This window comes from Sturnus vulgaris, unplaced genomic scaffold (genome assembly GCF_052056855.1).
Source record: "Sturnus vulgaris isolate bStuVul1 unplaced genomic scaffold, bStuVul1.hap1 Scaffold_194, whole genome shotgun sequence".
In the NCBI taxonomy this organism is placed as follows: Eukaryota; Metazoa; Chordata; class Aves; order Passeriformes; family Sturnidae; genus Sturnus; species Sturnus vulgaris.
Genome location: NW_028276164.1, coordinates 2,434,967 through 2,506,377, shown reverse-complemented (window position 1 = coordinate 2,506,377; position 71,411 = coordinate 2,434,967).

Below are 71,411 nucleotides of genomic sequence, written 5' to 3'. Positions count from 1 at the left end.
ACCAGCCCTCCCTGCCTCCCCCACGGCCCCCCAGCCCGGCCGTGAAGCAGAAGCCCCCCGAGATCCCCCCACCTCCTCCCCTGCCCAGCCAGCCACCCTGGTCCAGCTGGGACTGAAACTGGGCCAGCCACGGCAGGACTTGGGCCACCAACAGCTTGGGGCTTCTGCTCTTCTCTACAAATAACACCTGTTAGCTATGGATAACATCCAGAGGCAGTTTTCATACTGTTGTGCCTTCAAGAGGAAGGGTTGAAGATTCTTCCCATGCCCTGCCTCATCCTTTGCTGTTTTGATTTTCATACACCCGGGTTCTGGCTGAATCTCTTCAAAGAACATTTTAAGCACTGCATGTTTTACCTCACTTCTCAAGGGAAAGCAATAAAAAAATTTCTTCAGTTCAGACCTCATTTTTAGTGTGGTTGGCCACCCACATTTTGAGCAACTAATTTTCCTTGGTACCTCTTCCTTTTTCCTTACTATCTATAAAACGTACATCTGGACATGAAAATCACCACTATTACTGAGATTCACCTCAAAGCTCAGAGGAGAATCTAGCACAAAATATTCTCCCTGTGTACTGCACGACAAGAAATATTCAGGGGAAAATACAGAGGCAGCTGAGGCTTGTGGAACTCCCAGAATACTGAGCCTGCAGAGGAGGCAAACGGCCCTGGCAGTGCCTGAGGGGACTTCTCCTCCCAGACACCTCTCAAAGTGTGTCACTTCAGCAGGAGAAGGCTTTCAAACCTTTACCTTTCCTTCCTCCTGTGATAAAATTTAAGGCTCCTCCTGAGAAAATACTGAGCTACAAACAATTCTCCATTCCTCAACAAAGCTACTCAGGTGCTCAACCGAAGAAAGAGCAAAACTAAAGGTGGTCAGAAATTTCCCATCAAGGCCTATTTGCAGAGAAACCCCACCATATGGGAGCAAATATTTATTAGCATCAGTTCACTCAAAAGAAACCCAACCCTGTATTAAGCAGAGTTTTAAACGAACTTGAATTCTTTTTCTTCACGTGTCAGCTGGACTGGTTTGTTCCTTTTTTGTCCTAGAGAGAATATTAGAACGATTTGCTCTTGAAGGACTCCCTGGGTGGCCCCCAGCCCTGGCTCCTCACCACGCCTTGCCTGGGCTGTTAACGCAGCCTGTCAGCACCGCCTGACTTTGGCGGCCTGTTCAGACCTCGGGCACGGCTGGTGCCACGGTCCCCTCTGGTGCCACGGTCCCCTCTGGCTCCTGGCGTGTCCCTGCTGCTGGAGGAGCCCTGCTCGTGCTGCTGCCTGCGTTCAACAACGCCGGTCCTGCTCCCCAGGCAAAGAGAGACCAAAATCACTGCTTTGGGCAGCTCGTTTGAACGAGTTGAACACTTACTCATCTCTAACACAGACCTCTTAACACCCACACACCAACACCAGGAAGTCACCTCATCTACAGAGGTGAGGAAGCCTGAGAGAACAGAAGGTCGACGTTCAAGCACATTTGTGGGACACATATTGAGAAAGTAAGAAAATTACAGCCTGAATAATATTCCAGGCTGGAGCTTTTCAGCTCTGTTCCCAGCCGATAAGCTGGTCCAGCTCAAGGCTAGGGAGAATTTCTCCCAGGCTGATAATTTGGTCAAAATAAAAAGGAATTAGTAACAAAGATAGAACAGCTGTTGTGATGTGTGACCAGGCCCTGGGAATGGGGTGTCTTCTCTCTGAACCAATCACCTTTTCTCTACTCTGGGAATTACGAGTCATGCTATAAACCAAGTGTATTTCTGAATAAACTTGTCTCTTTCTTCCTGTCATGAAAGATGACCATGTAGCTGTGCATCTTATTTCCGCCGCACTTAAAGGGTTAAAACCCCATTCCACGGCTACACACATTGGGTTTTTAATTTAGTGGAAGCGCTCACTCGTTCACAAGCCTTACTTGTCAAACTGGATTGTGCGATGCAATTGTCTTGCTTGTGTCAGAGAGAAAGCAGGGAGAAATTAGCTAAGAAATGCGAACCACACTTGGGGCTCGGGCTTGTCAGACAAAGGGAGCAGGGCGGCACCTGCCCGCTTTGCCCGAGTCCCTGCTCCTGCCGGACAAAGGCGGACGCGGCTCCGTGCGGGGCGAGCCGGGCGCTCCGTGCCGGGGCCGGGGCCGAGCGCTCGGGCGGGCGGCGCTCAGGATGCTCGGGCAGCGCCGCGGGCCGGGCGGGCGCGATGGAGCCGCCTGAGGGCTGGGACCCCTCCGGGCGGCCGGCCCGGCGCACGCAGTGGCTGCTCAGCGCCCTCGCCCACCGCTACGGGCTGGAGCTCGGCGTGGAGAACGAGATGGTCGTGCTGGCCAGCGGCCCGGAGCAGTCCCTGCAGGAGATCTTCCAGCAGCGGGACTGCGCCGGGCCGGGCCGCATCCCCGGCGAGGAGTCCCGCACGCTGTGCCGGGCGCTGGCGCCGGAGGAGGCGGCGGAGCCCGAGGAGTGCGCGGGGCTGTGGGACGGGCTCTGGGCCGAGCTCACCTTCCGCCAGCTCCACGCGCGGCTCTGCGACCACTTCAGCACCCGCGCGGGGCCGCGGCTGCCGCTGGGCCGGGAGGGCGAGCACATCGAGAGCCACATCCGCCCGCGCAGCCCCCGCCGAGCCCGAGCGGCGGCCGCCGGGGCCCTGCTCCCGAGAGCGCTGCGAGGAGATGGTGGCGCTGGAGCGGGCCGAGGAGCGCATGGCCGAGCTGCAGCAGGAGAAGGGCAGCCTGCGGCAGCTGCTGGAGGACGTGCGGGCCGCCCTGCAGAGCAGCGATGCGCGGTGCCCGGCGCTGCGGCTGAGTCCGGGCCGGCTTCTGCACCGCGCTCCCGGCGGCGGCTCTGGGGCCCTGAGCGCTTCAGGAGAGATGCTGCTCTCGGAAAGTCAGTGTTTAGAACCCCTCCACCTCCGGACTGAGACTGAAGTTGCTCGTTCATTCTCGGCATAAACTTTCTAGCAAAGTTTAGTTACAAGGGAGGCTTTTAGGAGAAATGTATGGCATCGGTGTGTCATTAAATATGTTTGTGATGAGCACTGTTCAAAGTGTAGGGGAATTCAGCTTAACAAACCCACGTGTACAATGCTGCTGCTGCTTCTCCTGCACGTGCAGCCAGGATGTGCTGACAGCAGATGCTGGGTATGCACTGCTGCAGGGTTTTTCCTGAAGTAAGAAAGAACTTTGGGATTCTTACCTGCACAAGCACGTGCAGTGCCTCAGTCATAAGTGCCTCAGAAATATCAGAAGTGTGTCTTCTTCAGAGTGTGGTCACAAGGGTTCAGAGTTGGAGCCAGTTCTGCGGGCAGGCTGATGAATAGTCTGGGGCTCCTCTGCAGAGCCCCATTCATTCTGGGGCTGCTTTCTGCTGGTTCTGCTGGACTGGCTCGAGTGAAACACACACCCAATTAACAGCAGTTAAATTACTCTGGCATGAAACAGTGGGGAACAGGCAGAGCAGTGAAGGGCAGCATGGACCAGTTGTTCTGGCAGGTCTGACGAGGTCTGGTTTGATATAGCACTCACAGAACTCTGCTCCACCTGTGACACTTCCACTTGCAGTAGATGACTGTTCCTCTTCACAATATCCAGCAAGGCAGGTCAAAGACACTTTCACCATTTTCATCTTCAAAAGGAAGAAGAAATCAGCAGCAAACATGAAGTAACCAGTGAGAGGTCCTGGGAAGAAACAAAAGAACAAAGAGTGGTGGAAAAAATCAGGTGGAGCAGTGATCCTTATCTGTGTGGGAGATATCCTCTGCTAATGGGCCATCTGTTAAAACCAGCTGGGGCAGTGTTCTTTATCTTTTCCACAACCCATCCTTCCTCCAGGAAGATATCTTCTGTTAATGGGCCATTGAGTGCCACTGCATGACTGATAAAATTCCATCATCCCATTGGGAGATGCTCCAGCCAGGGGGAGGAGCCAAGCCTTTCCTACCTAGATAAAATCTGAGATTTGGAACACCAAGGCAGCCCTTACCCACTGGTTTCCAGAGGACAAGATCTACCAGACCTTTCTACAGCATCACTACTACAACAAGACCACTTCATCTGGACTGCTACCACCACCCTAACTAGCGGGGTGTCAGGTTGTATTCTGATTCTGTCAGTTGTTTTCTTTTCTACTATTGCATGTATTTTATTTCTCTTCTCTTTTTTTCCTATCAATTTGTATTTCTGACTTGGAGTCTCTCACTGGTTTTGCTTTCAAACCAGCACAAGTTTGAAGGGGATTTTGGCTGAATCTATATATTTTGGGTGGTTTTGATCCATGTCTTAAAGTCTGGAAGGTTTTGGCTGGGAATCTTGGTGTTTGGGAGGTTATTACAGACACAAGATGCTCAATGACTTCCAGAGATGAACTTGAGCAAGGAGGAACACCCAGTTTATGGAGCTCTCTTCTTGTTATTTCCCCCTAAACCAGGAATTTTCATTCCTCAGGTGTGCGGGGATGGAGGAAGCAGAAAAGCCCCAGAGATCTCTCACGAGGAGGGGCTGCAAACCCAGCCCAGGGAGCTGCGAGGAGGAAAGACCCTCCCTGAGCCGGGAAGACGATCGGAGATCCAGGCAGAGCTCAGAGCTGGTGGAGAAGCCTCCTGGAGGGGAGAAGCCCCACAAGTGCTTGGAATGTGGGAAGGGTTTCAGGTGGAGCTCTGATCTGATCCAGCACCAGAGGATGCACACTGGGGAGAAGCCCTACGAGTGTGGGAAATGTGGGAAGAGCTTCAGGTACAGGTCCCATCTGATCCAGCACCAGAGGTTCCACACTGGGGAAAAGCCCTATGATTGTGGGAAATGTGGGAAGGGCTTCACAAGGATCTCTCACCTGATGTGGCACCAGGTGATCCACACTGGGGAACGGCCCTACACCTGCTTGGAATGTGGAAAGAGCTTTGGGTGGAGCTCTGCCCTGAGAAAACACCAGCGCATCCACACCGGGGAGAGGCCCTACGAGTGTCCCAAGTGTGGGAAGAGGTTTCACAGCAGCTCCAATTGCCTCATCCATGAGCGGATTCACACAGAGGAGAGGCCCTTCCGCTGCCCCGACTGCGGGAAGGGCTTCAAGGACAACTCCCATCTCGCTGTCCACCGGCGCATCCACACTGGGGAGAGGCCCTACGAGTGTCCTGAGTGTGGGAAGAGCTTCTCACACAGCTCTAACTTGACCCAACACCAACGGAGGCACCACTAAGGAAGCCCTGTGAGTGCCCCGAGTGTGGGAAGAGCTTTGTGCTCTTCTCCAGCTCCATCCCCCATGGGAGGATCGGTGTTGGATGATCCCCAGTGATCCCCGTTGGGCAGAGCCCTGGTGATCCGTGGTCCTGGTGATCCTCATTGGGTGGGGGGAAGGGGTTGAAGAGATTTCTTTCCCTTCTCCTTGTGCTGCTGTGATTTGGTTGTAATAAATTCCCTCGCTGTACTCAGGCTGGGTCTATTGTTCCCATGTAAGTGCTCGGCATGGGATCTCTCCCATTGCTTCTCTCAACTCCCAGGCTTCTCGTCAGCCAATCAGAGAAGGCACCAAAATAATTGAGCCAATCAGAGCGCGCGGCGCTGATGACTCCTCAGGCAGTCCCAGAGCGCCCAGAGCTCCTCACCTGGACTCCACCCGCGCCCCGCCCCCAGCGCCCCCCGCCAGGAGAATTTGGGGAGGGGGCTATCGCGTTTTATCTTTTATACTTCCAGAGTCAGGATTAAATGCTCGAGAGACGGAATTTCATGTTCGGACTCAGATATTTATTAATTCTTATCTATATTACAGTGAGTTCTACAGCACTTCTAGCTAACAGGCTAAGAATGGACACGTATCTCTCTCTCTCTCTACAAGGCCTTTTAAGGGCCAATTTGTCCAATTAAGAACACACAGCTAAATTCTTTTTACTTTTAACCCAACAACCAATCACCTGTGACCTGCAATGTGGAATTTTGTATCCAATTACAAAAGTACCACCGAGACCCATGAAGAAGGTGAAAAAGAAAGAAAACTCCACCCTAAAACCTCCATCTTCTTTTATATATATTACTATATTCTAAAACCCCAAGCTCTAAATTTTCCACCATGGGTCATTACGCACTTCTATTCAAACTACACACCAGTGATCCCAGTTCTATCACACAATTCTGGAAAGTTTCTTCACGGCCTCAGGTCAAAAGCAGTGTTTTCCTGGAGGTCAATGCCTGTCAGCACAGAAAGCCCAAACCCCTCAGTTTCCAGGGTTCCAACAGGGGGGAGGTGTCAGACCCTGCCCGGCGCTGGCCATGGGGCGTGTGGGGCAGCTGGGGCCCTACTGGTGCCACTGGGAGCCCCCCGTGCTGGGGGCGCGGAGCTCTCGGGTGAGCGGGAGGGGCGGGAAGGGAAGTGGTGGGAACGGTGGGGAGAGAAAAGGAAATGGGGAGGTGGGATCCCCAATCAGATGTTGGGGGGGGCAGGCGACTGGGGAGTGATGGGAAAGGGGGAGGAAAATACAGAAAAGGGTGGAAAAGAGGAACTGGGACTGCGGGAAGAAGGGTCCCATGGCAGCCGTGGGGCACTGGGGGTGCGGAATCGGGGTTGCCCTGGAGCTCTTGGCTACTGTGGGCTGCTGGGGGGCTGCTGGGGGGACACCCCCGGACCTGTGTCCTGCACACACAGCGCTATTCCAGGAGATGGTTTAGTCCGAGTGTCACTTCATTCACGGCACCGACCGGCTGAGGTTCGTGGAGAGGAACATCTCCAACTGGGAGCAGTTCCTGCACCTGGGCAGCGATGTGGGGCTGCATGTGGGGACACCTCCTTTGGGGACAAGGCTGCCAGGCACTGGAACAGCGACCCGCAATGGATGGAGTACAGACGGGCTGCGGTGGACAGGCACTGCCGGCACAACTACGAGTTGTCCAGCCCGTTCCTCGTGGAGCGCAGAGGTGAGCGTGGGGCAGAGCGTGTCCCCTCGGGCCCTGCCCTGGGAATGACCCTGGAGCCCCTCAAAACCTCCCTGGGAATCACCCGAGACACGTCAGCCCTTCTTGTGCCCATCCCCGGGGCCTCCTGCCTCCTCATCCCATGTGACTCCAGTGGCTCTCCCAGTCCATCCCAGTCTCTTCCAGTGTCCTCACAGTCCCTCCCAGTGTCACCAGAGTCCCTCCCAATTCCTCTCAGTCCACAGACATTCCATTCCCACTCCCAGTCCTTCTAAATCTACTCCCAAACCTCCATCCTCTCTCCCAGTTCCCTTCCAGTGCCCTTCCAAATCTCTCCCTTCTCCCCCAATGACCCCCCAGTTCCTCCCAGTCCTTTCCAAGTCCTTTTCAGAACAATCCCAAACCTCCACCCTCTCTCCCATTGCTTCAGTCCAATCCACTCTCTCCCTGTGTTCCCCCACTGTCTCCAATTTCATTCCCAGTCCCTCTCAGTGCCACACCAGCCCTCTCCTGCTGGGGACCTGGTCCTGGTGGCCACCACATGCCCTGAGAGCTCCTGCTGGCCCTGGAACCACCTCACCCGGATCTCAGCAGGGTAGAAATCCATGGAGCAGAGCAGGCAGCTGGGGCCGGGCTGGGAGCTCGAGGGCCACAGTGAGATGGACACACTGGGGGACACTGGGAGAGAATGGGGACACACTGGGATCAGCTGGGGGGAACAGGGAGGGATTTGAGAGAGCCTGGAGGGGTTGGAGAAAGATCTGGAGCTGGAAAGCAAAGGTTGGAATGAGGTTGGCTGTGATGGGAAGAGACTGGGAGGAGTTCTGGTGAGTCCTGGTGAGACCGGGCAGGGACCGGGAGAGGGTTTGGGGGTCCTGGGCTGGTGGGGGGCAACTGGGAGGGGGTTATGGGATCCTGAGAGGTACAGGAGGAGCGTTGGTGGGTCCTGGGGAGACCGGGAAGAGATTGGGAGGAGGATTCAAGAAGTCCTGGGGGGGCTAGAGGTGACTGGGAGGGTGATTGGAGTAGGTTGGGGTGTCTGTGAGAGATTTTGGGAGGTCTTGACGCCTGTGAACCCCCAGAGATGCCGCCGGACACCGCCCGCAGCAAGGTGCTGATGGGGATCGGGGGCTCCGTGTTGGGTTTCATCTTCCTGGAGCTGGGGCTCGGCTTCTACCTGTGCGAGAAGGGTGAGGGGAGGGTCCCGGGGGTCGTGTTCCGACCCCGGAGCGTGTGCGCTCCCCATGGGGCCCCCAGTCAGGTGCTGCCCCCTTTTCTCTGCCCACAGAGCTCCTGACCCAGCAGCGGCTGCAGCCCCTCCCCATGGCCTCGGGTGCGGCCGGGACCCCCCGCTCCGTCCCCACGCTGATTTTGGGGGGGTCGTGTGTTCCCCCCGCCCTGCTGTCACTCTGCCCCAGTCTGGCTGCTCCCAGTGTTCCCAGTAAAGTTTCCCAGTTCGCCCCGTCCCGTTTATTGTGGGGCGGGACAGGGAAAGGACTTGGGGGGACCCCGCGGGGGGATCGTGACTGGGCGGGGAGGGTGGGGTCCAGGTGGGGAACACTGGGTGCTGCGGGTCTGCCCGGCAACCGGTGAGTCATCACAGCTGCTCTCTCTGATTGGCTGGATCTTCTTCATCGCATTCTCTGATTGGCTGGGGACAGGCCCGGCAGTTGAGAGAAGGAACAGGAGAGATCCCGCCCCGAGCACCGGCACGGGAACAACAGAGCCAGCCTGGGCACAGCGAGGGAATTTATTACCAACCAAATCACAGCGGGACAAGGAGAAGTGAAAGAAATCTCTTCAACCCCTTCCCCCTCACCCAACGGGAATCACCAGGATCACGGATCACCAGGGCTCTGCCCAACGGGCGTCACTGGGGATCATCCAACACCGATCCTCCCATGGGGGATGGAGCTGGAGCAGAGCACGAAGCTCTTCCCACGCTCGGGGCATTCCTAGGGCCTCTCCCCAGCGTGAATCTTGAGGTCCTTGATGCTGTGGGGGGTCTTGCTGAAGCTCTTCCCGCCTTCCAAGCACCAGCAGGGATATTTCTTAGTTTGGATCTCCTGGTGCCGAATCAAGTGGGAGCTCAGGGTGGAGCTCATTCCATGTTCTAAGCTCTTGTAGGGTGTCACCGTTTGAGTTGTGATTTTTAAGAGGACACTCTGGAATGAGTATCATCTCCTCTACAGGGTTCCAATAATCCCTTTCCACAAATACGAAATTAATATTAATAGATGAAAGTGGAAAAAACTCCATCACTTTATTAACAAAGAGTAAGCCCACAAGGCAAGGAAAAAAATGAAAATAATTGCTAGATATTAAATTGTCCGATCTTATCCCACACAAACACCTGGGACAAAAGACCCAAAATGCCAGAGAAATCCCCGCTCATGACACACGGTACAGCCGCCGGCTTCTTCCCCAGGGGGAAAACCAACCAGGAGCTGTCCCGAAGGAGATGAAAGCCCGGGGCTCGCCTGCCCTTGAACTCCTCCCCAGCCGAGCTCCGCGGGCACGGTCCCGGCAGGCGAAGCAGCGGGGCTGAAGCCTCGGGCTGTTTTCTCTCCTGGCTCGGCCCGGCTCGCAGCGGCTTTGGGCTGCAGCGGCGCCGCTCCGCTCCTGCCGGCGCGGAGCCCCCGGGCTGCGACACAGCAGCTGCTCAGTTCGCCTCCAGGCACGGCAAGGCTGCCCCTGCATCCTCTCCGAGCCAAGAAAAGGGAAAAAAAATCCTTTGTTTGCTTGGGGCAAAACCGATTCTCAGGCAAACAGAAACCCACGGTGCACAGAGAGAGCCGCGGAAAACCCGAGCAGCGAGGCTTCAAAACGCCCGCGGAATGAACAAGGAGCCTCTCCCCGCCCCGGCCCCGCACACATCCCCTCCCGGGCTGCCGGGGTTTAGATACAATAACCATTCTTTGGGCACCAAGCAGAGGATCATGGAATTACCATCACAATAACTCACTGCAAGAGAATCGTGTATACAATAATCACATGTATCTATCTATTTATAAAAGCATGTACTGAACTCTGGATACAGCAATGTGCTCTCGGACAGGAGTGGAGAGGCTGAACGGACACCAGGGGAGATGGGGAATGTACGAACACAGCAAACCCTCCAAGGGCTTTAACCTGATTCCCAGCTTTTCCGTGCTTCCAGGGCTTTGACTGCTGGATTTCAATGAACTGAGATGTCACTGTGAAAAGCAGAGCACTCTGGAACCAGACACTGCTGCTGGAGTCAAAGCCTGGACTTGTCACATCTCAGATTTGAAAATATATTTAAGAAAAAACTCCATTACCCACGACCTTTTCCAGCACATAGCTCTTTGCACATAACAAAATACAACGGAATTATTTCTATAGAGTAAAAAATAAAGTAAAATGAACATTGAAAATGTCCCCTGAAAAAAAGGTCACATTAAGAAAATACAATATAATGAAGTGTGTCTAGAAAAGCGGGCTGTGATTTCTCAGGTATTGGGCTCAGTGTCAGCCCAGAGCCGGGCTCTGTCTCCCAGGTGCCCAAGTGCCCGGGCCAGCTCTGAGCAGCCTCTCCCGGCTCTCCAGCCCGGCTTTGCCCCGGCTCTGCCCCGGGCAGGCACTCGGTGTTTCCGTGGTGCCCCTGCCCCGCTCAGCTCCCCGTGCCCTGCAAAGGCGCCGAGGCTGCGCTCGGTGCCCCTGGGTGTCACTGAGCGAGGCACTGACGAGCCCCGGTGCCCGGGCACAGCCCTGAGGGACACCCCTCGTCCCCGGCCTCCCGCGGGACACGGAGCCACTGCCCACAAGGCCCTGGCACGTCCGGCCCGGCCAATTCCTCCTGCCCCGGCCAGCCCGGGCTGCAGCCCCAGGGCTCTGCAGGCCGGGGCTGGGGCTGCTGCCAGAATACCCCAAGTAAAACACAAACTAACAGAGTGTCAGTTTATGCGGTGCTTTATTCAGGGCCCGGGGACCTGCGGACTCGCGTCCTAAGTCAGGATCCCACTGGTTCCCTTTTTAGAGGGTTTTTTATACCCTTTTTACAAATGGTTTATGTGCAGAAGTACACATTCTTCTGTAGATACATTCACCTTGAAGATAGCATTTTGCATCATAAATCTTACATGGTTGCTTATCTTAGGACTAGAGTGTTCTCCCCCTCAATCTCTCTCTTACGCCACTGCCCACCACCAGTACTTTATTTATGTTTATACTTTAACCTTATCACTAACGGTTCTGCATGCTCTTATCACAGCACATTCCTAAGTTAGTTTCCCAGGGCCTACTCTGGGAACTGCAGTCTTCAAGCCTTAGCATTACTACTACTATTATGGTTTATACACTTTATATTCTAATATTCAGGATTTCTAGTCCATACGGTAACAACTCCCCCCTTTTGAGCATTCTTCAGAGTCTTCTGCAAGGATGCTCAATTCTTCTAAGTGATAGTTTCTAGATATGATGGTGGAGGGTTGTTTCAGGAAGTTGGTTGAATCACTTCTTTTCGAGTCAGGGCCTTCATGATTTGCCATGTGTGTGTTCCTTCTTTAGCAATTATTCCTAAAAGACATCTATACATAATCACAATTACTACAATGATTATTACAATCATTATTCCATTTTGAATAATTGAGGATAACCAACCAGAGACCTGGATTCCCAAAGAACTGAATAAAGCTCCAACCCAATTATGTTTTGCATCCTTTTGTACTTCATGTATGTTTAATTCAATTCGCTCCAATTGACCTATATCCTTTTCTACTTCCTTCATGATATTTGGGATATGTACACAACAGTGATCATCCCTTCCTTGTAAATATCCACAAACTCCGTGTTCCTTTAGTAAGAGCAGATCTAATGCCATTCTCTTCTGGATTGTCATCCTGGTTGTGGCTTGTAATTGTAGATTAAGATCTCTAAATCCCTTTTTTGTTACTGCTGCCAATCTTTCCATCTGCTCTAGTAATTTATATAACATTTCCCGGTTTCTATATGTAGATACAGGTGCAAATAAAGATTCAAGCATCCAACCGAATTTTACACTTTCCCCTGGCTCGTGCCATTTATTCTCTAGATTTACTGCTTCGACTGTCTCAGGGCTTAATCCTCTTTTCGTCCTTTTCTCTTGGTCTTCCTTGGTTAATTTGGACTGTTTCCAAAATGGACATAAGGTTGGTATCCCTAACGTTATTTGAGTAATCGGACCACCTATCGGTAAATGTGTGGTCCATTGGCCATGTCCCATTACCCAGACTGAATTTCCGGGGCTTCGTACTGTGGTTGATTGACAATCTTTCCGAGCTCCTTTTAATTCTCCCGTTATTGTATGGTTGTATCTCTGACATTCACATCCCCATTTCAACAACACCCGGACGGGTACTAATCCAATTTGGGATTCTGGGGTATCACAGGTTGTGACTTTACTACAGTTCCAACCTGATATTTGGGCTAGTCTGTTGTGGTGCACTGTTTCAGCTTCGAGGGCCCCTGGATGTTCCTGTTTTCTTGACCACTCGATACACCTGTGTATTGATCCGATATAACTATAGGGTTCCAGTAGGCTAAGACCCCAAATTGCTTTCCATTGCTCCCACTCTTCTTTCCCTGATCCATACCATGCATGAAAATTGACCAACCTGAGCTTTTTGCAAGTGTGAGATCATTAGGGTAGTATTACCTTTCTGTTGTTTCATATCCCAAATTGTCACAATCCCTTCTGAAAATACCTTATTTGTAGTGATCAATTTCCATTTCGTCTTTACTTCATTGAATCCAGCTCCCTGGTCATCAGAAAACGAACAGGTTAGATTTACATTTGCCCCTTGTAGTACAATCACTGTTGGTTTAGGAACAGTAACTTTAACAAAGGCATCTCCGATACGAGCAATGCTCAACATTAACATCGCAATCAAGGCCTTGCCCTGAACACCAGTTTTGTGTCGGTTAAAGGTTGGACTTCCCATCGTGACGGGACTTTCTTGATTCGGGTGTAGTGTATCCAATTGTCGATCCCTTGGACCTTTACGGCTGTGTATGTAGTCATAATCACTTGTCGGGGGCCGTCCCATGTTTCTTTTAGTGGTTCCACATTCCAGTTTTTAATGTAGACTTGGTCTCCAGGCTGTATATCGTGGACGGGATTCTCCAGAGGCAAAGGTCGATTCCACTGCAACGCCCCCCGTAGTGCTGTAAGAGTCTTATTGAGAGACAAAATGTAATTTACCAGTACCTGATCTCCCACCACATTAGGGTCCCCTTTGTAAGTTGCAGCATGATAGGGTTTGCCGTATAAAATTTCATACGGACTTACTCCTACCTTGTCTCTAGGTTTGATCCTGACCCTTAACAGAGCTAAAGGTAATGCTTGAGGCCATTGTATCTTTGCTTCTTGGCAGATTTTCTTAATTTGGCCTTTTAGTGTCTGATTCATCTTTTCTACTTGTCCACTAGACTGAGGTCTCCAAGGTGTATGGAGATTCCATGTTATCCCAAGTACCTTAGCCACTTCTTGCACTATTCCTGACACAAAATGAGGTCCCCTATCTGAGGACATTCCTAGTGGGATTCCAAACCTAGGGATGATCTCTCGAAGTAAAGTTTTAATCACTTCTTTTGCTTGGTTTGTTCTACATGAGAATGCCTCTGGCCAGCCTGAGAAGGTACATACATAGACTAAAACATACTTATACCCCTGTGCTTTTGGTAATTCTGAAAAATCTATCTGCCAATAATCTCCTGGTTGTAGGCCTATTTGCAATTTTCCCATTTGCACTTGCCTACGTATCATTGGGTTGTTCTTAATACAAACTGGACACATTGCATTGATCCTTTTGGCCATTGTTAACATCTGATTGGAGATTATTTCTTGTTTTAGAAATTGCACTAAAGCTTCTGCTCCCCAATGGCATTTGTTATGTTCAATTTCTAATATCATTCTCATTATTTTTGTTGGCAATATCACTTGTCCTACGGCAGTTACATACCATCCAGCCGCATTCTTCTTAGCTTGTACTAGCCGTGCTAATTTTTCGTCTTCTGGTAGGTGTACTGGTACTTCGTCCATAAAAGCTTCCGCAGGGTTGGTACGTGCTGGTAGCAACGCCATTTGGGTCCATACTTCATGAGCAGCCTGTCTGGCTGCTCTGTCAGCCAGACGATTTCCCTGGAATGCTCTTTCTTCTCCCTGCTGGTGTCCTTTTACATGCATTACTGCCACCGCCTGGGGCTTATGTACTGCTTCCAGTAGTTGCACAATTTGTTCTCAGTGTTTGATTGACGAACCCTGTGAATTTAATAGTCCTCTCTCCTTCCATAATGCCCCATGTACATGTATTACCCCAAATGCATATTTAGAATCAGTCCAAATATTTACTCTTTTCCCTTGACTCAATTCCAAGGCTCGGATGAGGGCTTGGATTTCAGCTTGTTGTGCTGATGTTCCGGGAGCCAAGGCTCTAGCTTCTATAACCTGTCTTAGAGTTACCACTGCATACCCGGCGTACCTGGTTCCATTCTCCACGAAACTAGATCCATCGGTATACAGCTCCCATTCAGGTTCGTCTAAGGGCTCATCCTTTAGATCCTTGCGGGTAGCGTATACCTGTTCGATGGTCTCCACACAGTCGTGTACCAGGTTGCCTTCTTCTTGGGTGGCTCTAAGAAATTCGGCTGGATTGAGATGGTTAGTTACCTTCATTTCAACATCATCATGTTCCCTAAGGATTGCCTGGTATTGCAGCATACGGCTGGAGGAGAGCCAATGCCCCCCCTTTTGTTCCAACACTGCTATTACCATATGTGGGACAAACACTTCCATTTTCTGCCCCATAGTTAGTTTTCTAGCTTCTTGTATCAGAAGCACTGTTGCAGCAACAGCTCTAAGGCAGCCAGGCCATCCAGCGCTTACTGGATCCAGTTGTTTTGAGAAGTACCCCACCGGGCGCTTCCATGTTCCCAATTTTTGTGTCAACACCCCAATCCCCAGTCTTTGCCTCTCATTTACATATAGCTGAAAGGGTTTTGTGAGATCTGGCAACCCTAATGCAGGTGCCTCTTTTAGGGCTTGCTTCAAGTTCTGAAATGCCTTTTCTTGTATTTTATTCCATTTAAATTCAGGATTCTTGACTGCCTCATACAGAGGTTTTGCTTTTAGTCCAAATTCTGGAATCCACAACCGACACCACCCTGCCATTCCTAAAAAGGACCTTAACTCTTGTGAATTTCGAGGTGTTGGTATAGCACATATGGCCTGGATCCGGTTCACCCCTAATTTCCGAACTCCTTGTGATATCTCGCATCCCAAATAAATGACTTGTGTTCTTACCAGCTGGGCCTTTTCTTTTGACACTCGGTATCCAGCTTGTCCGAGCATGTTGAGGAGTTCAATGCTGAGTCTGCGACAGATGTCTTCTTCTGTTGAGGCTAGAAAAATATCATCTACGTACTGTAAAAGAATAAATGAGGAAGGTGACTCCTTTACCTGGGTTAGTCTCCATTCTTCTAGTTCCCGGGCTAATTGGTTTCCGAAGATGGTTGGAGAATTCTTGAATCCTTGTGGTAAGCGTGTCCAGGTGAGCTGTCTTTTCCGTCCTGTAGCAGGGTTTTCCCATTCGAAAGCAAAAATTTTCCTACTTTCAAATGCCAAAGGGATACAGAAGAATGCATCTTTCAAGTCAATTACTGTGAACCATTTAAATATCTCCGAGACAGCTGTTAGCAATGTATATGGATTTGCTACTACTGGATGAATATCCTTTGTTATGTTATTAATTGCCCTCAGATCTTGAACTAACCTGTACTTACCATTGGACTTCTTTATCGGAAATATGGGGGTATTGAATTCTGATTCACATTCCTGTAATATCCCTAAACTGACAAACTGATCTATTAAGGGTGCTACTCCTTTCCGAGCCTCTAGTTTCAGAGGGTACTGCCTTATCCGTACGGGTTGTGCTCCTTCCTTCAATTCCACAACTACCGGTTGTGCTGCTTTTGATTTTCCAGGAATCCCTATTTCCCATACCCATGGTACCACAGCCTGTTCTATTTCTGTGGGGATTTCTGTTGCCTCTACTTCTTTCACTGTAAATAATTTGGCTATATTATCTTCTGGAATTTCTAATTTTACTCTTCCTTTTTCAAAGATTATTTTTGCCTCTAACATTGATAACAAATCCCTCCCTATTAATGATTCTGGGCTATTTGGCATATATAAAAATTGATGATCAAATTCTTTCCCCCCAAACTTTATATCCAACGGACGCAAAAATGCCCTTTCTTCCACCTGTCCTGTAACCCCTACCACCCGAATGGTAGAATCACTTAGAGGTCCTAATTTGGTGTTAATAGCAGAATATGTAGCCCCCGTATCTACTCTAAATTCCAATGGTTCCCCGTCTACTTCTAAGACTACCTTCAGATCCCGATCTAGTCAGCTTTGAGTCTGGTAGCTTCCCATCATAAAGGCTTGGGCGACACCTTGTGGCCCTCCACGAACTGCACGTGAATTATTTATCAACCCCTCCCCGCTATTCAGCCCGAATCCCATACCTTGATTAAGTGGACATTCGTTTTTCCAGTGTCCTCTGTTCTTGCACAAGGCACACTGATCCAATCCCAATCTCATTCTTCCTTGTCCCATTTGTAATTGGTTTGGGAATCCCCTTCCACCCATCGAAATTCCTCCCCTAGCCATTCCTCGCCCCCGTCCGCGCCCCCGGCCACCTCCCCACATACCATTCCCCGTTATCTGCTGTAGTACTGCCAACATACTAGCTTGTTGCTTCTTAGCAGTCTCTTTTTCCCTATTATTATATACCTTCCACGCAACTTCTAAAAGTTTATCCAAATTCCGTGTATCTTCCCCTTCTAATTTCTGCAACTTTTTCCGAATATCCTCTTGGGATTGTCCCATAAAAATTAAAGCTAGCTGCAATTTCCCTGATTCCCCTTCAATTTCCAAACTGGTATATTTTCGAGCAGTTTCCTTAAGCCTTTCTAAGAAAGCTGACGGGGACTCATTTTTCTCCTGCTTTACTGAATACAGCTTGGACCAGTTTAACGTCTTAGGTATCCCGCTCCGTATTCCTTCTATCAACAATTCTTGATAAGCCTTAAGTCTATGGTAACCCCCTGTTGAATTAACATTCCACTCTGGATCCTCCCGCGGCACCAAATCATTTAATGTACCGTCCGCTATTTGCAACCTAATAATTTCTCGTGCCTTTTCCCTCATAGCTTTAAACACCATCTCTTTCTCAGTAGAGTCCATTATTGTATCCAGTAAGACCTGTAAATCATTCCAGTCTGGATTTTGTGTTTTAATCACCATTTTCACTACCCTTGCCGCCCGTTCAGGATCCTCCCGATAAGCCCCCACAGACTGCTTCCAAATTAACAAATCATTAGGAGAAAAAGGAACTTTCACCATTACTCGTTCCCCGTGGGGTCCGACCGCTTCCCGCAACGGAGCCATCAATTGTGCACCCCTTTTTCCCTTCTTCTCCCGCCCGCTACGGGTCCTTTCACATAGAGGAGTACGCGGCTTATCAACGACTTTTCCTTTCTCTAAATCCCCCCCCCTTTTCTTCCTCATTCACCTCTTCGTCCGACTCACTCGATTCACTCTCTTCCGGGGGGGGTGCACTAGGTGCTACCAACAGAGAAACATCCTCCTCAGGGTCTGACAACTTAACAGAATACTCCTTCCCTTTCTGCCACCCTTTGCAGCCCGCACAACCATCTGTTGCTGTTTTTAAGACCATGATGCCACACTCCTTCTGCCACTCTGGCTTATTTTTCAAATAATAAAACAAATCAAGATACGGGATTTCTTCCCATTTCTCATTATTTTGTAAGAAATGCATAAGAGGAGTTATAATATCAGGATTTAGAGTACCATTTCGGGGCCATTGCATACCCTCAGGTTCGTATTGGGGCCACACATGATTACAAAAATCAATCAATTTCTTTTTACTCAGTTCTTGACCAAATTTCCCCACCTTCCAATGTTGCAACATTGCAACAGCCCAAGGGTGAATCATTCGGAATTTCCATCCCCGAACTAGCCAGAACTTTAAAGGTTTTAAAAGGCATCATAACACTAACACTCACACACTTTACTATTATTTCCACACTCACACACCCTTTACCACAGTTCTTGCCTTTCTCGTCGCCGCGAGTGGCAAGTGCTGGATCTGCGCAATCACTGTTGCGTCTGACGACCAGCGCCTAGGCTTCCTTTTCCACAACCTTTAAGACGTCCTTTGCCCCCGGTGCGGGATCACCGTCCCGTCTTAATCGGCGGGCTTTCCCTTTCAATAAAGAATAAAGCACCTTGCGGGCTTACCTCACAGTCGTCCGTCAGGCGCGGGGTCGGGCACGGGTTGATGTCTCCCCAGAAATCACCTGGTGCCGGCGTGGAGTAGATCAGCTCGCGAACCGCCCCTGCCGCCCCCGGAGTCCTGCCGCGGTCGCCAAAACTGCTGCCCGAAACCCCAAGTAAAACACAAACTAACAGAGTGTCAGTTTATGCGGTGCTTTATTCAGGGCCCGGGCACCTGCGGACTCGCGTCCCAAGTCAGGATCCCACTGGTTCCCTTTTTAGAGGGTTTTTTATACCCTTTTACAAATGGTTTATGTGCAGAAGTACACATTCTTCTATAGATGCATTCACCTTGAAGATAGCATTTTGGCGTCATAAATCTTACATGGTTGCTTATCTTAGGACTATAGTGTTCTCCCCCTCAATCTCTCTCTGGCGCCACTGCCCACCACCAGTACTTTATTTATGTTTATACTTTATCACTAACGGTTCTGCATGCTCTTAGCACAGCACATTCCTAAGTTAGTTTCCCAGGGCCTACTCTGGGAACTGCAGTCTTCAAGCCTTAGCATTACTACTACTATTATGGTTTATACACTTTATATTCTAATATTCAGGATTTCTAGTCCATACGGTAACAATGGGACATTCCCCTGGGATCTCTCAAATTTTTGCAGGACGCAGCCTCCTTTTTATCCTATTTTCCCGGCCGCATTTCCCTCTCTCTTTCCCCATTGGCTGAGGTACTTGAGAGGCACAGACTTCTCGGAACGCCTGATACCTGAAATTCCCCTCTAAGGTATAACCCTCCCTTTTAATTTTTAATTCTTACAGAATTCATAGTTTCCCCCCCGTTGCTTCTTTCATCTTTCGATATCCAATTTCATTTATCAGCAGCCCTACAGTTTGTTTGTAAAGGCAAATATCTTTTTCCATTCATCAATCAGTGGAATCCATCCCATTGTTTCTTTTACTCTCAGTGCTAGCCTTATCTACAGGCTGATTCACAACTCATTTGTAAAGACAAATTCAACATTCCTCTCAGCTTTGATTTCCCCCAAAATGGGAAAACTGCCCCACACCCCAGGGGATGAGTGAAGGGAGAGATTTCTGGCAGAAAACTCCAAAAACTCAGAGCAGGATAATGAGAAGTAAATGGAGACCCTTCAAACCAGCTTTCCACACGCCTCCCTCCTTCCAACTGCACCTCCTACCTCGGCAGTGCAGGGTGGGAGAAACATCGCTTGCTCTTTTAAAACTTTCAGCAATTTCTTAAACCTTAGAAAAATACAGCAAAGACTGAATTAGGAGAAAAATCAGCACTGGGAGCACAGGACTAAACCCCCACGTGCTCCCCTACAGAATGGATGTTCTGCCTTTTATGCCCCTGGGCCCTCCCAAAGTCTTGTCGCTGAACTCCTTCTCTGCCGTCCATTGCTGGAGACTCCTTTCTTACATCTGCACTGGAGGTCAGGTGTAGGAACAAGCCGGCCCTCCCCAAATGCCCCGACTGCCTGAGCCATGTTGTGACAACAATGCAAGGGGGAGGGGAAAGAGGACTATGGGAGGATATATTACAATAACATCATTATACATCCACAAAACTTATCTTAACATACACACACTGTTCATCCTTTAATTGTGAGAGCCAACCACCACATTGCTCATCTGTAACAACAGCGACTGCACTGGCCCCCCTAGATCAGAGGGGGATGGAGCCAGTGCCAGTCCACCCGAATCGGTGAGGGCAGAGACTACCCCCTGCCCACCTGGGTATTGCATCAGCCTAATACATATTTACAAAAGGCTATACATATTCAAACACTTAAACAGAGTTTCTCCCCTGTCCTACCTTTTTCAAGCATGTGCAGTTTTCCCAGTCCTCATCGTTTGTTACTTTTCAATACATTCAACAGGTGTGAATTCCTTCACTGGTTAAATGTTAACATTACAACAACTCTTCACCAACATTCACAACACAACACTCGCATTAAAAGATCTCTAAACTTTAGGAAAACTTCTTTTACAAAAGTCAACCTTAGAAAACACATAGTATTCACTCTAACAATTGCTAAAGCCGACAGTGTAATATATTTATCATAGTGGCCTTGAGTTCAGAGCCAGGCATGGGCTAGGGAGTGTGACTGGGGCTGCATTTGGGCTTAGGTCCAAGAATGGTGTTGGCCTTAGGGCAGGAACTGGGGCTGAGCTTGGGAATTCAAGCTAAAGCTGGCATTGGAGTGTGGGCTGGCACTCAAAGCTGCACTTAGGGCTTGAGACTGCCATTGGGGTTGGGCTTAGAGTTGCAATTGGGGCTGGCTTTGGGCTTAGGGCTAAACGTGGCATTTGGTTTAGGGCTGAGCATTTGGCAAGGGGCTGGAATTGGGGCTAGGCTTTGCAGTTAGGGCTTGGGTTTATATTAGAGCTGGAATTGGGGTTAAGGCTAAATGTGCCATTTGCCTTAGGCCTGGCCTTGAGATTGGCTCTGAGGCTGCACGAGTCTGGCACTGGGATGAGATTAAATCCAGGAGAGTGAGTGTGTCTCAACATGGAGTGAGATTGAGATCAGGATCAGGGTGAGCTTTGGGACCGAGCGCACGCCCAGACGGACAGGGGAGATGTCACTGCAGGATGTCCCTGGCATCGTCACAGCCCTGCTCAGGCACCACCAAAAGGCAGCAGGAGCTGGCTGGTCCAACATCCAGGTGCTCCCAGCACCGAGAATATCCCTCTGTCCAGTCCCTTTGGCTGTCCTGGACAGGCTCCCTCCAGGCTCTTTGTCACCTCCTCGATGGCAGAGCATGGGATATTGAGTGGCTTCTAGGACCCTGCAGAGTCCTTGAGGAGGGCAAGCCTTGCTTAGCAACAACCAAATTCTCTCCCTGTCATACACAGCATTCCCATCCTGCATCCAATCCCATCCCTGTGCCACTTTCTGGGAAGAAAGGAAGCCCACTCAAATCCAAAATTGTGGGAACATTCTGACAGGTCTCCAAGAAAATCCTCATTTATTTAACACTAATGCTCCTAAGAAGATCAGATCTTGATCTGTAAACACATTCCTGGTACTCGGAAGCCATCTGAGCAGTAGAGTGGGGGAACTTCGTGCAGATGGAAAAACCTCCTTGGTTTCATGTGAATCTTTCCCGCTGCAAAGCGTGGGGGGTTCCCCACTGGAACAGGGACAGCGTTCTGGGAACTGACTGTAGGCTGAACACAAGTGGCTCCAGGACACTTCCTGCTGGGACACTTGCCTCTGGGATCAGCTTCTTGGAGATGGCTGGGCTCCACTTTTTTATTCCAGGCCTTTCCTGCCCTTCTGCCCATCCTCAGGGATGAGGCTGTTTGTCTCATAGCCGTGGCTCTGAGGGAGCAGGGACGCCTGTCCAAAGGGCTGCCTCCCTCTGCACTCTGGCAGCTCTCACCCAGGCTCTGGCAGGGGTGAAGGCTCTTGCAGAAATATCCCAAGGCTGGAGATCTTCCTCACCCTGCTCCTCCACTGCTGATACCACAGAGTTCCCTGCACATAGGAACATCACCTTTTCTTCTGCAGGAACCTGTTCCAGCACAACACCAAGGGTCTTCTCCTGTAGCACCACCACAGCATCCTTAAAGCCATGGACTAGCAAGTGACAGCTCCTGGAAATTGCTGATGTGTGTCAGGCTGCAGGAAACCCCTTCTGGAATGCCCCTGGTCTCCATTTTTTGCTTTCTAGAATTTCATGGCCAATCTGCATTGATTGCCAGCGAAAATCGCGAGGGTGCGGCGTGAGCAGCGGCCGAAAGCGCTGAGCGGGGCCATCAAACCCAGCCCAGCAACTCCCGGCGTTCGCCAGCCCAGAGGTGGCGCGGACAGCGCGGCCGAGGGTGGAGAACCAGCCCGGCTGTGCGGGAGGGCTCTCACAAAGCGCGGAGCTCGCCAAGCCAGTCCAAGTTGCTCTCGGCGCTGCCCAAGGCCTCGAGTCAGGCCCTTCTCCGGGCCCCCCGGCATAAAGCCGCCGCCGCGCCGAGCGGGGATCGGAGCGGGCGGAGCCGCGGAGCACCGGGCTGGGGGGCGGCGGCGCCGCTCAAGAGCGGGGCTGACCCGGGGGGCACCGAACCGGGCCGGGTTCCCTGCGGGATCCGCCGGCACGAAAAAACAACACGGGGCCGCAAGAGCCCACGGCGGGGAGGGGCTTTGGGGCAGCTGCCCCACGCTAAGAAGCCAAAAGGCAGCGGGAAGGGGGAGGGTGCCGGGCTGTGCCGGTTCCCCGGGAATACCCGCCGGCATAAAGCCGTAGGAGCGGGGCCCCGAACCGAGGAGGAGAGGAACGGCGGAACCCACCCGGTGCTATGGGGGTCCCTGCATCGTAGGCAAATTGGTTTTACTTTCCGAGACGAACGTAAAGTCTTTTTTTTTTCCTTCTCCTTTCTTTCTTTTTCCTTCCTTTCTTTTCCCTTCTTTTTCCTTCTAGCTGATTGGGAAGGCAGGATTTCTTGCGAGGGCCTGTAATTGTCTGTCAGGAAGGCGGCTTCTGTTGTGAGAACCAGTGATTGGCGGGAAGAATGGGACTAAGAGGAATGGGACTTCCTAAGGAAGGAATCCCCGAGGAGGAAAAGAAATGAGAAGATATCAACAGATATACTCTTAAATAGCCCCCTGGGAAGAAAACTAGCCTGTTGAAAATATTACTCTAACACCAAAGAATTTAAGATGATACAATATTGTATAATAGAATAGGCTAAGAGAGAAACTAAGTCCGACTATATTTACTGGCCTTGGGATGAGTCTGAGAGGAATGTCGAATTTGTCTTTACAAATGAGCTGTGGATCTGCTGGTGGATAAGGCTAGCACTGAGAGATAAAAGAAACAATGGGATGAGTGATGAATGGAAAAAGATATTTGCCTTTACAAACAAACTGTAGGGCTGCTGATAAATGAAATTGGATATCAAAAGATGAAAGAAGCAACGGGGGAAAACTATGAATTCTATAAAAATTAAAAATTAAAAGAGAGGGTTATACATTAGAGGGGAATTTCAGGTATCAGGCGTTCCGGGAAGTCTGTGCCTCTCAAGTACCTCAGCCAATGGGGAAAGAGAGAGGGAAATGCGGCCGGGAAAATAGGATAAAAAGGAGGCTGCGTCCTGCAAAAATTTGAGAGATGCCAGGGGAATGTCCCATGGCCTCTCCCTTTATTCGAATAAAGCAAAAAGTACTCCTCTGTCTCCTTTTTGGACATAAACCTTTGGTGTTTGTGGATTAATTTTCCTGACAAGTCAAATAAGGAATGCATGTGTCAGGTTTTAAACATCCATGTGAAAGCTAAGGAACAACTCCGGTACAGATCTGGGAGAGGAGATTTCTCACTGAACAACCTTTCTAGCTCTGGCCTCTCAGTCCTGAATCTCAAGGGCAAGCTACTCTGCACCCCATTCCATAAAAGCTGAAAATCCTGGATTTGGAAAAAACACTGGCTTAGGGTGTGCGTTGGTTTCCTCCTCCCTTTTGCCACCTCCTGTCTTTTTCTCTCTCTCTCTGTGAGCACTAATTTTTGCTGTACACTTTCCCTCAGATAATTGAACTGCTTACCGTATCTAATGTAACAGTTGTTCTCCACCTAAATTTAACACGAACAGGTGCTACTTCTCTTTCAGGATAAGATCAGAGCCTGAATGCAATGATTTCAAAAAGAATCAATTACCTTTCCCTCTTTCAGTCCAAAATGAGCTACTGCCACCTGCACTTGCCCTTCCCTTCCTCTCCTGAACCACCGAACAGCCCCACTGGGATGGCAGGAGCTGGGCCTGGGAACTGCTGCCTTTGGAGTTGCATCTCCTCCTCCCGTGGCCGCTGCTCAGAGCCCAGAAGTGCTCTGAGAACTTGAAGTTGTGGCAGCTGGGTTAGAGCCTACATGGGAGGAGGAGAAGGTTCACCAGAGCCCTTCTCCTGCCGTGCCAGCTCCAGGGCAAGGAGTGCAATGGAAGCCAGCCAATGTCCAAAGCCCATCTGCTCTGCCAGTTCCTGTGGGAATGAGCTGCTGCAGAGGGGAAGATTTGGGTGGGAATGTGGTTCTCTAAGAAGGCCATAACTAAATGCTTGCATGGGGATTTTGGCTTCTGGAGCAGTGGGGTAGGGCTGTTGTTGGTTCCTACCCCTTCATCCCATGATGATGTAAGGGGTGAGGGATGCCATGTGTGCTGTGCCCTGGCAGTGATCCTCAAGAAATCCTTCTAATCCTCTCCTTCGAGCTAGTCAAGCTCCTGGGAAAGATAGGACAGAAAAAAAATAAAAAGGTGCTCAGTTTTGTGCCCTTCTTCCCTTGTGGGGTGAGGGGCAGGAGGCAGAGGTCCAGCTTGTTCTCTCTTTGACCTTTCCTTTGAGTCAACACTGTCTGCTCCCACCACAAAGGCACAGAGGGTGCTCTTTGCCCCCACCAGTGGGAAGTGGCTCTGCTGACCCCACTAAGAGTGCTGGAAGATGAGTCTGTGAACTAAACAGTTGAATATTGCCTAGAGGGGGGTAGCAGGCAGTAGATGTGCCACCATTCTCTTTCCAGGACCTCACTGGGAGTACTAGAACAGAGGTCTGTGAGGCTGAGAGGTTGAATATTGCCTGGCGGGGTGGCAGGCACTGGATGTGACTCAACTCATGTGGGCACTGGCCTGGCCTTTCCTGTTTGTGCAGAACAAGCTCACTGTTCACCGCGGGTGTTCTCTTTCCAGCACAGATTCTCTGTGTGTTGTTTGCACTGGGAGGGAGATTTCTAGGTTGCCTTTTGTTTCCTCATGAATGGCGAATGATGGTGGGCAGAGCTCTGCAGAGAATGAGATGAAGAAAGGAACAGGGTTGGTTGCCCCTAAGACCATGAGAGGAGAGGAACAGTCCCATTGTCCCGACCCGGAGCCTCGCCAGAGGGAAATAACCAAGAAATTGTCCCCAAAGACAAAGTTCTGTGTCGCCTTGTGCTGTCTGCAGGAATGCAGGACCTATATTCGAGTGTGGGGGAGGGTTGGGGAAGTAAGAAGAAGTTCTAGTGACATATTTTAACTAATTGTAGGCATGAACTGTGCCACAGTGTCCCACCCATACTCCCCTCTCCTGTCCCCATCCCCACCGTGTCATGATCCCACAGAGAGACCCACAGGGGGGTCGGGGCCAGGAGGGCTCTAGAAAAGTGCAGTGCACACGTGTGCCAGTGTGCAGAGCTCTGTGTGCACACACAGACACCGAAGTGCACACGTGTGTCAGTGTGCACAGCTGCACACACGGATATTTTCTAGCGTGTCCAGATGTAAGAGTGCCCGTCCTGCTTTGCACAGTGTCCATGTGTGCGGGTGTGCACAGCACTGTTCACATCTGTGCACTGCTGTGTACACGTGTGTGGAGTCTGTGCACAGCTCTGTGCTTGTAGGTGTGCACAGCTCCGCAAGGGTGAGCACGGCTCTGTGTGGGACATCCGTGTGTCAATGACACTGCACGTATTCGTGTGCACGAGCTCTCTAAGGACAACAGGTCTTGTGCTTGTGGGCAGGTGAGCATTAGTGGAGACTGTGCCTGGGTGGGTGTGTGTGTAGCACGGATGTGCTGGGGTGTGTCTGTGTGTGTGTGTGTGTGTCTGTGTGTCTGTGTGTGTGTCTGTGTGTCTCTGTGTGTGTCTGTGTGTCTGTGTGTCTGTGTGTCTGTGTGTCTGTGTGTCTGTGTCTGTGTGTCTGTGTGTCACTGCTGGGCTCTGCTGGCTGGAGTGTCCCCTGGCTCTCTGTGTACACTGTTCTTATAGGGACAGGAATTCGCCCCTACATAGAAGTTTGCCAAAAGTATACAGAAGTCGTGTACAGTGATTTCCATCAAATTTAGTAGTGTTTAAGGTTCCATTGAATCCCTGTAAGATGTGCATGCTTTGCACGGGTGTCTTTGGGAGGGGTGTGTGTTCTCTAAATAGATTTCATACTCATGTCCAAAGCTTTGATTTATACTGACCTTTTAAATATAACATGTCAAACAAGAGTTTTTCAAATACACCAAGGAACAAGTGGCATCATTATGTGCATCCACTGCTGCTCTCGCCCAGGTCCCCTAGAAACTGCTGCCATCAAGATGAGAGGCCATGCCAGGCACATAACCTCTCTATAATTTAATGATCCCCAAGCCAGTTCCCTTGTGTCAGCAGTGGTGGGCAACTGCCTTAGGGTGAAGCATGTGGGGCAGTACTGGGGTGGAAATAGCCATGAAGAATAGAACTGCCTGCTAATATGTATTTGTTCAACAATGCTTCCTGAGTCTGTGCTCTCCAGCCCTGGCTGAGTCTCAGACACATTAAGCATTTCAGTTCCTTGTCCAACACTCAACAAGAAGCTGCTATGTAGAAAAATGCTACTTGATGTACATTTTCTTCAGTGTCTGTCTTTTAGAGAAAGACCAGCTTTTAACCCCTCAGTGGGGAGTTCCCTTTCAGGTCCTGCTCACCACTGAATTGGCTGTGTGAACACCAGAGTGGGAATGGACTCATGGCAACAGAATTAAAGGCCCAGTAAAAGAACCCAAAGAATAAACTATAACATCCAGACAAGGAGAGATAGAATTGACTCTCAAGCCGAGACTGAGATATAACAGAAGAAGTATGAAGACGTCCAAAATGCTATGGGCAGTAATGCCATCAGCATGATTGATGGCCACACCAGGCCCCTGTGATTCCCAGTTATTCATTGCAAATAAGTGGGCCTAAGGAAAACCTGAGATTTTCCTGTTTCCACTGTCCTCACCCACCTCAACAGATGCTAGTATGAAAAATCTCAGTTTTGAAAAGTAAGAGCGAATCATCAGAATCAAAAATAAGAGTCCATTGTTTAAGCCAAATGACTTATGAAAAGGAAAAAGGAGGTTTGTTATAGATGAGAAACGTCATGGTTGGCACTCACAATTAAAGGATAAATATTGTGCCTAAGTTAAGATAAGTTTTATGGATGTATAATGATGTTATTGTAATATATCCTCCCATAGTCCTCTTCCCCTTCCCCCTTGTATTGTTGTTGTGACATGGCTTAGGTAGTCGGGGCATCTGGGGAGGGCCGTTGTCCTGGTTTGGAAAGACAGGTGTGCTAGGGAAAGCAGGGCCTTCCCTTGAAATGAAGAAAATAAATCCTTCCCTCTGAATTAGTGTAATTTTGAAATTAAGGGGCTCTCAGGCAAGGATATGGGGATAGGAAATAACAGTTCTTTACTAGTGTATATAACAAGGCAAACAAAACAACAATTATGGAATTAACAACAAACAGAACAGGCACCCAGTAACAGTTCTTTGGGTTGTGGACACCTTTTCCCTGTGGTGCAGATGCCGTCCCAGTTGGCAGTCAGTGCCAGCCGGCTCCCGGTGGGCAGGGGCAGACGCGGTGATCCCACGTGGCTGCAGGAGTGCTGGGGGCGATGGCAGCTGTGTCCCAGATGGGAAGGGATGGAGGAGAGACTCTGATGACGAATCCTTGGAGCAGTGTCGGTCCCGGTGTCCCAACAGGATGCTGGAGATCCAGACTGAAGCAGGAGAGCGTCCGAGCAGGGGTGAGGGATCCAACACCAGAAGAGGCGTTGGGATGGTGGGGCGAGGTTTTCCAGGGGCCTTCCTGCTCCCAGAGCCATAAGCGAGCAAATGCCAGGAACTGCTCCCCCCATCTTTACCTGCCTCCAATCTCGCGGTCTTCCCCCCCTTCCCCCTATCTCACCCCCGCTCCACTGACTCCCTCCTGCAAGAGAAACTCCCAAAAATCCAGGGAAGCTGTCCCTCCCCCATCTCAAGGTCTCAAGGATCTAGCCATCAGTGCTCCTTAGAATGTCAATGGGAAAAAATTCCACAGGCAGAGAGGAAAGGAAAAAACCAACCCCCAACACCCGGCTTGTTCCTACACCTGACCTCCAGTGCAGATGTAAGAAAGGAGTCTCCAGCAATGGACGGCAGAGAAGGAGTTCAGCGACAAGACTTTGGGAGGGCCCAGGGGCATAAAAGGCAGAACATCCATTCTGTAGGGGAGCACGTGGGGGTTTAGTCCAGTGGTCCCAGTGCTGATTTTTCACTTTTCTCAGTCTGTTGTATTTTTATGCTAAGATTTAATAAACCTCATAAAGTTTAAAAAAGTGAGTGTCGTTTGTCCCACCCTGCACTGCCGGGGTAGGAGGTGCAGCTAGAAGGAAGGAGGGGTGAGGGAAAGCTGGTTTGAAGGGTCTTCATTTACTTCTCATTATCCTGCTCTGAGTTTTTGGAGTTTCTGCCAGAAATCTCTCCCCTCCCCCACTTCTCCCCTGGGGTTTGGGGCAGTTTTCCCATTTTGGGGGAAATCAAAGCCATGCACTGACGCTCCTAATTAGGGGGTAGGAGAAGTGAGGCTCCAGGGCTTCCCGCTGAGCAGGAGCCAGCGAACACGCAGGGCTGGGAAAGGCGTGCCGGGAGCTGCGGAGAACTTTGTTTGTGTTTCCAGGCCAATGGCGGCTCGGGCCCGGCCCCTTCCAGGGCTGTTCCTCATCTCCGCCTTTGCCCTCCCACAGCCCGGGGGGCCCTGAGAGCGCGGGCCGAGGCTGGGCCGTGTGCAGAGCCCGGCCCTCGCTGCCATTGGCTGATTGTGCCAATGTCACTCCTGGTTGTCGCGCGCTGATTGGGCAGAGCAGCAAAGGCGCCATTGTGGCAGCGTCTGTGCGGGCCCGGCAGCGGCGGCAGCGGCCGGAGCCCGGGGAGGCGGCGGCGGAGCTCGGAGGCGGCCCCAGCGCAGGTGGGAGCCGCGCTCGGTTGTGCGGGGGCTCGGGGCTCGCTGCGGGCCGAGGGGGCGGCAGGGGGCTCTGGCGGTTGGTTGTGCCGGTGCCGGCCCGTGTTGGTGCTGGGCTGAGGGCGCTGCGGGAGCGGCTGCCCGCGGTCTCCTTCCCGCTGGGGCCTCGGCAGGAGCCGGTGCCGGAGCAGCGCTGGCTCGTCCCGGTTACTGTGGGTGGCACAGAGGTGTCTGCCCTGTGCCCGGGGCTGTGCGGGAAAATTCCCGTGGCCAGAGGTTTGTGTGCCCAGAGGAGACAGAGGAGTCCTGTAAAAGTGACTTTATTGATGAACAAAGAGAGAGGCCATGCGGCATTTGCCATGCGGTTTCTAAAACGCCGCCTCCTTTTTATCCTCATTTTCCCGTCTGCATCTCCCTCTCCCTTTCCCCACTGGCTGAAGAACTTGGAAGGTTCAGACTTCCCAATCCTCCTACTGCATGTCCCTCTTAATATGCACCCAAACTACGATATTAATCTTGCTGCTTTCAATCCCTCCTTTTCTCATTTTCTCAAGAATTGCCTTTACGAACTTTTAATTTCTATTGACTCAATCTCTTTTCCTGCATCCTCTTTGGCGCAAGGTGTCTTGCATGGTAAAAAGCTGAGAGTTTCTGCAGCACGTCAGAGGTGGAGCAGCATTCGTTTAAGCCATGGTCTGCCAGGGAACCACGAAAACGTGTCCCATTCCCATCCTTTCCCTGTTTGCACTGGTACATGAGCTACTTTCTTATTTCCTTTGTTATCTGTTTCACCACTTTTCGGTTATCATCTATTTGCAAACAGCAATTTGAATTATTTAATTTTCCACAAACTCCGCCTCTTTCTGTGAATAGATAATCTGATCCCATCCCATGGTGAAATGTCTCGTTCCTCATTTCAGTGGATTGTTTGGCAGGAAGTTCAGGAGCTGGAGATGTCTGGTTGATTATTATTTCAAGGACACTTTTTAACGTAATAATGACACTGAAATTACGGATGGATTTTCTGTCTCCTGATATAAACTCGTTAGGGATATCGGGGTTGGTTCATGGTGTTGTAGCATTTGTTCTGGTGGCCGTTCATCTTTTTTGCATTTTTGGGGGGTCCCTCCATCCAGGGCTGCATCAATTGACCACTTTTATCTTATGAAATGATAAAATGATTCCCAACTCATTTCTCTGGACTAGCAAAAACACCTCATTGCTCTGGGGAGAGGGATGATTCCCCCCCACACACTGTTTTTCATTAACCTTCCACAGCATTCTGTGTTTGCTGTTTCCCTTTGCAGCTTAACCAATTTCTGTTGCAGTCAGATATCCTCACTATGGGCTCTGCCTTTAGTTGTGCAAATTCCATCTGTGCAAGCAGGCAGAGTTGGGGGTGAGGGGCAGATGGACTCAGGGAAATTCCTCCCCCTGGCAAGAAGGCCCTGGGGCATTGTCTGCACTTTTCCTGAGCAATGTTAATTTGCATTTCTAAAGGTCCTCTGCTGGCTGCCTGGAACTAGGATTTTCTTCCAGAACAGCCTTTAGGTGATTCACACGTCCACCCTCACAATCTGCTTTATTTTTCTTTTTTTTTTTTAACGATTTTGTATTAACTATTTATGTGTTAAAGCCTTACGATTAATACTCTTCTACGTTTGCAAAATGCAACTTAAAGGTGAGCATTGAAAAACCCATTCGGAAATTCTGCCATCATTAAGAGTCAGCCACAAATATATAGAAAAATATTCCAGTGCAATCAAGTCTTTTCTACATCTTCTAGGAATAAAAATTCCTTGTCTCACCCCTGGTCCAAACCTAAATGATAAAATAAAAGTAGGATTAATATAAAAAAATTTTCTAATTGTGTAATCTTGTCACTGAAACTGCAGGAAAAACAAAAACTCTTCAATAATGTCTTTAGTGTTAGAGTCAAGGCATTACTTGATTCTGGTCAGGATGAGCAACAGAAATAATTTCATCCACACATAGCCCTGGTGTGCAGAGAAAATCATTCGATTACACGTGAGTTTTACTAGATTTTTCCTAAACGTTTTAGAGTCTGAACCCATTGAAATCCATTGGTTTAGTGTTCATTGCTTCCAGATTGTGTAGTTCTTAGTATTTGGTTTCCTATTGCAGGCGGATTTCTCCTCTTCTGATGTTAATGAGATCCACATTCCTGGATTTCCTTCTCAGCCTTTTCCAGACCAGGTGTCTCCATCTGGGCCAGGGGCAGTGTCTGGGGTGGGTGTTCCTTGGTGTTTGCTGATGTTTCGTTGATGTTTTGTTGAATGTTGTTATCTTTGTGGGAATCTTTTGGGCTATTCCCAGTCTGTTGAGATGTTAAACTCATCTCTGTTGAGTGGTCTAACATTGCTTAGAAAAAAACTTTTAAAATTTCTTTCCCGGGACAAGGGCAAACCGAGCCTGACTAGACAAATGGAAGGTAAAAAAATTTTAAATTTGGTATACTTTCCAGCAGTGGAATCGCAGGCAGCCCAGTGTGTGAGTGTAATTGAGAGGCAGAGTCCTGGGTGGATGCTGTGAACAGCAAAGTGCCAAGGCAGGCTCTGTGCCAGCCCAGCTTCCTGTGGCAGAGATTTCACAAGAGACAGGATTCTGGCCACAGACTGCTTGAAATATACATCCCTTATCTCCAGCCCGCACTAGGTGGAGAATTCCCAGGGTAAGGAATTCTGAAGATCAATTCCAAGGGAGATAATTCAATATCTGCCCTGGGACTGGCTTTTATTCTTGCCAAAGTCAATGGCAAAAGCTGCTACCATGGCATCTTGGTTTCTATCACCAGTTTTCAAAGGAGTTTCTTTATTTCCCTTTTGTTCTTTCTACCTGACCTGAGCTCAGGGAGTGCCAGGACTTGTGGAGTTCCCATTGTATTCCTAAAGCAGCCATAACCCCCTGAAGGATCTTTGCTGTAAAATGAATTCTCAATCTCAGTCTGTTGCTTCCACAATCTGTTCTCTTGGAATTATTTCTTTAAGAAATACCTTCATAAGCGATTTGGTTATTGCTGAAGAAGTCAGATTTGCTTTTGCCACCCTGTTAGCTGCCATGCTGTCACCAGAAGATATTTGAGCCTTCCTGCTCAGGGCATTTCAGTGCCAGGCTCTTCCAAGCACACCCAGCTCTGCCGGTTGAGCTGACCATGCAGGCGGTAACCTGAGCTTGGTCTAATTCCCTTTCCTTCATCAGAGCGTGTCTTGGAGCTCTTTTCCCTTCTCCCGCCTTTGAAGAGCCATCCATAAACACATTTTGTCCCTCAGGCCAGGGAATGTCTCCTAAATCTCTCCCAGCCTGGCTCTGGAGCTCTGTCACTTGAATGCAGTCATGGGTTTGTTCCCAGCCCCCTGTGCAGGCTGTTCAATCAGGAGCCTGGGTTAAACCCTTCCCCTGTCCTCAATTCTAAATCCTCCTGTGCCACTGAACAAGTTTCATTCTGTAATCACCGAGCACTGCTCATCCATGTAGAGGCTCCTTTGGTTATCAAAGTTTTCACTTGGTGCCAGACTTGAACAACAGGAGATCTGCTGCCATCAGTTTTTGGGCCTCAGGTCCCATTAAAGCTGTGGCTGCACAATTCTGCAGACAATGAGGCCACTCTGGCCACTGGGTTAAACATTTTAGCACAAGAATTCCTTTGGAATGGCCCTGTTTAACATCCACATCCAATTCAAATTTCTTTTCTAATTCTGAAGGAGCCATGGCTGTGGCACCAATCATTTTGGTTTTATTTCATTTTCTGAAATTTTGTGGTTTCTCATGTCCATACCACAACATTGAGGCTATTTGGGGTTAAAAAGTCATACAATCTTCTAGCTAGAACAGACAACCTTCAAACCAGGAATGAGGATCCAATTGCAGGTCCTGCAATTATCCATTCATTCTCAGAATTCTCCCAGCCCCATTTTAGTGCTGGGTAACGTTACTTCTGAGATTCTGTAGTCTTTCTCTGGGTCAGTACACCACAAACCTTCAGTCAAAATATTTAACCTTTTTCTCCACCATTTCCTCTTTTATTTCAAATATGCAAAGATGCTTTTTAGGCTGAACATTCAGCCATTTCACAGAGGCTTCTTCTACCACTTCTTGTCCTCCTGATTACAGCAAGTCATCCACATCCTGCATTAACCCAATTCCCTGGGCGTGGGGTAAATTCTTGTGATATTTCTGCAAGATTTGCCCCAATAAGGCTGGTGCTTCCGTGCATCCCTGCAGAAGGACCGTCCAGGTCTTTCCCATTTTCTCTTCTACCTCTTGTTCCCTCTCGAAGGCAAAATCCAGTTTACCATCCTGTGTGAGTGGGCATCCCCAGAAAGCATCTTTGCCATCAAGGACTGAATGGTGTCAGTGTGAGGAGGGCACCTGGTTGAAGATGGTGTAAGGATGTGAGAGCCCCTGGGTGCTGGGGCCCCCTTGGGCCCTGGGGTTCATCCCTCAGGGGCTGTAGAAACTCTGCCATGGCCTTTGCCTTCCCCTTGGCCTTTTCCTCCTCCCTTCTTGCATTCCCCTGCTGTGCCTTTGTGACCAAGTGCTCCAGGGGCTTCTTCTGCCCCTCCTGCAGCCCCCTCAGTGCCTGGGGGTGCTCATCCTCTGACAGCTGCTGAGCTTTCTGCTAAATCATTCCTTTCTGCAGTGACCCAAGGAAAATGCTTAAAAGCTGATCTCGATCCTTGCACGTCCAATCCCCATTTCCCAGCTGTTCCTTTGTCCTGCTGCTCCTTGTGCTGTGGCTGCCGTGGCCAGCCCGTATCCCAGAGCCGGTGCCTGTCCTGCCGCAGTGTCCAAACGCGGCCCCCCCGGCGGGCAGGGCCGGCAGCTCCACGGGGCCGGGCAGCGGCCGGGGCGTCCCGCAGCCTCCTGGGGGCCGGGGGTCACTCTGCACAAAGAAGACAGAGGAGTCCTGTAAAAGTAATTTCGTGCAAAAAAACCGGGAGAGGCAGTGGCAGTTTCCCATGGGGTCTCTGGAATTGTGGGAGGACACAGCCTTCTTTTCATCCTAATTTTCCCGGCCGACTCTCCCTCTCCTTTTCCGCTTTGGCTGAAGTACTTGAGAGGTACAGACTTCCCAATGCACCCACTGCATTCCCCTCTTAATATGCATCCCATTTTTGTATAGCTAACGATGTTAATGTTAAGTCTTTGATCTTCTTCTGGGAGTTCATGAACTGAGCAGGACCTTGGCTGAGCAGCAGTCTGTGTGGTCAATTAATAACATTTTCTGACCCTGATGGCTTCTGGTGTCACTTCCTTATGTCCACGTCCCCGGCCCTGTGTCCAAGCGGATTCGCAGCATGTGTTTGTAGACACCCTTTGCTGTTGTTCCTTGCATGGGGGTCCCCCGTTTTGGGGCCATCCCCCCTGGAGCAGGGTGTCCCGGCTTGGTGCAGCCCCGCCCCTCGGGCAGCGCTGAGCCAATGAGAGCGCGCGGCGGTGATGACGCAGCAGTGTCCAGGCAGAGCCGCAGCTCCCAGCGTTGCCCACCTGGAGCCACCTGCGCCCGGCCCGGGCCCCAGCGCCCCCCGGCAGGGGAATTTGGGGAGGTGGGAGGGGGGGAGCGCCAAGGCCGGGCCCCCCGGGCTGTGGTGGCGTTTTGGAGATTTTTCCAGGCACAAGATGCCCAGTGACTTCCTGAGATGAACCTGGACAAGGAGAAACCCCCAGCCTAAGGCCCTCTTCTCTTTTGTGTTTCTCCAAACCAGGATTTTTCATTCCAAAGACCTGGGCAGATGGAGGAGGAGGAAAAGCCCCAGAGATCCCTCTCGAGGAGTGGCTGCAAACCCATCCCAGAGACCTGCGAGGGGAAAAGACCCTCCCTGAGCCGGGAAGGCATCTGGAGATCCAGGCAGAGCTCAGAGCTGGTGGAGAAGCCTCCTGGAGGGCAGAAGCCCCACAAGTGCTTGGAATGTGGGAAGGGTTTCAGCCGGAGCTCTGATGTGATCCGGCATCAGAGGATCCACACTGGGGAGAAGCCCTACGAGTGTGGGAAATGTGGGAAGGGTTTCAGCAACAGCTCGGACCTGCTCCGGCACCAGGTGATCCACACAGGGGAACGGCCCTACACCTGCTTGGAATGTGGGAAGAGCTTTCAGTGGAGCACCAACCTGAGAAGCCACCAGCGCACCCACACTGGGGAGAGGCCCTACGAGTGTCCCAAGTGTGGGAAGAGGTTTCAGACAAGCTCCCATGTCCTCAGACATGAGCGGATTCACACAGAGGAGAGGCCCTTCCGCTGCCCCGACTGCAGGAAGGGATTCAAACGCAACGACAAACTCACTCTCCACCGGCGCATCCACACTGGGGAGAGGCCCTACGAGTGTCCTGAGTGTGGGAAGAGCTTCTCCAGGAGCTCTCACTTGACCCGACACCAACGGAGGCCCCACTAAGGGAAGCCCTGTGAGTGCCCCGAGTGTGGGAAGAGCTTCGTGCTCTGCTCCAGCTCCATCCCCAGTGACCCCCGTTGGGCAGAGCCCTGGTGATCCGTGGTCCTGGTGATCCCCGTTGGGTGGAGGGAAGGGGTTGGAGAGATTTCTCTCTCTTCTCCTTGTGCTGCTGTGATTTGGTTGGTAATAAATTCCCTCGCTGTGCCCAGGCTGGCTCTGTTGTTCCCGTGCCGGTGCTCGGGGCGGGATCTCTCCTGTTCCTTCTCTCAACTCCCTGGCCTGTTCTCAGCCAATCAGAGAATGCAATGGAGAAGATTCAGCCAATCAGAGATAGCAGCTGTGATGACTCACCGGTTGCCGGGCTGACCCGCAGCACCCAGTGTTCCCCACCTGGACCCACCCTCCCCCCCAGTCACGATCCCCCCGCGGGGTCCCCCAAGTCCTCTCCCAGTCCCGCCCCACAATAAACGGGACGGGGCGAACTGGGAAACTTTACTGGGAACACTGGGAGCAGCCGAGCTGGGGCAGAGTGACAGCAGGGCGGGGGGAACACACGACCCCCCCAAAATCAGCGCGGGGACGGAGCGGAGGGGTCCCGGCCGCACCCGAGGCCATGGGGAGGGGCTGCAGCCGCTGCTGGGTCAGGAGCTCTGTGGGCCGAGAAAAGGGGGCAGCACCTGACTGGGGGCCCCATGGGGAGCGCACACGCTCTGGGGTCGGAACGCGACCCCCGGGACCCTCCCCTCACCCTTCTTGCACAGGTAGAAGCCGAGCCCCCGCTCCAGGAAGACGAAACTCAACACGGAGCCCCCGATCCCCATCAGCACCTTGCTGCGGGCGGTGTCCGGCGGCATCTCTGGGGGTCCACAGGCGTCAAGACCTCCCAAAATCTCTCACAGACACCCCAAGCTACTCCAATCACCCTCCCAGTCACCTCTAGCCCACCCAGGACTCCTTGAATCCTCCTCCCAATCTCTTCCCAGCCTCACCAGGACCCACCAACGCTCCTCCTGTCCCTCTCAGGATCCCATAACCCCCTCCCAGTTGCCCCCCACCACCCCAGGACCCCCAAACCCTCTCCCAGTCCCTACCCGGAGTCACCAGGACTCACTAGAACTCCTCCCAGTCTCTTCTCATCACAACCAACCTTATTCCCACCCTTGCTTTCCAGCTCCACATCTTTCTCCATCCCTTCCAGGCTCACTCACTGTTCCCCCCAGCTGACTCCAATGTCTCCCCACTCTCTCCCAGTGCCCCCCAGTGTGTCCATCTCACTATGACCCTCGAGCTCCCAGCCAGGGACTGGGAAAGAAACTGGAGAGAGTGGGGAAACACTGGGAGAGAGTGGATTGGACTGGGGCAATGGGAGAGAGGGTGGAGGTTTGGGATTGGACTGCAAAGGACTTGGAAAGGACTGGGAGGAACTGGGGGGTCACTGGGGGAGAAGGGAGAGATTTGGAAGGGCACTGGGAGAGAGGATGGAGGTCTGGGAGTGGAATGAGAATGGAATGGCTGGGGACTGAGAAGAATTCGGAGGGACTCTGGTGACACTGGGAGGGACTGTAAGGACACTGGGAGAGACTCGGATGGACTGGGAGAACCACTGGAGTCACTTGGGGTGAGGGGGCAGGAGGCACCGGGGATGGGCACAACAAGGGCTGACGTGTCTCGGGTGATTCCCAGGGAGGTTTGAGGGGCTCCAGGGTCATTCCCAGGGCAGGGCCCGAGGGGACACGCTCTGCCCCACGCTCACCTCTGCACTCCACGAGGAACGGGCTGGACAACTCGTAGTCGTGCCGGCAGTGCCTGTCCACCGCAGCCCGTCTGTACTCCACCCATTGCGGGTCGCTGTTCCAGTGCCTGGCAGCCTTGTCCCCAAAGGAGGTGTCCCCACGTGCAGCCCCACATCGCTGCCCAAGTGCAGGAACTGCTCCCGGTTGGAGATGTTCCTCTCCACGAACCTCAGCCGGTCGGTGCCGTGAATGAAGTGACACTCGGACTAAACCATCTCCTGGAACAGCGCTGTGTGTGCAGGACACAGTTCCTGGGGTGTCCCCCCAGCAGCCCCCCAGCAGCCCACAGTAGCCAAGAGCTCCGCGCCCCCGCCACACGCCCCATGGCCAGCGCCGGGCAGGGTCTGACACCTCCCCCCTGCTGGAACCCTGGAAACTGAGGGGTTTGGGCTTTCTCTGCTGACAGGCATTGACCTCCAGGAAAACACTGCTTTTGACCTGAGGCCATGAAGAAGCTTTCCAGAATTGTGTGATAGAACTGGGATCACTGGTGTGCGGTTTGAATAGAAATGTGCAGTGTCACATAGTGGAAAATTTAGAATTTGTGATTTTAGAATATAGGAATATATATTAAACAAGATGGAGATTTTAGGGTGGAGGTTTCTTTCTTCTTCACTTTCTTCATGGGTCTAGGTGGTACTTTTGTAATTGGATACAAAATTCCACAGTGCAAGTCACGGGTGATTGGTTCTTGGGCTATTATGGTGTCTTTTTTTAATTGGTCTCATTGGCCCTTAAAAGGCCTTGTAGAGAGAGGTACGTCGCCATTTTTAGCCTGTTAGCTGTAAGTGCTGTAGAACTCACTGTAATATAGATAAGAATTAATAAATATCTGAGTCCGAACACGAAATTCCGTGTCTAGAGCATTTAATCCTCACTCTAGAAAAAGAAAAAAGAAGATAAAACTCGATAACCTCCACCCCAAATTCTCCTGTCGGGGGGCGCTGGGGGCGGGGCGCGGGTGGAGTCCAGGTGAGGAGCTCTGGGCGCTCTGGGACTGCCTGAGGAGTCATCAGCGCCGCGCGCTCTGATTGGCTCAATTATTTTGGTGCCTTCTCTGATTGGCTGAGGAGAGGCCCGGGAGTTGAGAGGAGGACCGGGAGAGATCCTGCCCCAGGCTAGCGGTGGAAGAACATCCAATTAACAAGGCATGCAGATCATTTCCCAGCGGTGCCCACACTCCTGTAGGAACTAAATGCACCGAGGATCTCACGAGGGTCACCAACTCTCTGGCGGCCAAATCCAGCCCTGCGCTCCCTGCGGGTGCGGGCACTCTGGGAAGGGCTCAGCTGCGGGTCAGATGGCCGGAGAGTGGCTTGGTGGTCACCTCGTGTGTGAGGCTCTGATGGGCTGGGGAGATGCGTGGACACTGCAGATAATCACTTCCAAGCAAAAATAATTTCAGGAAGGAGTAACAGCTTCTGACAGAGACCAAGTGTTGCCACCAGGTGCTCCTGCCAACAGCCGCCTGCAGAAAGGAGCACACACACCAATGCACGGGGGCTTTGGGCTGTCCTGTGGCAGAGAAGTCCCCAGGGGACACAGGTCTCTGTGGCAGGAGCAGGCACCAGCATTGGCAGGCCTTGGGGGCGGCAGGTCTCCTTTGGCAGGGACTCTGCCACACCTGCTGATTTCACTGCTCCCAGGACTCAGAGCAGCATTCGTGCCCTGGGCCATACGTCCCGTGCCTGTGTCACACTCCTGTGTGTGTGACGGCCACCCAGCACCGGGTCTTGTCCCAGAGAGGCCCTGGCAGCTGCTGTGGAAGGCCCCGATGCCCTTCCTGCTGCAGCTGCATCGGCAACTGTGGGGGCTCCTTCTGCTGCCCTGAGCAGGCAGAGCAGAGGAGCATCTGCTTGTTGTTTGAGCCATTCCTAAAATTCCTGTTGGGCTGTCCTCGAACCTTGGGGGAACGTCTTCCTTGCAAGCTGGGCCACTTTGGGGGGTGTGGGTGTCCCCAGGGCACGTGGAGGTGTGTCCTAGGGCTCTTTGTGACACAGTGCACCGTGGTCACCGTGCAATAGGAAAGGGACAGAGCGTACAAGGGTGACCCTTTGTGACACGTCGTGACATAGGTGCTGGCGGTGACACGGCCACACCACAGTGCTCGGTGCACTCGTCGGGACAGGACGGAGAGAGTGGTGCTGTGAGGAGCCCCCACACAGCCAGCTTGTTCCCTACTGACCCGGAGCTTTTCCAAAGCGTTTCCTCTGCAGGTGACCTCGAGGACAGACTGCAGGACACGGTGTCCTGTAGCCTTCCCAAGGCTTCTCTGTTGCAGGTGCCCACAAAGCAAAAGTGCAGCACTTGCTCATCTGGAGCTTTTCCAAGACATCTCTCCTGCAAGCAGTCCCAACTCCAAACAGTGACATGGAGCAGACACCACCCAGAGTGCCCAAGCTGGCCTGGGTGAAGGAGGAGGAGGAGGCTGCAGCTCCCTCAGCACAGCAGCCTGAAGAGCTCGAGCAGATCCAGCTGCTGCAGGAGGGTGAGTAGCAGAGCTGGGCCACAGGGCTGGTGCCTGCAGCCAGCTTAGCCCCATCCCATCCCATCCCATCCCATCCCATCCCATCCCATCCCATCCCATCCCAACATGCCCATGGATAGGACAGAAGAGGGGCTGGGGCTGAACGCCCAGGCAGCCACACCCCATCCCTGGAGCATCCCAGGGCTGTCCCTGCCTGGGAATGCAGGGCTGGGCTGTGTTCTCCGGCCTCTCCCACAGCCCCTCAGCCCTGGCTGCGCTCGCTCTTTGCCAGGTGCCGCCATGGACCCGACACAAGAGCAGGACCCTGCCCGTGGCCACTTCCACAGAACAGCGCAGGTACTGCAGCCATCCCCACCTGGGCTGGGCCTGCTGGCACTGCTCAGCCCAGCACCGTGCTTGGAGCACTCCATGGATTCTCCCTCTCTTCCTGCCTTTCTCCTGCAGATGATCTATGAATTCATCATGTGCATTTGGCGGGAAGAGACCACCAGTGTGGGCACTGGGCTATTGGCAAACTTTCCCCTCTTCACTGCTGAGACCGGGGCTGCCATGCTGGATTTGCTTGTGGAGAAGGGTGTCTCCAATCCAAAGCAAGTAAGCAGCCTGTGGCCAGGATTTGTGTGGTGCCTCAAGCCAGCTCTGCTGGGTTCCTTCAGTCTTTGAGGCCCAGCCCAATAGGGTGGGAAGGGCAGCACTTCTCAGGGGAAGCTGGGGAACCTGCTGCTCCGGCAGGTGTCCAAGTCTCCCCGGGCCTTCTGCAGGTGCCAGCCATGGTGAGGTACATCCACAAGTGGCTCACGGCCAATGAGTCTGCTGGGCACAGGCTGGACAAGGCCCTTCTGGAGCTGACCAGGGAATACCCCTGCGATGTGCTGATGACTCTCCTGCGCTGGGCCCCATCGGGTGACAGGTACGGCAGCCCCACCTGCCTTGAGGGTTTAGGGTTCCCCGGCCCGTTACCCTGTAGAGCCTGTCCCTGGTGACTGCCAGACAGGGGGACACTTCCAGGAGCCTCTGGCTCCTCCGTTTGCCAGTGCTGCCATGTCAGCCCCTGAGCGTGCTGCCACGCTCCCTCCCTGCCCCTCAAGATGCCTGCACCCCCGTGGGCTGGCTGGGTGCTGCCAGCGAGGGCCGGTGGGCAGAGGCAGGGCTGACGGCCAGCGCGGGCCCCTGCAGCAGCCCAGGCCACAGTGCTGTGGCCCAGACCCCCCTGACACAGAGCTCTGACCCCACAGAGCTGCTACGGCCATGTGGGGAGTGATCATGTCCTCCACTGGGACTGCGGAGCCGGCGCTGCAGATACTCCTCAATGTGCTGAACGCCTGGCCAGTGGACAGTGTGTACACCTCCGATGGGGACAGCACAGGAGTCTTTGCCCTGGCTGTGAGTTCCTGCAACTGACCTTGGCTTGCCCCTAGGCCACCTCTCCAGCACCTAGCTCTCTGTCCTCCCCCCAGCTGCATCTCTCGGCCTCAGGCACTGGGCTGAAACCTGCCTTAGGGGCAAGGTTCAGGGGCACCAGGCTGGGTGACCCCGAGGTGTCTCCCCGGCCTCTCCCTGGCATGCTCGGGCCCTGCCACACGGATGTCTTGGCACTGAGTGTTGTCTCTGGGTGGTTCATTTTTGGCAGGCAACCGTGACACTGTGGAGGGTCTTCAACCTGACCTGGTGCCCACCTATAGTGTTGGAGTATTTTCCCCGTCTCTTTCTGTGTCTGCTCTTCCAAGTTTACATCAGCGCACTGGATACGCCAGAGGAGGTTGATACCTTCTGGAAGGGGTGCCAGGAGCAACTGGGCCTTGCCACCAACCCCCAAAGGTGCTCCATCCCAGTCCTCCCAGTCTCCCCATCCCTTCCAAGGCAGGAGCCAGGGCTGCCAGCATCACCTGGGCTTTGCTCTGCACACAGGTTTGCGGTGCAGACCCTGAAGGTTCTGCTCTGCCGAGTGCAGTGTGAGCGTGTTGTGGTAGCCATGGAAGGCAAGGCTGGCTGGGACACGCTGCTCTGTACTGACACCCACCACTATGCAGTGGGACTCCTGGCCAGGTGAGACCCCCTTCTCCCTGCTGCCCTCGGCACTTGTGCCCAGGGTGCCCCACACAGTTCCCATGGGCACGGGTGAGAGGGCTTTGTCACAAAGAGACGGACGAGCAGACTGGAAAAGGCTGGCAGAGGAGGGTGCCCGGGAACAGCCGCCTCCCAAAGCTCCCACGGGGTGCTTGGGAAAAGACCAGAGCTCCGTGGGTCACTCCTGGGAGAGCTTTGCCCTCCCGGCTCAGGGGCAATGATGCCTTTTCCCCCCACCAGGGAGATGCGCTGTGTCTCCATGATCTGGTGTTGCAGCTTCATCTCCTGCCTCTTGGAGCTCCTCAGCCAAGACATTTCAGACTGGCAGCTGCCCGCCATGGCGTTCCTTGTGGAGGTGAGCCCCATGGGCAGCACAACCTCGCTGAGCTGCCTCCCACCTCTCTGCCCTCTCACAGCCGCAGCTGCCTGGGACGGTGCCCGTGCCCTGTGCTGCTGCCTTGGCTCAGGCCTGTGCAGTTCTGAGCTCCTGCCAGCTGGGCACCCCGGTCACTGCTTTGTGCCTTTCAGGTCCTGGACCTCCTGGACATCAAAGAATGGGGTGACAGCCTCCTGGAGATCATGGCAAGGCGCCTGCAGAGCACGTCCAGGGAGATGCGTCGCCTGGTGCTCAGAGGCCTCGTGCAGCTCAGCAAGGACCCCTCGATGGTGAGAAGACAGCAGCGGCTGAAGCTGTGCTGGCAGCGTGGGGCTGGGGAAAGCAGCCCCTTGGGCTTGGCTGGGCTTTGGGAGCTGTGGCAGCTGCTCCCAGCTCTCCTGCGTTGCTGTTCAGCTGCCCGAGTGCTTCAGGACAGCCCTTCGGCCCCTGGGCTCCACGGCAGCAGCAGCAGCAGCGTGGGCTTGCCCTGCCTTGTCTTCCGTGCAGAACATTAGAATGTACAGCCTGACAGAAAGCCTTGTGGACCTGTTGCGGGATGCAGATGAAGACATCGTTGAGATGACCGTCGCAGTGCTCAGCTTTCTGCTCTCGCACAGACACCTCGCAATACCCAGCCCCATCGCCCTGCGGCTGGCTGGCGCGCTCTGGCCACTGCTGGACAACGTAAGGCTCTGTGCCCCCAGCCACGGCCACTGGGTGCTGCCCCCAAGTGTGGGGCCCCGTGGATTTTTGGGCCTGTGCACAGAGGGGCCTGGAGCAGCTGATGAGGAGGGCTTTTGCTTCCTTTCCAACAGGACAACCGCCATGTGCAGCTGCTCTCCATTCGCCTCTTCCAAGAGGTGATGAGGTTGGTAGCGGCCAAGGGTAAAAAGCCCCTCAAGATGCTTGTGAGCAAGAGCCTGCTGCCACTCTTCTTCAACTGCCACCATGAGAACATGCGTGTGGCAGAGGTGAGGACTCCTGGGCGCTGCTGTCCTCCTGGCAGGGGGCTCAGCTGTCTCCCTGCACCCGGGCACCTCATGGGCTCCAGCCTCCTCCTGGCCTTGGCACAGGGAGGCAGGTCCTGTGCCCTGGGCTGCGGTGCCATCTCTGGGTCTCTGCTGCTCTGCAGGCCTCTTGTGAAACGCTGCTTTCTGCACTAAGCTTCCTGAAGAGGAGAGATCTTGAGCACCTGCTGATGGCGGATCAGATGTGGAGGTTTGGCGAGTGCTTGGTAAGAACGCTGCTCCCTTCCCTGGGCTGCCCACGCGGGCTCTTCTCCAGGCTCCTCTGGCCCCAGGGCCGGAGCTGATGGAGCCCCGAGCTCCATCAAGCCCGCGCCTTGCCGGGCCCTCTGCCCCGCTCAGGGCTGTGCGGGCAGGGCAGGCCGGGGCCAAGGGACAGAGCCCGCGCCAACCCTTCCCTCCGTGCCCTGCCGCTCTCTCCAGCTGGCACAGGACCGGAGCCGAGCGGCCGAGCTGCTGCGCCAGGCGCTGCCGTACCTGCGGAGCCCACAGGAGCCCCTGCGAGAGGCGGCCGTCAGGTTTCTTGGTGAGCCACAAGCCCGGCTCCCTCCCCGCCCCGCCGCAGCTCGGCCCCAGCCCCGCCTGCTGCCCCGGCAGCGCCATCCGGGCCGGGGCTCTGGAGCCCCGCCTGCCCTCGGCGCCGCTGCCGCCCTCTCGCAGCCGTGTCCTTGGGCGTCAGGATGCGGCGAGGGCCGGGCCTGAGCCCTGCAGGGGAAGGCGCTGCTGTGGCCGCAGGGCTGGCAGCGCCGCTGCGGGGCAGCTGTGCGGCTGGGGCCGTGACAGGCTCTGTGTTGGCAGGGATGGCCGGGCGGTTCCTGAGAGAGCAGCAGCAGCGAGAGTTGCAGCTCATGTGCAGGGGTGAGTGAGGCCAGCGGGCTGTCAGCGGGGGCTGGCGCTGGCAGCTGCGTTCCCTGCCCCGGCTGGGAGGGCTCTGCTCCCTGCGCGCACGAGGGGCGGCGTGGGCAGAGCACAGAGACCTTCCAGGGGCCTGCGGGAGGGACATTCGTGGCCAGCGCCTTCCAGCTGATCCTTGCTGTCTCCTGCTTCCTCCAGGCCATGGCAAGAGCTGCCGTATGGGAGGGATGGGGCAGGAGGGTCTCCCCAGGTCCCTGCAGATGCAGGCTCTGACTGTGGCTCTGTTCCTCTCTCTTCCAGCCCTTCAGGACATGACAGATGACACCAGCCCTGCCATCTCATGCCTGGCTCTTCAGACTCTGTACATCAACAGAGCTGTACAGAGCCTTCCCTCCTCCCGACTCCAGCAGATGCGAGATGGATTCCGCCGGCTCTGGAAGTCACGGCCTTCCCTGTGTCGCAGGGGCTGGTTGTCCTGCGTGAGCAGTGTGGAGAACTGATCTGGGAGGCTGCGTCTGCTGGGGCCACCTGAGCCTGCAGGGAACACCTCTGCTCTGCAAGCACTTTGTTTCACCCCACTGTAGGATTAGTAAATTGCTGTTGTCATACACAGAGGTCCAGGAGCTTTCTTTTGGTGCCCAGAGTCTTCAGGCCAATGGGGAAGAGGGCAAAAAGGGTGCTTGTACTCGCCAAGTTGGCCAAGCGTGCGGTGTGGAAGGGAAAGTGGCCAAAAGGCCCTTGGCCTTTGGTGGTTCTGTGGAAGCCTTAAGGCTTCTGACAGAGCGGGCGGGCAGAGGCCGGAGCTGCGGCGGGGATCCCTGAGAGACCGGTCCCTGGAGATGGCCAGCACCCCTCTGCCAGCCTGGAAGCGCCATCTGTGTCCTGCCCGTGTGTTGCTGGCTGGATTGCTGAGGGCTCTGAGGTGCCTCTTGATGCGGCTCCTCTGGAGCTCCTTCAGCAGCCAGGCAGGCCTGGGGGAGGCTTGGAGGGCACGGGACAGTGGGAGGCCATGAAGGGCTGCGGTGCTGCCAAGGCCTGCCCGGAGAAGGCAGTGGGAAGGCGTGAGGGGGATGCGTGTGGCGCTGGGTGGCGGGAGGCTGTGATGGGCCAGGAGGACTTGTGTGGATGGGTTGGTGGGAAGTCCTGAGGAACTGGGTGGCAGAGGCCATAAGCAGCCCCCAGACAGCCACCTTCTTCCTGCCAGCCGGCTGCTCTGGCGCTTCCCCGACGCGTCTCTGGTGCCCGTGGCAGAAGCCCTCGAGGCCTGGCCTCAGCAGGACGGTGGGGACAGCCCCGAGGTGCCCAGTCTGGTTTGGCTAGTGACAAGGAGGGACAGGGATTCCAACCATGCAGGACTTCTTCTTCTTCTTCTTCTTCTTCTTCTTCTTCTTCTTCTGTCTATACTTATAATGATTATGGCATTTACTGCTACCACTATTTCTTCTTCAACTTAGTATTTTTATTATTCTTCTTCCCATTATTTTTCTCTACTACTATTATTCTTATTGGCTTCTTCAACCTGTTCTCTTCCTTCTACATCTTATTCTTATATTCTTTTATTCTTATAGTCTCATTCTTATTCTTACTGGGTTTTATTCCTTATTCTTAATTACTATTCTTTGTCCTAATCATTTTAAAATTATTCTTATTATTCTTATCCTTTCTGTTTCTTTTTTCTTATTTTTGCTCCTTTTCCAACCCTCCTGCTGGGGCAGTGGAGCCAGGCAGGGGCAGCGGCAGAGGCGGCGCAGCGCCCGCAGTGCCCGCCGCAGCCGGGATCGATGGTTATTGATGGGTGCAGGCGCTTCCACACGGGCAGGGCAGGCACAGCACGGGCCTGGGGAGCTCGGCTCAGCTGGTCCCGGCTCAACCCAGGCCTGGCGAGGGGCAGCCCAGGGGAACACGCCTGCTGACAGACCTGCCCATCTGCGTTCTCTCTCTGCCTGGTCTTCCTACAGCTCCAGGAGGCTGACTCTATCTCCTTCATCCTCGTCTGCTGGTGAGAGGTCCTGCACAGAGCACGCTTCCTCATGGGGCTCTTCTTGGTACAGGCTGGTTTGAGTGGGGACAGCTCCTGCTCAATGCAGGCTTCCCCTTGGGATCCCTCATGGCAGCTGTTGCTAAGGTTGCTGCATGGTTGCAGGCCTGAGCTGTCGCCTGTCCCCAGCCACTGCCCGCTGAGGGCCTGCTCTTCCAGCCTGCTGGGCATGGGGCTGGCTGCTTTGGCGTTGGGATTCACCTTTTCCTCCTCCATGTGCAACTGCCTGGAGCACAGAGATCCCGGGAGCTGCTTCCTCCTGAGCCAGTGGCACTCCTGGCCCTGGGCAGCGCAGGGCCCTGTGCCCCGTATATACCCCTGCAGGGCGGGGCTGTGCCATGTCACCAGGACAACAGAATGGCCAACAGCACCCAGGAACCCGATAGAACGGCCCTGTGTCACAAAGGGCCCAGCCCAGCAGCCCTTCAGCAGCCCAAGCCCCTGGAAGTGGCATGGAGCAGCAGCCAGACTGGAGGGCTTCTAGCCCCTTGTTCTGATCCACTGATGAAAATGATCAGAAATGGCTCTGCCTCAATAAGGTTGCAAATGAGAGCATGTGGCAAAGTCAATAGTATGGATTTTATTGTAGAGTAAACAAGTGGCAGAGAGAATGAAAAAAAAGAGAAAAGTAGAAATGGAATAGAGGTGGGGGAGAGTGAAAGAGACAGATTAAGTAGAAAACCTCACCACTCTGTGGATCCCAATGGAATTCTGCTCTCTGATGGAGAGCATCCATAGATCTCTTGGAGATGGATCCCAGTGGCATACTGTGGATGCTCTACATCTCCATTTTCTTGGTGCTGAAAGTCCCCCAAAAACTCGGAGTTTAGGGGGTCGATACACACTAATCCATGATAAATGTGAGAGGAATGTTGAATTTGTCTTTACAAATGAGTTGTGGATCAGCCTATAGATAAGGCTAGCACTGAGAGATAAAAGAAACAATGGGATGGATTCCACTGATTGATGAATGGAAAGAGATATTTGCCTTTACAAACAAACTGTAGGGCTGCTGATAAATGAAATTGGATATGGAAAGATGAAAGAAGCAACGGGGGGGAAACTATGAATTCTGTAAGAATTAAAAATTAAAAGGGAGGGTTATACATTAGAGGGGAATTTCAGGTATCAGGTGTTCCGGGAAGTCTGTGCCTCTCAAGTACCTCAGCCAATGGGGAAAGAGAGAGGGAAATGCGGCCGGGAAAATAGGATAAAAAGGAGGCTGCGTCCTCCAAAAATTTGAGAGATCCCAGGGGAATGTCCCATGGCCTCTCCCTTTATTCGAATAAAGCAAAAAGGACTCCTCTGTCTCCTTTTTGGACATAAACCTCTGGTGTTTGTGGATTAATTTTCCTGACAATTTTGGGGGCTCGTCCGGGATCTTTCCACCGTCCGGGGCAGCGAGTGGAGCTGAAGGCGCCTCACCCAGTTTGGGTGATCAGCTCCCCTTGGTGCCGGCCGGTACCGGGCGATCCATTGGGTTCCCGAGACTGTCCAGGAGACAGACGAGTGGCGGACCAGGGGGGTCCGTGAAGAGTCCGCAGGGAAGGACCACTGAAAATCTCACCGGTGAGTAAAATGGGATCTTCGGGGAGCAACCCTGGGAGGGCACCCATGGAGGGTAGCACAGGTGAACCTGAGAGGGCATCCATGGAGGGTAGCACAGGTAAAACGGGGCACCCAGAGAGGGTTGGAAAGGTGAAGCCGGGAAGGGGCCCTGGAAAAAGGGATGACGATCCCATAATATCCCCGGAGAGTCCCTTGGGGTGAATGCTGAGGTCTTGGGACAGATTGTATATTCACCCAGAAGTAACTATGGAAATAATGGTAAAATATTGTTATTTTGTGTGGCCAGAGTATAAGCTGGCAAGGGGACTTATATGGCCACCTTATGGAACAGATAAAATTCATTTGTGTTGAATTTTGTGAAGGTATCTAGAGGAGAATTGGAAAGGATGGATTGAAAGGGAATGTGGATTAATATGGGTCAGACAAGAAACAAGAGAAATGTATATGTTAAGAAAAAAGAGGAGGAAGAGGAAAGTGGTGAGGATTGGGATGTTTTTCAGCTCCTTCCCCCGTCTTGTCCTCCAGTGTTGCTAGCTGACCCAGGGCCAGCTGCAGGTCGTCTGTATCCTCAACTTTCAGAGCAAGGGGATCAGGGAAATGTTATTCCCACAGCCCCACCTGAGAAGGGTGATGGTGTAGGGGGAGGGGAGCAGCATGTTGTATCACCCCCCAGAACTAGAATTTGAACTCAGTTTAGGGCATCAGAAGCCCCCCAAGAGACAGGGGTACACCAGATGCCACTCTGTCAAGTTCCTTTGGGGGGTCAAGGGGGAGGATTTGGGTTTGTAATTGTACCACTCACTACCCAGGATATAAGAGGGTTGTAAAAAGAATTGCCCCCATATTTGGATGATCCCATAGGGGTGGGGGAAAAGATAGAGGAATATTTGGGAAATGCGGATTATACATGGAAGGATTGGGATTTTCTTTTGGGAATTTTGTTTGGGTCATCAGAGAAATGAATGATTTTGCAGAAAGCTCGGCAGCTGTGGGAGGATGAACACCCACAAGCAGCAGGGGGGGCTGGACCCAATGCACCTACGGTGGGTGATGCCATCCCCCAGGCAGACCCCCAGTGGGACCCAAATAACCAGGCCAGTCTGGCTCACCGTGATTGCCGTGCTTATTTGATCAGGGCAATCAAGTCAGCGGCTCCCAGAACTAACAACATAGCTAAGGCCCTGTCGTTAGAACAGGAGAAACAGGAAAGCCCTCATTGGTTGGAGAGGATTAGGGATGCCTTGAGGAAGCACGGGGGGATGGATCCTGAAGGGCCAGCCTTCAACACATTGCTTGAGGTGCAATTTGTTACTAAAGCCTGGCCTGATATAAGGAAAGGAGTACAAAAAGATGAAGAGTGACAAAATAAGTCTCTAGAGGAATTGGTTAGAAAAACACAGCAGATATATGTAAGAAGGGATGAGGAAAAGGCAGAAGCTAAAGCAAAGATGATGGCAGAGTTTTTGCAGCCCCAAAGGAATAAACCACAGGGTCCAAGGGGTCCCCAGGGACAGAGGGGACGGGGTCGGCCACAAGGAAGGGGCAGAGGGATTCCCTCCTCGGCAGGGGACAGCCGACCCAAACAGCGGCTGGAGAATAACCAGTGTGCTGTCTGCAGGGCAGAAGGGCATTGGAAAAACGAGTGTCTGCAGAAACAACTGGACCCTCAGGAGGAGGAAGTCCAGAGGATAATGGAAATGGATTGTTAGGGGTGTCAGGGGCTCCTATTATACCAAGGACCCACCACTCAGGAGCCCTTGATAACTTTTAAGGTGGGTCCGGATCGAGAGGAGGTGTGTTTTCTGGTAGACACAGGGGCCTCTCGGTCCACCTTAAATTTTATACCTAAGGGGGGGAAATTGTCGAAAAGATCCTTGGTTATTCAAGGAGTAAGCGGGAAGGATGAGCGAGTGCATTTTATTCAACCGCTGTTAATAGATGTGGGGGACAGATTTGAACTGCATGAATTCTTGTTTGTTCCTAATTGTGATTGTAATTTACTGGGAAGAGATTTGATGGCTAGAATGGGAATGCAAATTAGCATTGTAAAAAAGTGACACGGAGTCCGAAACTGTGATATCTTTGTGTAAAATGTCTGAGAAGGCTTATGCTGAAATAAATTAGGAAGTATGGGCAGCCCCAGGGACAAATTGGTTAATGCCCCAGTCTTGGCTCTTCCAGATGCAGAAAAAGAATTTCAGCTATATGTGGATGTCAAACAGGGTCATGCTAAAGGAATTTTGGTGCAAGAGCATGGGGGAACACGGAGGCCTGTTGCCTGTTTTTCTAAGTTGTTAGACCCGGTGGCCAGAGGCGGCCCCATTGTCTGCAGAACTGTGCAGCCACAGCTCTGATGGTGGCTGAGGCCCGAAAGCTGACAAGGGGAGGGCATCTCATTGTTAAAGTCCCACATCAGATTAAAGCTTTGTTAACTGAAAGAGCCTCTAAGTAGATGTATGAATCTTGTTTAATGGAATAGGAGGATTGAAAATTTAAAAGTGAAGATGATTTTAATCCAGCCTCTTATTTAAATGGCCCTAGAGAAAAGGGGGCCAAGAAGAAATCCATGATGGTATCCAGGTTATAGACCTTCAGACAAGGGCTAGGGAAGATTTACGAGATATTCCCTGGCCTGAGGGAGAGAATGTGTTCATTGATGGGTCCTCCAAGGTGGTAGAAGGCAAACGATTTACAGGATACTCTATCGTGAATGGGAAGCAATTAAGGGAAGGGGGGAGGTTACCACACACCTGGTCAGCTCAGACAGCAGAGCTGTACGCGCTTGTGAGAGCCTGTGAATTATACCAGGACAAGACAGTAAATATATTTACTGATTCTAAATATGCATATGGGGTGATACATGCATTTAGAAAACTATGGAAAGAAAGAGGTTTATTAAGCTGCAGAGGAAAGACATTAGCTCACGAGAACTTAATCTCTCGCCTATTGGAGACAGTGAATTTACCAAAAAAGGTGGCGATAATCCACATTAAGGGGCATCAGGCAGGATGGTCGGAGGAGGCAATAGGAAACCGACTGGCTGATGAAGAAGCTCGCAAAGCTGCATTGTTGCCAGAAGTCTCTAAGATCCTGCCTTTGCTCCCAGTAACTGCACCGCTGCCAGAGAAACTCTCTTTTCCACCAGAAGAACTTGAAATAATTAAAAAGAGTGGGGCAGAGGAATGAGAAAATAATTGGTTTACAGGGGATGGTAAGCAGTGGATACCAAAAGCTCTAGCCTTACAATTGTTAAAACAACTTCATGAAGGGAGTCATTGGGGCTCCCGAGGACTGGCAGAAGCCTTCCTCAAAATGAACACTGCTGTTGGTCTCTTTAGCCTGGCAAAGCGAGCTATTGAAGGTTGTTTGACTTGTGCTAAAACCAACAACAAAGTTACAAAGAAACTGGCCAGGGGAGGGAGGCGTTGGGCAGTACGTCCCTTCCAGAGATGCCAGGTGGATTTTACTGAAATGCCTCGAATGGCAAGATTTAAGTATCTTCTGGTAATAGTATGTCAATTAACCGGGTGGCCAGAAGCATTTCCAACTGTTTCAGCAACTACAGGATCAGTTGTTAAAGTATTTTTGGAACAAATAATTCCAAGATATAGGATGGTGGAAGCAATAGATTCAAATAGGGAAACTCATTTTACAGGAAAAATTCTTCAAGGAGTTATGACTGCTTTAGGGATACAGTGGAACCTCCATACCCCCTGGCATCCACAAAGTTCGGGCCAGGTTGAGAGGATGAATGGAGAAATAAAGAAACATCTCCTGAAGCTGGTGATAGAAACTAAACTGCCATGGGTACGGCTCCTGCCCCTGGCTTTAACAAGAATAAGAGCCAGACCCAGGGGAGATATTCAATTATCTCCCTTTGAATTGATGTTTGGAATTCCTTCCCCTTGTAATTCTCAGCCTAGTGGGGGGATAGAGATAAGTGATGTGTATTTAAAACAATATGTGGCTCGGATACTGTCTCTTGTGAAATCTCTTCGACAGGAAGCTCAGCTGGCACAGACCCTGCCTTTGGACTTTGCTGTTCACAACATCCAACCGGGACACTGGGTCCTGGTTAAGGAGTGGGAAGAAGCACCACTGGTGGCCAAGTGGCGTGGACCTTTCCAGGTGTTGCTGAGCACAGACACAGCGGTCAAGACAGCTGAACACGGCTGGACCCATCACACTCGGGCCAAGGTCTCTGCAGCCCCAGAGGTTTGGACATCTCAGCTGGAGGAGAAGGACGGGAAGCCGCGACTGACACTCGGCAGGAGGGGACTGGAGCAGCAGCCAGGGCGTCGACATCGGGGGAAGCCTCGTGTGCCCACCCACAGAGTGCCTGCTGAAATAGTCTGTGTGGGCATCCCTCCTCTCAGATCTCCAGGCACTGGGGGCCAACCCTTGCTGTCATTGTTTTCTTTATGTTGAGCTCTTTCTGTGCCTTCACTCGCCACAGGTGGTGTGGAAGACAACGTGAAAGTAAAAATTAAGTTAGGAGATTAGATTACACAATCAGAATGTTTCTCTTAATAATGTTCCCTTTATATTATCAGTTAGGTTGGGGCCAAGAATGGGAAAATATTTTTTTGACCTTAGGAGAAGAAGTAGCAAAAACCTTTAACCTTAGCAATTGTTGGGTCTGTGGAGGTCCAGGAGAATCTGAAAACTGGCCATGGGTGGCCAGCCCAGTTGAACATCAATAGTAGATTAACACCCTGAGTAAAGTCTGTAATGGAACAGGATTTTGGGATGAAGTAGGAAGTCCATGGCGGCTTCATTCTTCTGAAAAAGACACTTATTGCCTAAATAGGCAAGTAGAGGACAATGGAAAAGTGGTGAAAAAAATTGCAAAATGAATAAAAAAAATTAGCTCATGTGCCAGTCCAAACATGAAAAGGATGGGAATGGGACATGTTTTCTTGGCTACCTGGTGAACTATAAGTTAAACAATTGCTTTTTCCCTCTTATGTGCTGTAGCAACCCTAATCTTTTTTGGCAAGCACGATCCCTTGCTTAGTACAACTTATTCAACATGTGATCAAAGGGATGCAGGTAATAGCCACGCCCACTGATCCAGAGATGATTACAAAAGGACAGAAATTGATGTCACTCCAAATAATTGCAAAACCAAAAAAGACTCAGGAACAAAAAATTAAGTCAATGAGAGCTAAAGTTTGTAAAGACAATTACTAAAAAATAAAAGAGGAGGGATTGAGAGGAATGTTGAATTAGTCTTTACAAATGAGCTGTGGATCTGCCTGTAGATAAGGCTAGCACTGAGAGATAAAAGAAACAATGGGATGAATTCCACTGATTGATGAATGGAAAGAGATATTTGCCTTTACAAACAAACTGTAGGGCTGCTGATAAATGAAATTAGATATCGAAAGATGAAAGAAGCAACGGGGGGGAAAACTATGAATTCTGTAAGAATTAAAAATTAAAAGGGAGGGTTCTACATTAGAGAGGAATTTCAGGTATCAGGCGTTCCGGGAAGTCTGTGCCTCTCAAGTACCTCAGCCAATGGGGAAAGAGAGAGGGAAATGCGGCCGGGAAAATAGGATAAAAAGGAGGCTGCGTCCTCCAAAAATTTGAGAGATGCCAGGGGAATGTCCCATGGCCTCTCCCTTTATTCGAATAAAGCAAAAAGGACTCCTCTCTCTCCTTTTTGGACATAAATCTCTGGTGTTTGTGGATTAATTTTCCTGACATAGGTGACCCGGGAGAGGGACCTCGCCCCCAATATCTTGGGCCGTCCTGGCAGGGTTTTTTTGAAAGGGGGAGGGATATTTGGAGCTCACCCGAAGTATCTTTGGGTCTCCCTGTTTGTGTATTTCGGGAGACCGCGGGCGGAGCGATGTTTGCATCTTGCAGGGCTCCAAAGCTGTCCCGAAATCCCCTTTTGGGGGATCCTGTGGGGTCCCCGGGTGGTTTTTTGGGGATGTCTGGGTGGCGGCTGCAGACAGAGCCCCGGCGGTGGGTGGGGGATGGAGGTCCCCGGAGCCCCGTGGCGATCGCCCGGGACTGGCAGGGCCAGGGGAGCAGCCTTGAGGGGGGGAAAGCGAAAAGGGGAGAGCCCCGGGAGTGCCGGAGCCTGAAATGGGGGCCTGGAGAGGGGGGACCCCGAGAGCCGGGAGTGAGGGGAGCCTGGAGAAGGGATGAGCCTGGAGACGGGGAACCCCTGGGACACCAACGTGGGGACCCCAAAGCCTCCCTGGGCTCTGGCCACGCCAGGGGCTACAAGGCCACGAGGCCGGGGCTGCTCCGGGCCGCTTCCAGGCTGTCCCTCTGCTCTTGGGTGCCGGGGGTGGCCCTTTGTGACACGGGCGTGTGTCAGGGCCCTCGGTGATGTGGGACATTGTGGAGCTGTCATGAATGAGAGCGTTTGAGATCGCTTAAAAATCGGTGACAAGGGCATGAACAAAAGTCAGATTTAATATTAAGCAACAAATTACAATAAGTTTGTTGGCAAGATTCACTCCACTGCCTACAGGACAGGTGAGGCACAACAAGGCAAGAACAACACCAAATAAAATCCATGCAATCAGAACAGAAATTAACTGGGAACTCTCTAGGGGAGTGTGGATGGGTGTGTGCTGTGTTTAGGTGCATGCAGGGATTAAAAGGAACACGGCCTAAAAACATTTGAACTTCTACCTTAATTTGTAACTTAACTTATACCTTAGGCCTAGCAATTCAACAACACCAAACTTATACCTAACTTAACTTAGAACTTAACATTAACAATTCCACAGAGCAATAACACTTAACAGCATTTAACCTAACTTACAGCTGTAACTTCCAAGTTGTATTTAGCAACTTAATACAATAACAACACTTATGACTTACATTTAAGAACTTAGCAAAACACTTAGCATTTAACAGCATTTAAGTATGTTCATAACTATAACTAAACCTTGCTTAGAGGCCTAACTTAGATATCCAAGGTACTTCCACATCTAGGAAAGCTGTATTTCTCCCAGATGTGCTATAGCATATGTGCAAGGGCACACACACAGACAGGAAGAGTCAGTGCAAACAATTCCCCCCAGAGCTCAGTGAAATCCTCCCTTGAGATGTTTTTGCATCTCCCACTGGCCAAAGGATGGGGCCTTGAGCAGTGAGGGTATGGGCCCAGGACACGTCGTGTTTCAGCGATCCTCCAGGCACAGCAAAGCCGAGGGTTTGCTGGCTCTGAGAGCCCCCTCAGAGGGAGACTGCTGGTCACAGCCCACGGTGGCCCAGGAGAGCTCAAAGGTCTCCTTTTGGATTTCTGCTGGCAGGGTCACAAGAGAGTGGGCTCCAGTCATAACCATGTTTCATCCTAGCCTCAGTTTGGGTTGGCACTTTCTCTAGGAGTGGGGGAATGCATCCCCACACTGGGATCTCAGGGGTGCCCATGGCCTGAGTGATGCTGGCCCGATGCCAGGCACCCACCAAAGCCACTGACCCTGCCTCTCCAGCTGCAACAGGGGAGAAAAAGTTTAACCCAGAGTTCCTGGGTTGGTGTAAAAAGGGGAAGCATCCCATAGCAAACAGCAAAATGTGCATCACAGACCCAGCCTGGGCACAGAGAGGAAATTTATTACCAACCAAATCACAGCAGGACAAGAAGAAGGGAAAGAAATCTCTCAAACCCCTTCACCCTCACCAAATGGGGGTCACTGGGAATCATCCAACACAAATCCTCCCATGGAGAATGGAGCTGGAGCAGAGCACGAAGCTCTTCCCACACTCGGGGCATTCACAGGGATTCCCTTAGTGGAGACTCCGTTGGTGTTTGGTCAAGTGAGAGCTCTGTGAGAAGCTCTTCCCACACTCAGGACACTCGTAGGGCCTCTCCCCAGTGTGGATGCGCCGGTGGGCAGTGAGGGTGGAGTTGTGCCTGAATCCCTTCCCACATTCGGGGCAGCGGAAGGGCCTCTCCTCTGTGTGAATCCGCTCATGTAGGAGGAGATTGGAGCTGGTCTGAAACCTCTTCCCACACTTGGGACACTCGTAGGGCCTCTCCCCGGTGTGGACGCGCTGGTGTTTTCTCAGGTTGGAGCTCCACCCAAAGCTCTTCCCACATTCCAAGCATGTGTAGGGCCGTTCCCCTGTGTGGATCACCTGGTGCTTCATCAGATCAGAAATAGTCCTGAAGTTTTTCCTGCATTTTCCACACTCATAGGGCTTCTCCCCACTATGGACCCTCTGGTGTCGGATCAGCTGGGAGCTGTAGCTGAAACCCTTCCCACATTCCAAGCACTTGTGGGGCTTCTCCCCTCCAGGAGGCTTCTCCACCAGCTCTGAGCTCTGCCTGGATCTCTGGCCGCCTTCCCGGCTCAGGGAGGGTCTTTCCTCCTCGCAGCTCCCTGGGCTGGGTTTGCAGCCCCTCCTTGTGAGAGATATCCAGGACTTTTCTGCCTCCTCCATCCCCGCACACCTGAGGAATGAAAATTCCTGGTTTAGGGGGAAATAACAAGAAGAGAGCTCCATAAACAGGGTGTTCCTCCTTGCCCAAGTTCATCTCTGGAAGTCATTGAGGATCTTATGTCTGTAATAACCTCCCAAACACCAAGATTCCCACCCAAAATCCTCCAAACTTTAACACACAGATCAAAACCTCCCCAAATACCAAGATTCAGCCAAAATCCCCCCCAAAATTGTGCTGATTCAAAAGCAAAACCAGTGAAAGACTCCATGTCAGAAATACAGTTTTATAGGAAAAGAGATAAATTCATGCAATAGTACAAAAGAAAACAACTGACAGAATCAGAATACAACCTGACTCCCCGCTAGTTAGGGTGGTGGTAGCAATCCAGATGAAGTGGTCTTGTTGTAGTAGTGATGCTGTAGAAAGGTCTGGTAGCTCTTGTCCTCTGGAAACCAGTGGGGAAGGGCTGCCTTGGTGTTCCCAATCTCAGATTTTATCTAGGTAGGAAAGGCTTGGCTCCTCCCCCTGGCTGGAGCATCTCCCAATGGGATGATGGAATTTTATCAGTCATGCAGGGGGACTCAATGGCCCATTAACAGAAGATATCTTCCTGGAGGAAGGATGGGTTGTGGAAAAGATAAAGAACACTGCCCCACCTGGTTTTAACAGATGGCCCATTAGCAGAGGATATCTCCCACACAGAGATAAGGATCGATGCTCCACCTGTTTTTTTCCACCACTCTTTGTTCTTTTGTTTCTTCCCGGGACCTCTCACTGGTTACTTCATATTTGCTGCTGATTTCTTCTCCCTTTTGAAGATGAAAATGGTAAAAGTGTCTTTGACCTGCCTTGCTGGATATTGTGAAGAGGAAGAGTCATCTACTGCAAGTGGAAGTGTCACAGGTGGAGCAGAGTTCTGTGAGTGCTGTATCAAACCAGACCTCGTCAGACCTGCCAGAACAACTGGTCCATGCTGCCCTTCACTGCTCTGCCTGTTCCCCACTGTTTCATGCCAGAGTAATTTAACTGCTGGTTAAATCTTTATATTTTGCAGGGGGTTTTGGCTGAATCTTGGTTTTTTGGGAGTTTTTGATCTGCGTCTTGATATTTGGAGGATTTTTGTGATCAGTCTGGGTGTTTGGGAGGTCCTTACAAACACAGGATGCCTAGTGTCTTCCTCAGCTGCACATTGGTTGGAAGAATCTCTAGCTCAAGGCAGTCCCCTCTTGTTTTTTCCCCAAACCAGGATTCTTCATTCCCATGGGGTGGGCAGATGGCGGAGGAGGAAAATTTCCTGGGATCCCTCAGGAGGAGGGGCTGGAAACCCAGCCCAGGGAGCTGCGAGGAGGAAAGACCCTCCCTGAGCCGGGAAGGCGGCCGGAGATCCAGGCAGAGCTCAGAGCTGGTGGAGAAGCCTCCTGGAGGGGAGAAGCCCCACAAGTGCTTGGAATGTGGGAAGGGTTTCAGCCAGAGATCCAGGCTGATCCGGCACCGGAGGATCCACATTGGGGAAAAGCCCTACAAGTGTGCGGAATGTGGGAAAAGTTTTAGGGACAGCAACTACCTGATGAGGCACCAGGTGATCCACACAGGGGACCGGCCCTACACCTGCTTGGAATGTGGGAAGAGCTTTGGGTGGAGCTCCAACCTGAGAAAACACCAGCGCATCCACACTGGGGAGAGGCTCTACGAGTGTCCTGAGTGTGGGAAGAGCTTCTCACAGAGCTCTCACTTGACCCAGCACCAACGGAGTCTCCACTAAGGGAATCCCTGTGAGTGCCCAAGTGTGGGAAGAGCTTCGTGCTCTGCTCCAGCTCCATCTCGCATGGGAGGATCGGTGTTGGATCATCCCCAGTGACCCCCATTGGGTGAGGGGGAAGGGGTTTGAGAGATTTCTTTCCCTTCTTCTTGTCCTGCCGTGATTTGGTTGGTAATAAATTTCCTCTCCATGCCCAGGCTGGGTCTGTGATGCACATTTTGCTGTTTGGTATGGGATGTTTCTCCTTTTTACACCAACCCAGGAACTCTGGGTTAAACCTTTTCTCTTCTGTTGCAGCTGGGTGGGGCAGGGTCAGAGTGGCTTTGGTGGGTGCCTGGCATCAAGCCAGTGTCACCCAGGCCATGGGCACCCCTGAGATCCCAGTGTGGTGATGCATTCCCCCACTCCTAGAGAAAGTGCCAACCCAAACTGAGGCCAGGATGAAACATTGTTATGACTGGAGCCCACTCTCTTGTGACCCTCTGAACAGAAATCCAAAAGGAGACCTTTGAGCTCTCCTGGGCCACCGTGGGCTGTGACCAGCAGTCTCCCTCTGAGTGGCCTCTCAGAGCCAGCAAACCCTCGGCTTTGCTGTGCCTGGAGGATCGCTGAAACACGACGTGTCCTGGGCCCATACCCTCACTGCTCAAGGCCCCATCCTTCGGCCAGTGGGAGATGCAAAAACATCTGAAGGGAGCATTTCACTGAGCTCTGGGGGGAATTGTTTGCACTGACTGTTCCTGTCTGTGTGTGTGCCCTTGCACATATGCTATAGCAAATCTGGGAGAAATACAGCTTTCCTAGATGTGGAAGTACCTTGGATATCTAAGTTAGGCCTGTAAGCAAGGTTTAGTTATAGTTATGAACTTACTTAAATGCTGTTAACTGCTAAGTGTTTTGCTAAGTTCTTAAATGTAAGTCATAAGTGTTGTTTTTGTATTAAGTTGTTAAATACAACTTGGAAGTTACAGCTGTAAGTTAGGTTAAATGCTTTTAAGTGTTACTGCTCTGTGGAATTGTTAATGTTAAGTTATAAGTTAAGTTAGGTACAAGTTGAGTGTTGTTCGTCTGTTGAATTGCTAGGCCTAAGGCATAAGTTAAGTTACAAATTAAAGTAGAAGTTAAAGAGTTGTTTAGAGTTGTTAAGTTTTTAGGCCGTGTTCCTTTTAATCCCTGCATGCACCTAAACACAGCACACACCCACCCACACTCCCCTAGAGAGTTCCCAGTTAATTTCTGTTCTGATTGCATGGATTTTATTTTGTGCTATTCTTGCCTTGTTGTGCCTCACCTGTCCTGTAGGCAGTAGAGTGAATCTTGCCAACAAACTTGTGCTTTGTTGCTTAATACTAAATCTGACTTTTGTTCATGCCCTTGTCACCAATTTTTAAGCGATCTTAAATACTCTCATTGATGATGAGTGCATAAATGGATTTCAATGGATTTCAATCTCATTCATGACAGCACCACAATGTCCCGCATCACCGAGGGCCCTGACACACGCCCGTGTCACAAAGGGCCACCCCCGGCACCCAAGAGCAGAGGGACAGCCTGGAAGCGGCCCGGAGCAGCCCCGGCCTCGTAGCCTTGTAGCCCCTGGCGTGGCCAGAGCCCTGGGAGGCTTTGGCCACGGTGGGAGCCGGCAGCCCCAGCCCCGGCCTGCAGAGCCCTGGGGCTGCAGCCCGGGCTGGCCGGGGCAGGAGGAATTGGCCGGGCCGGACGTGCCAGGGCCTTGTGGGCAGTGGCTCCGTGTCCCGCGGGAGGCCGGGGACGAGGGGTGTCCCTCAGGGCTGTGCCCGGGCACCGGGGCTCGTCAGTGCCTCGCTCAGTGACACCCAGGGGCACCGAGCGCAGCCTCGGCGCCTTTGCAGGGCACGGGGAGCTGAGCGGGGCAGGGGCACCACGGAAACACCGAGTGCCTGCCCGGGGCAGAGCCGGGGCAAAGCCGGGCTGGAGAGCCGGGAGAGGCTGCTCAGAGCTGGCCCGGGCACTTGGGCACCTGGGAGACAGAGCCCGGCTCGGAGCTGACACTGAGCCCAATACCTGAGAAATCACAGCCGGCTTTTCTAGACACACTTCATTATTTTGTATTTTCTCAACGTCGCTTTTTATCAGGGAATATTTTCAATGCTCATTTTACTTTATTTTTTACCCTATAGAAATAATTCAGTTGTATTTTGTAATGTGCGAAGAGGTATGTGCCGGGAAAGGTCGTGGGAAATGGAATTTTTTATTCAATATCGTTTCAAATCTGAGATGTGACAAGACCAGACTTTGACTCCAGCAGCAGTGTCTGGTTCCAGACTGCTCTGCTTTTCACAGTGACATCTCAGTTTATTCAAATCCAGCAATCAATGCCCTTGAAACATGGAAAAGCTGGGAATGAGTTTAAAGCCCTTGGAGGGTTTGCTGTGTCCGTATATTCCCCATCTCTCCTGGTTTCCGTTCAGCCTCTCCACTCCTGTCCTAGAGCACATTGCTGGATCCAGAGTTCAGTACATGCTTTTATAGATAGATATTTACATGTGATTAGTGCGTACACGATTCTCTTGCAGTGAGTTACTGTGATGGTAATTCCATGATCCTCTGCTTTGTGCCCAAAGAATGGTTATTGTATCTAAACCCCGGCAGCCCGGGAGGGGATGTGTGCGGGGCCGGGGCGGGGAGAGGCTCCTTGTTCATTCCGCGGGCGTTTTGAAGCCTCGCTGCTCGGGTTTTCCGCGGCTCTCTCTGTGCACCGTGGGGTTTTTGCTCGGCTCGAAACCCCCCGGTCCAAGCCCGTACAGTCTGACCGGTGGTTTCCCCGGGAAATGGATCTAACGACTTTTATGGAGAGAGACAGTTTTGATCCAATTGTCTGGAAAAAGAATTTTAATGAGGTGAAAACAACAAACAGGAAGGCGTGCACTGTACTGGGAATGAACTGGAAAAAAGCAGGGTCCAGGGTAGGGTAGGGATATTTATACACTGGGGTGCAGGGAGGGATTAAGGCAGGGTCTGAGGGAGAGATCCAATGGGAAAGAGCAATTAACAGTACTATAATTCCTGCAGCGAAAAGTAAGCAATAGGAACAACGAGATCTGAGAACTTGCTACTAACAGTCTACACAACTGAACAGGGGAAGGTTGGGAGGCTTATACAACCTGGTTACTTTGGGTCTGAGGCCCTATGGGTGCAGGTGTGCAACTGGATGGTACTGAGGCAAGGAATTTGGGACCTTTGACCCAGGACTCAGATCCCTTTCCCTCTGGAGTGACTTTTAATGAGTGTAAGAGCGATGTTTGTCCACAGAGAGAGAATGCGCTGGAGCACCCTTGAGGAAGGGATCCAACAGCTGAGAGAAGTGGCAGTGCTGGAGGTGCTCTTTGGGAGGGATGGACAGCATGACAATGACCCTGACAAGGCCAGGTGCACAGGGCAGATGCTGTGGAATCTGGCAAGCCTAGGCCCATCTCAATACACCACCTTGATTGCAACAATTAATACTGGTAACAGCCGAGAAACAGTGGATTCTGTTGCCAACAAGCTTAGGAACTACAAGAGTATGATCAATGGCCTGATGCAGGCTCATGTCTGTGCTGTGATTAAGAGCCTCCAAGAGGAGATGAGGGAAGAGGTGAGGAGGAACAGTTTCCCATATGGCACTTGTGCAAGTCACAGACCTCAAAGTCAGAACCCAACATCCCCCAGCTAGAGAGAGGGTACACCCCATGAGCTGCCTGCGGTTCTTTCTGCGTGGCCATGGGGAAGACATGAGAAGGTGGGATGGGAAACCCACTTCTGTCTTGGCAGCACAGGTGTGTCAACTCAAGGAGGGAAACACTAACTGAGGGAGCTCCACTAAAGTGAAGGTAGCCTCAACCTCCCATGACTGAGGTGTTGGGTAATACAGAAGGGAGGATGATCTGTCGGATCCCCTTGAAGGAACCTCTGGTATGTATGCCCAGGAAGGAAATAATAACCAGGGCTTGAGGGGCCTTGCCTCTAGCCAGGGAGAGGGACAGGAAAACTGGATCATTTGGATGGTGTGTATCCAATGTCCTGGCACATCAGGGCCACAGAAATACAGAGTGTTAGTTGATCCTGGTTCACAATGTACCCTAATGCCATTGGGACATGTGGGGACAGATCCTGAGTCCATTGCCAGGGTGATGGGAGGATTGCAGGAATTGACTCTGCTGGAGGCTGAGGTGAGCCTGACTGGGAAGGAGTGGCAGAAACATCCAATTTTGACCGGCCACTTCCCTGGTGGACGTTGCCCATGGTGTCTCTGCTGCAGCTCTTGCAGCTGTGTCCTGTCCACGGCTCTGAGTCCCTTCTCTTTCTTCTCTGGAAAATCACATTCCTGTATCTCCATCTGCTTCTTCTTTTTGAAAGAATCTTCTATTTACAAGGGTCCCCAGCAGGTTCTTCTATTTACAAGGTCTGGACCTCCACAGCTCTCGACTGCTGGCAGCTCTTCCCAGTCACCTTCCCCTACTGGGGTTCCATCTCCACCACTATCCCCACAGCCGGGCTATTGCCTATCACATCGGGGTCACCACTCATTGCAGTTGAGACAGAAGCAATGACAAAAAACTCCGTGTTCGTGCAACAAAAAACAACTTTTATTGAGGGCTGTTCTCCATATATAGCCTTTGAAGTCTGCACGGTTAGCTCTGCTTGGCTAAATTAGTTGTCACCTGGCTAACTGGCCAATGTCTGCCCGTGTCCCAGATGGCCTAGACCTGCTCCCCAACAGCCCAGACTGCTCAAGTTATATCATTACAGTAGTTATATTATTATTTCCATTATAAAATTACAATCGGGATTAGTTATAACTGTAAGGCCTCCAGGCCAGCTGTTAGCTACTACAGGTTTAGTGCTGGCCAAATCTTCCACTGGAATTATTTACTCATTTCCTGCTTTGAAATAGGATTAGGAGGAAGGCAAAGCTGGCTCAAACTTTAAAGGGTGTAAAGAAAGAACTTTATTAACAGAACTAAAAGAATTATAAGAATCAGAATAAAACCTTCAGAATACTTCTCCTCCCTGCACACCCTCTTTTCTTTACACTGACAACCTGCAGGAACAATTCAGCCAGTTTACCATCTCTAAAATACTCTTTTTCCAGTTCACTTAGGGAGAGGAGTCTCTCTTGTCATGCTATGGAGACTTCTCCACAAGAGACAATTCTCTCGTGGCTTCAAAGTCACAGTGCATCAGCTGCCCAGGAGAATGGAAATCTCATCACTGTGTAAAAGTCCCTCCCCTCGACCTACAGCTTTCCCCACAGTATTTTTCAAGGGCTCAGTCTTTGGCTAATAGTGTACACTTTTAAGGATGAGCTGTTCAGAAGCAAAGGTTCTCTTCATCTGTCTCTGAGATCATCTTCATCTCTGGGAAGAGAGGTTCTCTTCTTCCCTGGGGTAAAGGGTCTTCATCACTCTCATCTCTCTCTGTTCAAGCTACTTCAATATCTGCTTGTTCAGCATGGATGCTTTTGGTCATGTCTACAATTTGAACACTTCATCCTCCATGTGTTTTTCAACAAGTTACAGGGAAATGGAGTCTGACATACCAACTGTATCTTTCCCATAGACTTACAAGAGGATTTCAGCCCAAGAGTGAGGCATCTCCTCAATCCCTCCCATCTGGGACCTGAATTCTACTTCTCTAACCTTGGGGTCCACATGTTGTTCCTCTACGTGTCTTCACTCTGTCCTGTTCTCTCACTCGAGAGAGAATTGAAGGTCTGCAAGTCTCATCTGTACAGTGAAAGAGATAATATCTTGTTCCAAGGCCTGCAGATAATCATATGATCCCTGCTAGGTGGTGGCCAGAGCTGTTTACAGTGGAGAATTCTGAGGGGCTGTGCCAGGATTTTCAAGGGGCACAGCCAGGACAGTGTGTCTGCTCTGGCTGCACAGCTTTTTCAGTGGTTTAACAGGTTGTCAGTTCTCAAAACTAATCACTGATTAGATTTTGTCAGACATAGAGGAAGCTCTTAGCAGCTCCTGTAAAAAAAAAATTTCCCGGGGTGGCTTCCTTCCTCCTCACAAAATGTCAAACGTGCAAAACCAGCACAGAGGGTCCCCCCTTTCTGTTGTGGGGTCTCATGTTGTCACCCTTGGCTCCATGAGGCCCTGTAAAGTCAAAATGGATCCTTCATTCCAGGAGACCCCACAATGTCACAATGATCTCTGGACACCATAAGGCCCTGAGGCATCACAATGGCTCCTTGGTTCCAAAAATCCCCACAGAACCATAGGGGCCTCTGGATTGCATGAGACCCCACAGTGTCACAGGATCCCCTTCTTTCCCTAAAGCCCCAAAATATCACAAAGGATTCTTGGTCCCATGAGGCCCCACAGAACTATAAGGGCCTCTGGATTCTACAAGACCCCAAAGTGTCACAGAGTCGCTTTCTTTCCCCAAATCCCCTAAGTGTCACAATGGATTCGTGGATTGAAGAGACCCCCCCCAGTGCCCCCTCACAGTGTCACAGTGTCCCCTCAGTTCCATGAAGTCGCAGAGAACGACAAGGCCTTGTGGGATCACAATGGATCCTTGGTTCCATGAGGCCCCGCAGAATCACAGGGGCCTCTGGATTCCACAAGACACTGGAGTGTCACCATGGCCCTACGGTTCCATGTGACCCCTGAGTGTCACAATGGCCCTATGGTCCCACATGTCCCCTCAATGTCACAATGGCCCCACTGTTCCATGCGTCCCTTAAGCGTCACAGTGGCCCCAGGGATCCATGAGTCCCCTCAATGTCACAATTGTCTCATTGTTCCATGTGTCCCCTCAGTGTCACAATGGCCCCAGAGTTCCCTGCGTCCCCCCAATGTCACAATGTCCCCACAGTTCCATGTATCTCCTCAATGTCACAATGGCCCAAGGGTTCCATGAATCCCCTCAGAATCACAGTGTCCCCACAGTTCCATGTGTCCTCTCAGTGTCACCATGGTCCCATGGCTCCAAGAGACCCTGCCATGTCACAGTGGCCCAACAGTTCCATGTTTCCCCTCATGTCACAATGGCCTCAGGTTTCCATGTGTCACAATGGCATCATGGTTCCATGTTTCCCCTCAGTGACACAACGGCCCCAGGCTTTCATGTGTCCCCACAGTGACACAATATCCGCACAGTTCCACGTGTCCCCTCAGTGTCACAATGGCCCCACTCTTCCAGGAGGCTCTGCAGTGGCACAGTGGCCTCAGTGTTCCATGTGTCCCCTCAGTGAGACAATGGCCTCAGGGTTCCATATGTCCCCTCAATGTCACAATGGCCCCAAAGTGTCATGTGTGCCCTCAGAATCACAATGGCCCCAGGATTCCATTTGTCTCATCAGTGACACATTGGTCCCACAGTTCCATCTGTCCCCTCATTGTCACAGACGAGCAGCACTGCAGTGGGAGCAGCACCACTGGAGGGGTTGCAGCTGCACTAGAACAGGAGCAGTGGCTGTGGAACAACAGGGGAGAAGCTGTGGAACACAAGTCCTGTGAGGAGCAGCTGAGGGAGCTGGGAATGTTTATCCTGGGGAAGAGGAGGCTCAGGGGAGACCTCATCACTCTCTACAACTCCCTGACAGGAGGGTGCAGCCTGGTGGGGGTCGAGCTCTTCTCTTAGGGAACAGGGACAGGACAAGAGGACACAGCCTTAACTGCACCAAAGGAAGGTCCTCCCATGTCCCCACCCATGTCTCAGTTCAGTGTCTTTATTTTAACCCCAGTGTTGGATGTTTTAAAGGGATGAAGAGAAATGAAAAGCAAATCAAGGCCAAAAGAAAACGATTTCTGTGTCTGTGTGAGCTGAGGATCCACGTGCTTGGGCGGAAGAAACTTTTTTTGGAGGGGTTTCCACCCCACTGTCTCCAAAATCTTGGTCTTTACCTGAGATCATCACCCTTTGGCTGGAGAAGACACCCCTGGGCAATAGGAAATCAAAATCCTGGAATCACTGAGGTTAGATGCAGTGGTTTGGGTTTATTAATTTTAAGATTTTTTTGTTGTGAAATAGGATTAGGAGGAAGGCAAAAAACGGGCTTAACGTTACATGGTATAAAGAGAAATTTTACTTTCAGAAACTAAGGAAAAAACCCTTCGAATAAAACTTTAGACTACAGTTTTTTCTTCCATACATTTTTTTTAATACTGAAAACTTATAAAAACCAACTCAGTAAAAAACTATTCTAAAGATGGAAAACTAACTAACTTACTTGAAAGAATAGACTTTTTCTCAGAATATGGAGATTTTTTCACAAGAAAACTGTTTCTTGTGGTTTTGATGATACAGTGATTAGCCTCCCAGGATAATGGAAATCTGCTTACTATCTAAAACCTCTCTATTCAGACTAAAAGTTTTTCTCATAACTTTTATTGAGTACTATATTAACTTTGGGGCACACTTTAAAGATTACAACAGTTTAAAGAAAAGCTTACTTTATTTTTGAGAACACAGAAGGTTTTTTTCTTTTTTTGGGGGGAACAACAAGTGTGTATTTATTATTTAAACTTAGGGGATAACAGCAATTTTATATTGTTTTTATATTGTTTCTGTGTATATTACTTTTTAAAAATTATTATTTTATTTATTTTTTATTTATTTAGGAGAGAGAAAAAAGTACCTGTAAAGTTTTATTCTGGGCATTGAAAGAGTTAATACCTTGCCCAGAGGGCAGCAGAGGGTTTTGTGATTTTTCCCAGGTGGGGCAGTCCGAGTTATTTACAATAAAGAGTCTTTCAAGGCCACGCTGGGGGCTGGGTGAGGACTGTAGGGTTTAGTCAGAGGAGCCGTGATGAGTTTCTGGTTTCATGGCTGTTCTCCAGCACCCGCTGCACTCAATTCCAGCCACGGGCTGGGGGTTCTTCCTCCACCCTGCCCAGCAGGGCACCACCAGAAGATAGGATTGAACACAGAAGATTTTCTAGAGTTGAATATGAACAAATTCATTCTCCCCAAGGAATTCCCAATGTTGGTTTGCATCCTGATGGACTTTGCTGCCCCTGCATTCAGGATGATGCAGAACCCCCCAGCCAGGTGTCTTCCCAACAGGGATCACCAGAACCAAAGATGACCAGGGCTCTGCCCAACGGGGGTCACTGGGGATCATCCAACACTGATCCTCCCATGGGGGATGGAGCTGGAGCAGAGCACGAAGCTCTTCCCACACTCGGGGCACTCACAGGGCTTCCCTTAGTGGTGACTCTGCTGGTGTTGGGTCAAGGTTGAGCTCCTGGAGAAGCTCTTCCCACACTCAGGACACTCGTAGGGCCTCTCCCCAGTGTGGATGCGCCGGTGGACAGTGAGTTTGTCGTTGCGTTTGAATCGCCTCCCGCAGTCGGGGCAGCGGAAGGGCCTCTCCTCTGTGTGAATCCGCTCGTGTTTGAGGAGATCGGAGCTTCTCTGAAACCTCTTCCCACACTTGGGACACTCGTAGGGCCTCTCCCCAGTGTGGATGCGCTGGTGGCTTCTCAGGTTGGAGCTCCACGCAAAGCTCTTCCCACATTCCAAGCAGGTGTAGGGCCGTTCCCCTGTGTGGATCACCTGGTGCCGGAGCAGGTCTGAGCTGTCTCTGAAACCCTTCCCACATTTCCCACACTCATAGAGATTTTCCCCAGTGTGGATCATCTGGTGCCGGATCAGCCTGGAGCTGTGGCTGAAACCCTTCCCACATTCCAAGCACTTGTGGGGCTTCTCCCCTCCAGGAGGCTTCTCCACCAGCTCTGAGCTCTGCCTGGATCTCTGGCCTTCCTGGCTCAGGGAGGGTCTTTCCTCCTCGCAGCTCCCTGGGCTGGGTTTGTAGCCCCTCCTTTTGACAGATCTCTGGGGCTTTTCCTCGTCCTCCATCTGCCAATGCCTTGGGAATGACAAATCCTGGTTTGGGGAAAGAACAAGGGAAGAGCGCCTTGGCCAAGGGGTTCCTCTTGGCCCAAGTGCAACTCAGGAAGACACTGAGCATCTTGTGTCTGTAAGAATCTCCAGAACACCAAGATTCAGCACAAAAATCCTCCAAACATCATGACACAGATCGAAAACCCCCCAAACACACAGATTTAGCCAAAAGTCCCGACAAAATAAAAAGATTCAATCCCTTCTCCTGCTGCCCCCAGGCCCAGCACCCACTGCCGGCTCCCTCTTCCCCCCAAACCCACAGCATCCCAGCGCAGGGGCAGCGATGGAGCTGGGGCAGCTCGGGCTGGGGCAGCGCTGGGCTCTCGGCCGCTCCCGCCCGCACTCGCTCCCCACTGCAGCCGCTGCCGCCACCACAGCGCGGGGGGGCCCGGCCTTGGCGCTCCCAACCATGACTGCATTCAAGTGACAGAGCTCCAGAGCCAGGCTGGGAGAGATTTAGGAGACATCCCTGGCCTGAGGGACAAAATGTGTTTATGGATGGCTCTGCAAGGGCAGGAGAAGGGAAAAGGGCTCCAAGACACGCTCTGATGAAGGAAAGGGAATTAGACCAAGCTCAGGTTACCGCCTGCATGGTCAGCTCAACCGGCAGAGCTGGGTGTGCTTGGAAGAGCCTGGCACTGAAATGCCCTGAGCAGGAAGGCTCAAATATCTTCTGGTGACAGCATGGCAGCTAACAGGGTGAAAAAAGCAATTCTGACTTCTGTTGAGTCGACTGGTGCTGTGCTTCAGACAGAAAACACAGCACTCTCTGATCCTTATGAAAAAGGCCTCTTTATTTTTCTGACTTCTTCTTAAATATCTTTCTTAATGTTCTCAGGTAAGCGCCTGTGATTGGTTCCGAGTTTAGGCTGCTCAGCCCTCTGACCAATAGCCCCTGCAGCTTAGGACAGAATTGAAGATAGACAAGGATGTAACCCAATGAGTTCCAGCCTATCTCTGCTCTCTGGGGGCCTGTCTGTTAGGCCAGGCCACTTCTCTTAGCAGTGGCCAAATTCACTGCCCAGTGTAAACCAGCTAACACTGTGACACTCTTCAGCAACCACTGGATCGTTTATTAAGGTATTTCTAAAACAAATAATTCAAAGATAAAGGATTGTGGAAAAAACAGACTCTCAGATGGGGAACTCATTTTACAGCAAAGATCCTTCAGGGGGTTATGGCTACTTTAGGAATACAATGGGACCTCCACAAGCCCTTGCACCCCCAGAGCTCTGGGCAGGTAGAAAGAAGGAATGGGGAAATAAACAAACTCCTTTGGAAGCTGGTGATAGAAACCAAGATGCAATGGATACAGCTTTTGCCATTGGCTTGGGCAAGAATAAGAGCCAGACCCAGGGCAGATATTCAATTATCTCCCTTGGAATTGATCTTTGCAATTCATTGCCCTGGTAATTCTCCACCTAGTGCGGGCTGGAGATAAGGGATGTATATTTCAAGCAGTCTGTGGCCAGAATCCTGTCTCTTGTGAAATCTCTCCCACAGGAAGCTGGGCTGGCACAGAGCCTGCCTTGGCACTTTGCTGTTCACAGCATCCACCCAGGACATCGGGTCCTGCCTAAGGAGTGCAAAGAAGCACCACTGGTGGCCAAGTGCCGTGGCCCATTCCAAGAGTCCCTGAGCACAGAAACAGCCGCCAGCACAGCTCAACACGGGGGGACCCCTCACCCTGGGCTCAGGGGCTCTCAAGCCCCGGAGATTTGGAATTCCCGGCTGCAGGAGCAGCATGGGAGGGCACCACTGACCCTGCACTGAAGGCAACGCAGCAGCAGCCAGGGCTCCACATCGGGCTAAGCCCCTGGGCCTGCCCACAGATCCTCTGCTGAAATCCTCTGCCTGGGCACCCTCCTTTGGCATCTCCACACACTGGGGCCAATCCTTGCTGCCACTGCTGGAGCTTCGCTGCCTTCTGTGCCTGCACTGCCACAGCTGCTGGGGAAGACAACGGCACAATTCCACTCTGCCCCTCAGTTACACTCACACACTGGGCTGCCGGGGATTCCATGGTCGGAAATTATACCAAGTTGAAAAATGTTTTCAGAATTATTTCTCTAGGCAGGCTTGATTTGCATTTGTTTTGGAGAAAGGAATTATTAAGAGTGTTTTTAAAGGGATGTTACATTAAATGAACATGAGTTTAACATCTCAACAGACTGGGAATAGCCCAAAAGATACCCACAAGGCTAACAAACATCAAGGAAACATCAGCAAACATCAAGGAACACCCACCCCAGACACCGCCCCCGGCATACACGGAGGCACCTGGTCTGGAAAAGGCTGAGAAGGAAATCCAGGAATGTGGACCTAATTAACATCAGAGGAAAAGTAATACGGGGCCAATAGGATACCAAATATTAAGAACTATCCAACTTAGAAGCAATGAACACTAAACCAATGGATTCCAAAGGGTTTAAGACTGTATAAAGTTCAGGAAAAATCTAGTAAAACTTACGTGTCATGGAATGATTTTCTCTGCACAACCCGGGCACTTATGTGTGGATGAAATGATTTCTGTTGCACATCCTGCCCAGAATCAAGTAATGCCTTGACTCTCTAACACTAAAGATATCAAGTAAAAAGCAGATTGTGGGGGGGCCACATGTGAGTCATGCAACTCCTGCTCTGGAAGAGAACCTTTGGTTCCAGGCAGTCAGAAGAGCTTTAGAAACACAGATTAAAACTGCTGGGGACAAGGACCCATTTATCATTTGTACTACAGCATTAGATTACAAGATGTCCTCGAAATAATAATGAAGCAGACAGACCCAGCTCCTGACCTTCATGACAACCAAACACGCCAAAGATGAAGGCGACATTTGTGGAAAATTAGATTATTCAAACTGCTATTTGCAAACAGATAATAACGGAAAACTGGTGAAATAGATAACAAATGAAAGTAGAAAGTAGCTCATATTCTGGTAGAAATGTAGAAAGGATGAAAATTAGACAAGTTTTGGGGGTTCCATGGGTTAAACGAATGCAATTCCTCCTCTGATGAGCTGCAGCAACTCTCATCTTTTTACCATGCACGACACCTTGCTGAGTGCAGCTCATTCAGCAGGTGAGCAAGGGGATGCAGGTGGCAGCCAGGCCTCCTGATCCAGAAACGGCTACAAAAGGACAGGCAGTGAGGTCACTGAGAATAATCCCAAACCAAAGAGGATCCAGGAAATGAGAGTGAACCAGTGGTAATTAAAGTCAGTAAAGATAATTACTGAGAAAATAAGAAGAGGATTTGAGTAGAGTAAGATGAATATGCCTGGAGATAGGGCCAGGGATTTGTATAAAAGGAAGTAATGGGAGAAGCCATCGTTTTCAGAAACTGTTACTAATTTCCAGAGACAGCTGCTCAGCCAAGATCCTGCTCAGTGCCTGACCTTCGAGAAGGAGAAACACTTAACAGAGCCATGAATATCGGATGTTATACAAAAGGAGAGGTACATATTAACGAGGACATGCAGTAGTCGGATCGGGAAGTCTGAGCCTTCAAAGTACCTCAGTCGGTGGCGAAAGGGAGAGGCGGAATGCAGCCGGGAAAATGAGGATAAAGAGGAGACTGCGTACTACAACAACTGGAGAGACCGCATGGCAAATGCCGCATGGCCTCTCTCTTTGTTCATGAACGAAGTCACTTTTACAGGACTCCTCTGTCTCCTGCGGGCACACAAACCTCTGGCCACGGGAATTTCCCCGCACAGCCCCAGGCACAGGGCAGACACCTCTGTGCCACCCACAGCAACCGGGACGAGCCAGCGCTGCTCCGGCACCGGCTCCTGCCGAGGCCCCAGCGGGAA